Source organism: Mus musculus, chromosome 10, assembly GCF_000001635.26.
Source record: "Mus musculus strain C57BL/6J chromosome 10, GRCm38.p6 C57BL/6J".
NCBI lineage: Eukaryota > Metazoa > Chordata > Mammalia > Rodentia > Muridae > Mus > Mus musculus.
The window spans coordinates 95,695,124-95,766,072 of record NC_000076.6 but is presented as its reverse complement, the minus strand read 5'-3'; the positions used below and the strand labels follow the sequence as shown (position 1 = coordinate 95,766,072).

General features: G+C 44.1%; 1 long non-coding RNA gene across 2 annotated transcripts; it reads right to left on the bottom strand.

Annotated features, from left to right (window-relative positions):
• Positions 1-26,709: 26,709 nt before the first annotated feature.
• Positions 26,710-35,747, bottom strand: Gm47708 (predicted gene, 47708). 2 transcript variants are annotated; one of them, NR_166667.1, is made up of 3 exons: positions 35,656-35,747; positions 31,145-31,258; positions 26,710-26,999 (listed from the first exon to the last, which is right to left on the bottom strand). It is a non-coding gene; the product is annotated as a predicted gene, 47708 (long non-coding RNA). The 2 variants fall into 2 exon arrangements; NR_166666.1 differs by lacking the exon at positions 35,656-35,747 and adding an exon at positions 34,571-34,846.
• Positions 35,748-70,949: the final 35,202 nt, after the last annotated feature.

Genomic DNA, 70,949 nt, shown 5'->3' with positions numbered 1-70,949 from the left:
CTCTGCCCTGTAGTGACGCACACTTACTATTGCTAGCAGGATGGATCTGTCAATACACGAGTGAGTGGGGGGTAATCATTGCGTTAAGGAAGAAAGCACAGGCTGAACTTTCTAAAACTTGTGGGGGTGTCATGAACAATACAAGGTTAATAGAGAACTGAGAACAAGTGGGAATTACAGCTGCATGTTACATAGCAGAAGCAGTCTGCTGAAATAACCTTAAAACACACACACACACATACACACACGCTTTCCAAAACATCATATATGTGCCTTCCTTGGATGGTCTAGTCAGTAACTAGTGACAGAGAGCTTTCATTGCCAGGTTCTGTTTCTCATGTATAGAACAAGGTACATCTTTTTTTTTCTCTTGCATAACTGTTATTCCCACTTAATCCCCTACCTGTAAGAGTATAGGATGGAATTTAAAAGAGGCAGTGTTTTCTACCCCAGCTAGCTCCCAAATAATTGAGTCAGAGACCTATGGATTAATTCAACAAGATTTAAGCACAATAACTGAGCAGGTACACCTAGCCCTCTATGCTATCTAGCTACTTCCCAGCCACACACCCCGAGTAACTCGCATTTAGTCTCTGCTCGGCTCGCTCTGATGTGGCTGTCTGTCCTCGTGGAGAACTAACTCCCTTGGCAACCTGTTCTCATGCTGATACTCATGGCGACCCGTTTTCTCCCTCCACCTGGTAGCCCTTCTTCTCCTGGACCTTCACCTGCCCCATGGAGAACTCCTCCTCCCTGGGACCCTGGCTGGGATAGGACTCTTTCCATCCTATCTCTTCTTCCCAGTCATTAGCTGTTCAGATCTTTATTAACCAATCAGAGATAATTAAAGAGGATTCTTTACAAAATTCATGACAACACCCATGTCCAGACTTTAACTAGTTCTCAGGGCACAGAGATATTCTCAATATCTGAATAAATAATACGAGACTCTTCTCCCAACAAAAGGGTTGAAACTTTTGATAATAACTGAACCGGTAGTAACCAGATGAGTGAAGAGGAGGGAGTGTTCAATGCAGATTTGTAGAAGCCCAACGCAGAAGCAAAGGTCTAGAACAGACCACAGCAGAGTACAGACTAACCATCAAATCTGGACCCTTGCCTGTCTTTTTAAATAAAGTTTTATTTGGACACATCCCTATGCAGTCATTTACATTTTGTTTATGGCACTTTCTCTGTGATAACAAGAACACTGAGAAGTTGCAACAGAGAGATATATGCTATAGAAAGCTAAGAACAAGTGTGGTCTGGCCCTTCACAGAAAGCCTCTGCCAGCCTATTGCCCACAGGAACGGGAAAACAAGATGGGTGTGCTGTAGAGAAGTCCAAATGGCTAGGACTCGGTAGTTCTAAGAGTGACGTGGTGCAGCATGAGGCAGAGAAGTGAGCCTGGCCAAACCCTAGGATGTTGGTCTCATTCCCTATGGAAAAGGATATGACAGCAGTTTGACATTTACTTCTGTCAGGTGCACATAAGAGACGGAAAATTGTGACAGGTGAGCTCTCCAAGAGCCCTTGAGCTAATAGACACAAGGGAGCCTAATGCTTATTATATCTTGCTCTCTGGTGAGGAAATAGAATTTGGCACACAGGGGCTCAGTCAGTCCTTACTGAATAGAGTGGAACCTGTACCCATGACACCCCTTGTTTCCAGCTTCCTTACTAGATGGCATTGAGATTCAGGCAACAGCGGGTTAATGGTGAACTGCAAGCCCAAGAGAGAAATCCCCGCCCTTCAGTTCTCATGCCAGCATCATCAAATACCGGTCATGGGCCAAACCTGTTTATGCTGTGCCCTATGGCCTAATGAGAGGCGGGTAGGACAAGAGACAAGCTCCACTAATAACAGCCATAAACATAACATTGCTTGCATCTGTGAGGAGTCTTTGGAAGATTTTGAATTGTCTTTCCTGTCCCATATAACTACTCACTTGTAATTTTATCTCCATCAGAGGCAAAAATCAAGCCACACAAAGAGGGTGTGACTTTCCCAAGGCCACTGAGCAAACCGGAAGGGCACTTTTTAAAAAGTTGAGAAAACTGTGCAGTGTGTCCAAACACAGGTCTGTTTCTAGCCTAAGCTGGGCTGGGCTGGGCTGGGCTGGATTCATGACTCTTAAACATGAATCATTTAGAGAAGACCCAGGCACACAGGCTGTGCCAGACACTTGTCTTTAGGACTCAAGCATTCTCCCTGCCCATCAGATTCCAACAACTGTCACCAAAACCCATCACAATCAGAACCTCTTTGAAGGTCTAGCCTCAAGAAGTTAAATGGACTAGCGTGGGGTTCTGCTATTTCTAGTCATTCTCCATTCATATTCTCTCTCTCTCTCTCTTTCATATTCTTCTACAGCTAGCATAGCTACAGCTTCTGGTTGCTGGTGTTCTCCTTTTCTCCCACAGAATTGTTAACAAAACCCTATTTTATTCATAAAAACAGAAAAAAAAATCTCAGTTTTACCATAAATTAATTATATGGTCCTCTAGCTCTGATCAGCAGGGAGAGAGGCAGTCAGGCTGTATCCGGCTTTCCTTCCTCCCCTCAAGAGTGTCCCATCACAGACACCAAGAATCTTAAACTCACAAGTGACCCTAACCCTTAGGGCTTTCAAGAACCTCCTCTGAGGGCCGCTCCGGGTGTACACAAACACCCCTGGTTGGCGTTTGATACATCACCCATCTAACACTGGGTTCCTAACTGTTAGCAAATACTTCCTGGCCCAGCATCAAACTGAGCCTCTGGTATCTTCCCTATGCTGATCTTGGTGCTGTTCTTCAGATGCTGAGAAAGGACTGGGGGTGGAGCTCAAAGAAGCATCAGCCTAGCATGTGCACAGCTCTAGGTTCAGTCCCACAAGCACCCAAGGAAGAGGTGAAAGTCAAAAGGTCAATCCCCACCCTATCCCCACCCCCCACCAGTTCCACCCTCCACCCCCAAATCAGAGAGAGTGCCTGAAGTCTGCTTTCTCCAGCCCAAACCTTACAGAGAGCATCAGTAATAAATTCTACACAACCTGCAGGAGTGGTGACTTTAGAGTCAGACCTGTCTGGCGCTCCCTCCCTAGCTGACCTTTGGCAAAGCATTGGCTAATTTCACTTTCCTTGTCTATAAATTTTAAACAAGCATTAACTACTCGAGGTAGGCGATACTGGTTAAACAGCCGGTGTCCGCTCACCCTCCCTGTCTTACTGTCGAAGGAACTCATGCAAACACTCCTGGATTGCCGGCTGCTTGTGGTCAGGCAGTGAGGTGTGAGTCACAGGTCCAGGGACCAGCTGGAGGCTTTGAGAAAGCTTTTTAGAAGGCATGTATTTGTCAATCTGAACTTACCTTCTTGGTCCTCCACTTAGCCTTTTCCCCCAGTTCCTACTCGGTGCTTAGACATTTCTGGCAACACATGAAATAAAATAGCCTGTGGCAAACATGACAAAGAAACTCTTCTGTGAAGGCTACTTAGGGCAGCAAGAGGTCCCAGTCTCGCACTGAAGTGCTTATGGTTGACCTCTTATTCTGTGAAGAAAATAAATCCTCCATTAAGCCACAAAAATGGGGTCTCTGCTACTTACAGTCCAACCACGTTAAATGACACACAGGGGAGTACTGTACTAGCCAGAGAGAGAGAAAGGAAGAGAGAGGGAAGGAGGGAGGGAGGGAAGAAGGGAGAGAGAGGGGGAGGGGGAGGGAGAGGGAGAGAGAGAGAATGAACTACTGTGCCCAACACAGACCCAAAGCACTGTCAATGGTTGCTATGATCACTAGATGATATTGAAACTTTTTAATAATTGACATGGACCATCGAGACACGAGCAACAAAATGTGTTCTCACAATTTGGTCTCAAGAGAGGCATGCTACAGAAATGAGTATGCTCATGCTTAAGAGGCTAACACCTGCACACCAGCATGCCCTTCGTAATGGCTAAGCTGTAAGATCAGCCTGGGTGTTCACCGATGCAAAGAACAGGTGGTATAGGTGGTGGAGTGTTACTCACCCAGGAAGGAGGAGGAAACTGTGTTGTTTGCATGAGAATGGATGGAAATGGAGATCACAGGTGCTAAGTGAAAGAAGCCAAAGTAAAAGAAGAAGAGGAAGAGAAGGAAGAGGAGGAGGAGGACCACCAGGATTAAAGATGAGTAGTGTGTGCTTTCTCCTGTCTCTCATTTGTGGAATTTGGAGGATTAAAAAGAAACAAAGGATGCCGGGGCGTGGTGGCACACTTAATCCCAGCACTCGGGAGGCAGAGGCAGGCGGATTTCTGAGTTCGAGGCCAGCCTGGTCTACAGAGTGAGTTCCAGGACAGCCAGGGCTATACAGAGAAACCCTGCCTCGAAAAAAAAAAAAAAAGAAAAAAAGAAAAAGAAAAAGAAACAAAGGTAAAATAAAGACAATTATGGAGATGGGAGAATATGAGAGAGTAGTAAGAGAATGAGCATCTATAAAAACCCATGCATTTATATAAATGCATAACAAAGCCCATTCCTTTGAACAATTAATGTCCTTAAGTAGGAACAAAAACTACTTGTGCTCTCTTAAACATGTGTGTGCACACACATGCACACACACACATCATTTGCAGATGTTTGGACAAGTGTGTTTCTGTTCGTGGCTAATGAGACACAAGCTCCAGGAGCTCACAGATAAAATTCCACCTGGCTGGCAAGCCAGAAAGCAACATGTCTCCCGCCGTGAACGGCCTGTCTGATGTCCCTCCTGGACAGAGGATCCGTCCATGATGCAGAGTGGATATCCTAGAAAAACAGTCTTCTCCAAATGACAAAAAGAGACGGTACTTTAAGGATGACATCATCCCAGGGGAACAGGACTTCTGAGAAACCAAAACCACACCCAACCCAAGGAGCAAGGGTTCTGACACGGTGATAGGAAGTCACTTGGCCAAGACTGGGTAAGGATGAAACTGACGGGGTTTGCTTCCAGAGAGTCTGCTCAACCATCTAGATTTCTTCTCCACCTTCATCCCTCCCTATGTCTGCATCTGTATATAAAGAAAATGATGTACTGAAAGTCATCCAATCACATGAACAAACACGTTATAGTGTTTGGAGTCTACAAGACCTAGGGCTCAGAGCCCAAGGAAACATTCATAACCTGAATAAGTTGGGCAAAGCACCATTCTTTCTTTGGGCTTCAGTTTCTGCATCTGTAGACTCAAGATAGAAATGTGTGTATCCCAGGTTTTCAGGGGACAGAAATCAGTGTGTTTGACAGCACCAAATAGAATTATTTTTCATTCCCCTTCCTTTCTTATCAGCCATTCGGCCCTCAATGACTTGTTTATCTCTCCTCCAAGTCCAAGTTCCGAACCTATCTCAGGTCACTGACACAGAGTTCAGTTCCTTGCCTTCTGCCTAAGCGCATCATCACACAAGTCTCAAGGCCACACACATGGGAAGCCAGAGCCTCTCCCAAAGCTGAGGTCATAACACAGAAAAAGATAAAGCTTTCAGAGCACAGGTTTGGTCTCCTGTGAGCAGAGTCATCTCTGTGACTAGCCTGGCTTTAGGCATGGGAGTCCCCAGGAAAGTCGGTAAAAGGGTGGTTCTCCCGTGCACCTCAGCAGATGTTACACCTGGATGAAGAGCCAACAAGGAAACTGTGGTTCCAAAGTCACTCTGTTCTCTGGATGGGGTGTCTTTGGGGCCCAGCCTTGGGAGGGCTGGAATGTGACAGTCACAAGATTCACACCTCAAGCCATGAAATGTGATCTTGCTTCATCACCCAGCTGGAGTCCTTGGCAGTGGGGTTCCACAGCTCCAGTGGTACAGGGTGTGTAGTCCTCACCTCTGTGTTAGTTTTGAAACCTTGGATCTATTCCGGGAATGTTGATTGAATAGACTTTGTGACTTCTGGGAGCGGCAGGATATTTGTATATGCACTGCGCTGTAGCTCTCGCAGTCAGCAATATGGAGCTAGACAGAAACCAGAGAGTTGGGGTCTGTAAGCCATGGCTTAGTATCAACTGGGTTTCATCACGGGATAAGAAATAGGACCAGCAAACATGTAAGCATGAACATGTCAGGCTCTGTGCAAACACTTTACTTTTTATTATTACTGCCATGATGGTCATTCCTATTTTGTAACAACAGACTGGGTTTGGGGGTATATATTCTAGACATTAATACTTTGTAGGATTAAGGTATAAATATCTTCTGTTGGCTGTGTATTACCTGGGCTTAAGGTCCCTGCTCCTTAGCAGTCTTAATTTCTAAAGTGTTAAATCTATGAGGAAAGCCAACTTAACCATCTTTGCCTTGACGGAGATGTATCTTTAGTACTATTGGCATCAATTAGCTTTAGAATCTTACTTCTACACTGGATTTTTCTTTTCTCTATGTGTGAAGCAAATATAATGGTAAGAATAACTCAATACAAATTCAAGAGACACAGTGCAGAAAAAAAAAAAAAAAAGCAAAAATGGCTGCCGTGCTGATTTACACAATGAGGTGGTTTTAAGGTCCTCCAGTTTAGAGAAAATCCTATCTTCTTTCTCATAAACCAAACTTGACCCTTCTCCAGATTCCCCATCTTGCTGGTTTAAGACATAAAATAAAGATGCATTGGATAATTTGGGGCTGGGAATGGCCCCTTTTTCTGATCATGGACTCAGTCATGAAACAGACTGGCTGGAACTTCACAGTTCTCAGGCATTCTGAGCCAAACATGTGCCAGCCACTTGCTAGGGGAGAGAACGTCTATTGCTTGCTTGTAACTCCAGTGAATTCTAAGCATACCTCATACTAAAAAATGGACCATGTGACATATTTCTTACACAGCTGACCAATCTGTTCATGAAAAGTGAGTTCTCCCTACACAGGTTCCACAATTATAGATACAACCAACCACAAACCCAGAAATTCTGGGGAATTTTCACCCGCACTAAAATCTATATTGTTTAGTAGTCATCCAAGATCACATAAATATGCTTTTATTTTTATTTTTATATTTTTATTTTGGGATTTTTGAGACAGGGTTTCACTGTACACAAAGCTGTCCTAGAACTCACTCTGTAGACCAGGCTGGCCTTGAACTCACAGAGATCCACCTGACTCTGCCTCCCAAGTGTTGGGATTAAAAGCATGCATCACAAAACTATTATTATTTTATTTATGTGAATGGGTATTTTGCCTGCATGTCTGTGAACCACATGTGTGCCTGATGCCCATAGAAATCGGAAGAGAGCACTAAATCCCCTGGAACTACACAATAGTGAGCTGCCATGTGGGCTCTGGGAATCAAGTCTGGATTCTCTGAAAGAGCAGCTATTGCTCTTAACTGCTGAGTTAGCCATCTCCTCAGCCACTGGTAAACTCTGTGTGTGTGTGTGTGTGTGTGTGTGTGTGTGTGTGTGTGTGTGTGTGTGTTAGACCTTTTGCTCTTGTTGCTCCCTAAAGAAAAAAATATAAGAAGTGCTTGTAATGGTTGCATTGTCTTATGTTTTTATATACTATATTGCATGTACTTAAGTATTATAAGTAATTTAGAGATGGGCTAGAGTATGTGGAAGGATGTGATTAGGTTATATACCCATAGTACACCATTTCTTACTAGGGATTTGGACATTGGCATGGCCTGAGCTAGTGGGAAACCACAAAACTACGATGTACTGTTGTCCCCTTTACCAACAGAGCTGCTCCTTGCCCTAAGTCACCCCGGTATCATGTGAAGCAATCGCTTTCACATTTGCCTGGCCCTGGATGACTCCACTTTACAAGTAGCTCCTGGCTTCATTCGGAGCACAGGCAGAAAAGACAGAATGCTTTTCCATCTCAGCATGCGCAGAACCACCACCACCTGCCCAGCACCGCCCACGACGCCAAGTTTGATAAACAACCTCCCTAAAAGTGGGCAGGTGCCACCAATAAGCTTATCAAAGTGAACTGGGGCACACAGGAGCACGTGGTGTATTAAAATCATACCAAAAATAAATTGGCCCAAGAACACAAACCTGACAAACACGGTGACTGTGGTAGGAATGACTGTACCAGCCTGTTGTCAGTGTGTTCATCATGGGAGAGACAGGCAGAGAACTTCCCACTGTCCCCAAGGCTTCAGCTATTCTTGGGTCTCATTGCTTAACATGGCACACTCAAATCGTTGTCCATTTGTCCAGTCATTCCTCCATCCAGACTCCTTCCTGTGCCTTGTGATTTTGCATGCCTCGGTCCAGCGCCTTACCTCTACAGCTGTGTGCCCATTCCCAGGGTCCTATGCTGTGGGGGATGAAGAAGTGGATGGAGAGGGAGACACCACCGGCTCCTATGACTCCTCAGAATCCTGATCTTCGACACATAGCGTTAGATCTAAAATGGCTCCTGGAACACCAGTGATCCAGCAAAAAGAAACGGAGGCCAAGATGTTGGCTGCTCCCCACATCTTCAAGGAATTCCTAACAGGTAATGGCATAGGCGCTGGTGCGGGCGCACCTGCCCTGGCCCCTGCTCCTTCTGAGTTACCTATTCAGGCAGGGCTTTCATTGGAGCACAGTGACAGTGTGGCGAGATACAATTGGCCAAGGATTTAGGCGCTTGGGATTGACTCAAACACTGTATATAAGCTTACGCACTGAGCAATAAACTCAGATCTACAGCCTGATGCTGGTCCCTGGAGTCTGATGCCCAGGGTTCGTCACGTGACTCCTTTACCTCTCAGCCCCCATCCTCAGTCCTGTCCCTACACTACACCTGCACAGCTTGGCTTCACCCTGAAGTCTAGCTGGACAGGGCCACCTTCCAGGAACTCCCCCAAGCAGATTTATTAGAATATTATCTAACCACCCACAGCAGCTCTGCATGTATATCAGTATTCTAATGCTGCCTGACTGCGCGAAGGTCTCTTTGAACTCTCTGAGCCCTGCATTCTCCCCAGCACTTATGTAGCTCTTTGTATTGAGTATAGAGAGATACAATTAAGGGATGATGTACAGTGTGTGACCTGAGAGTTAATATCAGTCTGGGGATTTGAACTCCAGTTCTTATGCTTGCATTGCAAGCACTTCTACCCACTAAGCCATCAATCATTAGTCATTTAGATTGAAATAAAAGAAACTGTTTGCCAACAGCTGACTATCAAGGGATATTGGAACTATTTGACAAATGTCAACTAACAAAACCAGTGTGTAGGTTGTGAGTTGATTGTTATTCAGTAAATTCTGTCATTGTGAGAAGACAAACAGATCAATGGTTTTGGCATAGTATTCTCATCGCAATGGCTTGAGGCAATCCATCCTTCATCCTGTAATATGGTACCATATTATAGAACAGGCTCTCACATAAACTTGGTGCTATTTCTGGCTTCGGGTACTTTTCCTTGGGTCTATTTGTCTATTTACCAGTTCCAAGCTAGTTTGTGTGGGAGGGTGAGTCCCTCTTTTCTGTTTCTCCATTTTAAAGTAGACTTAGTGTCATTCCTTCATATAAATTTTAAATAAGCACATGGAGATTTTTAAAAACTGCCATAATTTTTCTAAAATTACATTGTATTTATAGATCACTTTTGAGGGAAATGAATATATTTGCATTTCAAAGACATAGGATATGTTTCCATCTATTCAGATCTTCCTTTCTCTCTCCCTTTCTGTGTGTGGGCATATATTCATAAAGTACATATACTTATTCATGTGGTCATGTGCAGACTACAAATTACAATGTATGTGTGTATGTGTATATATATATATATATATATATATATATATATATATTTGTGTGTGTATATATGCATATATATGTATATGTATGTGTCTATATGTAAATTTATGTACATATATATATGTGTATGTGTGCATATATATGTGTGTGTGTATGTATATATGTATATGTATATATATATATATATATGCCTGTGGATGTCACAGGTTGATACCCCGTGTCTTTTCTGCCCATCTCCAGTGCTGGGATTAGAGATGAGCATGAAGGCTGGAGATCCAAGCTTGGGTCCTCACTCTTGGAAAGCAAGCCCTTTCCTACTGAGCCATTTCTTTAGCCCTGAATTTTATTTTTAAGCCACAAGTTTACAGTTTTTAAAAGAGCATCCTTGATCATCACACTGTTTGTATTTTACAAACACCCCATGTACAGAAAGAATGGGTACTGAGCCCATTTTATAAATAATACTCATCATGACAGGCTTTAAACATCTACTTAACTAAAAAGAAAATTATATTTGCGTCTTTTAAATTTCAGATTTTCTCATAATGATTGACTGACATACTGGGTCAAAGTATGTAAAACTGATTTACTCAAACAGCATGAAAAGTGAATTTTAATTTAAATCTCATGCTATCCTGAAAATGGCAATCTGATATAGTCCTCTTAGTTTCAAGAAAGTGGTACTATCTGATGTTAAAAGTTCTGAGTTTCCTGTGCTGGACTGGGGCTGTAGTGCTATTACATATTTGGGTCCATGGTGAAAGAGGAAGTTTGGTCAGCTTAGGTAAGTGAGTCAGTTCTATGAGAAAAAAAAATGATGATTCTATGAGAGAATGATGGGGAATGATCATCAGAACGATTTTACTAACGTGGCCAATGCAGCAACAACCTTTATCTGGTTGAACTTATTTAAACAATTAGAAGCTACAATGTGCCCAGTGTTGCGATGAATGCCTGCCATCTTGGCACTTGGGAGGAAGAGGGAGGAGGATCAAGAGTCAGGTTTACCCCCTGCTATAGAGGGAGACAGAGGCTAGGCTAGGCTACTTGAGACTGGGTAGTGGGAAACCAGAACCACAGTAAAAATAATATTGCTACTCCATTTTTTCCCAGAAGGAAAAACTAAGTAAATCAACTTCTTCTTAGTTATGCAAAGATAGCCTATTTAAAAAACGACATTATTTGTGAATAATAAAGGAAACCCAAGCTTGGTCTACTGTTCTCTATAATCAACCTCTACAATCCACCTGTGGATATCAACGCCTCTTCAATGCACTGTAGGACACTTGGGCAGACAAATAAGCAGGTAATTTTCTTACTTCTTAGAAGACTGGCATTAGGACAATTTGGGTATGTATCTGTTTCTAACAAGCAAGGAGTTTTCTTATAAATACTTGCCTTTCACTTCAGGAATCACTTAGGGACTGTCCCTCTCGCTGCTGCTGTTCCTCAGAACTGTGCAGAATATTAACAGGACAGGAAATGCACATAGGAAGATGTTAAGATGCTCAAGGGAAAGAATTGCCAGCTGTGGTGCTATAAGCTTATAATCTCGGTCAGGAGTTCAAGTATATCCCTGGCTACATAGCAGTTAGAGGCAAGTCTGGGCTACCATTGCTTCAACCATCTCCCACAAGAAGGGTAGAAATACGGCAGAAGAGGACAACAGAAATCAGAAGCCTTTCTCAAATGCATTCCAGAAAACTGAGTAGCAGAATACGATACAGTAACCAAGTAGAGTGCTCACACAACCCTGAGAGAGATCAATGAAAGTGGGCGGCTCCAGATCCATCACCTTCCATTGGGCCCCTGGTTTCCTTTGAGGTGGCTCATGATTTATAACAAGATTTACTGTGAGGTAGCTCACAAGAGGTTTGCTTTTTTGGGATTTGTTTGTTAACGAGAAAAATAAGAATTCTCAAGAAGAATGTAATATAGATTCTCTTTTAAATCCTCAACGTTGTGAAGTTGAGCTTTTAATAAAGGGGAAAACAGACTTCAGACCAGAGAAGCATTACAGAGGTGGTGAGTTTTATTTAATCTCTTACCAGCTTAAAAAAAAAAAAAAAAAAAACCACAAGGGCTGAAGAGATGGCTTACGGTTAAGAGCACTGACTATTCTTCTGAAGGTCCTGAGTTCAAATCCCAGCAACCACATGGTGGCTCACAACCATCTGTAATGAGATCTGATGCCCTCTTCTGGAGTGTCTGAAACAGCTACAGTGTATTTACATATAATAAATAAATAAATAAATCTTTTTTTAAAAATCACCTTTAAATAAAACTAAAGCAGCCGTATGTGGTAGAGCAGGAACAAGGATTACTCACAGGGCATCGGTCATTTGTGCTAGAAGATTCTTCTTGGGTGGGAGGGTTTTTTTTGTTTTTTTTTTTTTGTTTTTTTAGGGGGCCTGCTTGTTGAACTCATGAACTTGTACAAGTTTATATTTAGCCAACTTCTATCCTCACACCTGTCCGTTCAGGCATTAGTCTTAAGCGCATGTAAAAGCAAATGAATACATCTGTGCAGCAATGGGTAAAAATAACCGGAACTATTCCTGTAACACGATCAAAGATCTCTGACCAAGACCAAGATCTTATTTCATAGCATAAAGTGGCCGAATTAGATGTTTCCTCACGTTCGGTGATGCGTTGGTCTCATTCACTGTGGATAAAATAGCTGACCTCCATTCCAGAAAGATGTGTGCGCAACTAAAGTTAACCAGTTTCATTGCCTCTGACGCAAACCTTCTGAATGTGCTACCATCACAGAGACCAAGGGTTGATTCCTGCCTGAGGAGGGATATTTAAAGCAGAGGCGCTGTATGAGCATCATGCATGGCAGCAGTGGCCCCCAACACGTGGGAGGCAACCCCTTTGGGGGTTGAATAACCCTTTCACAAGGGTTGCCTATCAGATATCCTGCATATCACATATTTACATTACAGTCCAGAACAGCAGCAAAATTGCAGTTATGGAGTAGCAACTGAGATAATGGTATGGTTGGGGACCACCACAGCCTGAGGAACTGTATTAAAGGGTCACTGTGTCAGGAAGCTTGAGAACCACTGATTTACAGGATGGTTATCTGATCCCCAAACTCAAAATATGAACTGTTCCCAAGTGTCAACCTTCTTAGTCACCAACATAATGCCCCGTGTGGGTTTTATCTTTCAAAAATGAGTATTATCCCCTCAGGCTGTGCATACAAGCTATGGAGAGACGTCAATGAGCCTTGAGTTCCCACTCAAGTCACCCACCCAGAGTGCCACATCCACTCCACCTCAGCCACACACTTCTGCTCCTGCAAGTTGAGTTCTGTGTCTTTTCAACTCCAGAATTCTTCATGTTGTAGTTACGTGTCACTAAAATTACATAATGGCATAGGAATAGAAAGAGTGAATTATTATAATGGTACAAAATAATATTTTTTACTGAGATGTTTTGGAAAAACTCACCAGTGTTAAAATATGGTAAAAGATTGTGAAGATGATTTCACAATCCAAGTTTGGAAATGAGCAATGAGGTCTCACAGAAGTGGGTTAGGTTAAAACTGGCTTTAGACCATTGCCAGTGAACTTATTATAGTGAAGGCTTCTAAATGCAGTTATGTGTATTAAGGTTACGATGAAAGCATAACGTTTTCAATGTGTTATAACTTTGGTCTACAACGTATTAAAGGCTTGGTCTCTGGCCTGGTGTTATTGGAAGGTGGCGGCAGCTTTAAGAGGTAAGGGCTGGTGGGAAATGTTTTGGTTATTGACAGGTGCCCTTAATAGGGGTTCTGGAACTCCAGGCCTTGCCTCTTCCGTTTCCTGACCAATATATGGTGATCACTTGCTAAACCACATTCTGCATGCCCTGTGGTGCTCCTCCACCACAGGCCAAAAAGTGAATGGGTCAACTGGCCTTGAACAGAAACTTCCAAAACCATGAGCAATTATAACCATTCCTCCTTATAAATTGATTGTCTCAGATATTTTCTAAGTGTTGTACAAACTAACATACATTGTAATGATGTCTTTTTATTTCTTAACTCATTGTGCTAATAATTTTATTAACTGTCTAGTAAGATACACACAAGGTGTGACCCAGTCTAACATCACCTCTAGTCAAGGATTTCATGAATGTAGACTTTCCAATAAAGATTATACTTGTCGAGCCGGGCGTGGTGGCGCACGCCTTTAATCCCAGCACTTGGGAGGCAGAGGCAGGCGGATTTCTGAGTTCGAGGCCAGCCTGGTCTACAGAGTGAGTTCCAGGACAGCCAGGGCTACAGAAAAACCCAGTCTCGAAAAACCAAAAAAACAAAAACAAAAACAAACAAACAAACAAACAAAAAGAATATACTTGTCAGCAGGTGGTGGTGACACACACCTTTAATCTTAGCACTTGGGAGGCAGAGACAGGTGGATCTCTGAGTTCAAGGCCAGCATGCTCTACAGAGGAAGTTCCAGGACAGCCATGGCTATATACAAAGAGAAACCCTGTCGTGAATGCTGCCCCCAAATGTACTGTGTCTACCAGTAGGTCCTTCAAAAGAACCAAACCTCCTTTCCTCCATTTGCACAGCAGAAGATAAGAAAGTATTCTAGGGGTTGGAGAGAAGGCTCAGTGGTTAAGAGCATTGACTGCTCTTCTAGAGGTCCTGAGTTCAAATCCCAGCAACCACATGGTGGCTCACAACCATCCGTAACAAGATCTGACTCCCTCTTCTGGAGTGTCTAAAGACAGCTACAGTGTACTTACATATAATAAATAAATAAATAAATAAATATATATATATATATATATATATATATATATCTTGAAAGAAAGAAAGAAAGAAAGGAAAGAAAGAAAGAAAGAAAGAAAGAAAGAAAGAAAGAAAGAAAGAAAGAAAGTATTCTAATTGGTAGCATCTTTCCTTTGAAATTCCCTTGCTCTCTACCAAGAAAAATTAATCAGTAAGCAGTCATACTTAGATCACCCTGAGGTAGAGAGAAGAATTTATTGCTACTGGAGACATTCTACATGTGCTGAATGGCTAGCAGGTGCCTCTGTACTGTCTCTGGGGAGAATCATATTGCTGCTAGCTGTCCTAGTCTCTAGTCTTAACAATTACGGTTATCTCCACTAGTATGGAGAATTATAAGAACATGAAAAGCATCCTTGTTTGTGGTCCAAGACACAAATGCTCAGCCCCTGAGCTACTAGCTCATCACAGGACCATAAGGCCCTGAGTCAGCCTTCCCAGGCCTGCATCTGTGACATGATGGAAAGATAATGAAGGGGAGGTGGGGGAATGCGTCATCAAAGCCTAGATGGCCACTGTAGGCGCAGAGGATGAGAAGGACAGGCTTCTGGACTTTGTTTTGTCTCCCTGGCTTCCTTTTCAGAATTCTCCACTTTTGCCATCTGTTATATGGAGTCCCGTGTAAGTTCATGGGACCTGGTTTGTAGATTTACTATTAAGAAGATGTGCATGTCTTTTCTCAAAAGTTCTTGTCCCGGTGTAGTCCTGCTACCACCTGTCCATCTTCCAACAGGGTCCTGAACTCAGTAACAATGCAAGAGAAGTAGCAGGTTGCTTAGATAACAGTCTGCTGTGCTCTGAACTACTACACACCAATAAATGACTGCTTCCCAAGGCCTGAGTGAAGTCTTTGTATCGCTCCACGTATGCCCAGCAGCATCACGAACAATGGGGTTAAGTGAAAAATGTTAAACTTCCAACAAGGATAGCTTGAGCAAGTGATGCTGCCATCGTCCCTTCATAAAAGATGACTACTGTTCGGGACTGGAGGGATGGCTCAGTGGTTAGGAACCATTCTACTTCTGAGTAATCTGGTGCCCTCTTTGAGCCTGCATAGGCTGCTACACACACTCTGTACTAGAAACTCACACAGGCAAACACACACACACACACACACACACACACATTACATAAATCAATGAGTATTTATTGACATATCACATATGTGATAATTAAGTGAAAAACCAACTCCAAAAGAGGAAAGTCTGACTTAACTCCATCACTGTGAAACAATGCATGTTAATGAAGTTTTAGGGAGACTCTATAGGACTCCCTATGGATGACATAAATTACAGAAATTTACATTTCCCTTCTTTAAATGCTTACCTGCATTTTTCTAATTTTCTATATTGAGATAGGTTGATTTTTTTTCATTTTGAGTTTAAAAAAAATTTTTTTTGCATCTTTTAACCATTTGTCTAAGTGTGTGCCTATGTGGTGTGTGCCTTTGAGTGCAGACATGCTGTCCATGGAGACTCGATGCTCCAGTAGTGAAAGCGCGACAGGCCCTGAAAACCTAGGTGCTGTCCCGAGGCAAAAAGTTCACGGAAACTTAGTCTCCTGGAATCGTGACATCCTGTATAAAGAATGCTCCAATGTCCTTGCTTTAGTTGGTAAACAGATCTGTGTGCTTTCCCTTAATATTGCTTTATTACAAGTGCTCCTAAGGATTGATATTTTGACATAGCTAAGTTAGACTCTAGGCAGTCCTTGATCCGACCATGGGCATGGATAGCTAAGTCACTGCCCTACACAGAAATTTACCATTATCTAGGAAGAAGGAAGTTTGTGACCTAAAGAGGAACCAGAGTAGATACTTAGAACTATAGGTAGCTGAGTTACACCCATACACAAGTATTTACAATGGCCTACAGGGAAGGTGGACTATACAATAGAGTAGGAACTATGGCAAGGGCACGAAGCCCTTGCCCCTGACTTCTAAGATTAAGTGGACCTTAGGTGGAGCTGTTTTTGACCCCAGTTATTAACACTGAGTTTTACCCCAGTTGGTTCCTGCCAGTCCTTCCGTGTTTGCATTCCTCTGTTTTGTGTAAGAATCCAGTAACCTCTTTGTACCTTGCCTGTGTGTCACCCAACTTCCCTATTTTCTTCTGTATAAAAAGTTTGATGCTCGATCTGACATTACATTCAGATCCACACTCCCTTGTGTCCAGTCTGTCTGTCAATTCCCACCGACTCCTTGCCCACCTGTGACAAGAGACCCGTTCCACACAGATAAGGGACCAAAAGGGTTTGCAGCAACTCGATGCATCAGATTCCCTGAAACTGGATGCACAGGCAGTTGTGAGCTGCCTGACATGGGTGCTGGGAATTGAACTTGGGTCTTATGGAAGAGCAGTTCATTCTCTTAATGGCTGAGACAGCTCTTCAGAAAGAAGAAGAAGAAGAAGAAAAAAAAACACAACAAAATCTAAATGAAATAGAACCTGTAGCAAAGCTATTCATAAAGCATTGACAACTATATTTTGATAACGAAAATAGTGACTGAAAAAATAAGAACTGTTTTTGAAAATAGTAAATCTTTTATCTCCTTCCTTTGTTTGTTTGGTTGGTTGGTTTGTGTTTCAAGACAGGGCTTTGCCCTATAGCCCTGGCTATCCTGTTACTCACTCTGTAGAACAGGCTAGCCTCAAACTCACAAGATCTGCCTACCTCTGCCTTCCACTGCTGTGATTAAAGGTGTGTGCCACCACCTCCTAGCTATTTTATTTTAAGAGGACAATCACCAAATGAGAAATTTATGAAGCAACCATATGTGGCTTGCAAAAACCTATTCTTCACAGCTGAACTTTACCTTAAACTGCTTCTAAATAGAATCTAGATTGTATGTAAACAATCACAATACTTTGAAATCTATAAATTACAATCATATACAACACAGTGTAATTTTTCCCCTTTCATGACTTGCCAAATTATCACTTAAAGACAAAGATATAGAGTGAATATCTTTGTAATTGTAATAAAAGCTATCGGGTACCTAGGTAGCTATCAGGTGCCTTCTGTGTGCCTATGTGTGGCCATCCTTACAGTGATACTGATGGTTAATGGTTAACCTTCACTGTTTCTAGGATCTGAGTGTTTTTATGATGATGTTTGGGTTGCTGAGAAAATGAAACTGAAAAAGTTGAATTTCTTTCAATTATGGAACAGAACAGCATTATGTTAAACAATAACAACAACAACAATAACAAAACAAAACTTTTCAGCTCTTAGAACCACTTTATGTTAGCCATGTGAACTAATACATGAACAACCCACTGTCCCCTAAGCAGCAGATGTTCCGGTTAGATGGCACGGAGCAAATTATAAATGTGATAACCATTACAAATGAGGGCACACAGGGTGTGAATTCAGAGTTATTCTGCTCTTCATTATCTTCCCTGCATGCAAGATACTTAAACAAGTGCTGAAGCAGAAGCAGGAGTTAAGCTGGGCAAAGAGGGGGCGTGGGGAAGGATGCCCAGCAGAGGGTACAGTAAGATAAGGCGGTGAGTGATGAGGATGTGCCTAGCCAAACATCCACAGCTACAGATCGAAGCAGTAAGCATTTACCTCTCTCGTGGAGGCCTATAGGTAAGTGCAACCGTGTGGGCTTGGCTGGAGTTAAAGCCTCATTTGCAATTACTGCACATCCTCTTTGGAACGAGAGCTTTCTGAAACGCTCCTTCCTCATGGAACATGACATGAGCAGAAGAGCTCAAGCGAAACCACGGGAGGGCGTTTAAAGGGCAGCTGTCAAATTCAGAAAGACTTCATTATAGTCAGCCCCCAAATCCATAGAAGGAAACCCATTTTACCCACAGTGGGCATCACTTCAGGGACATAGGATGTAAGGATGTAGATGAAAATTTTAATGTGGCTACAAGCGGAGACTAGACAAACAATGATTCAATCCCTCTCGTCTAGATTAGCTAAGGAACCCATTGCCAGTGTGCCTGAAGCACTACAGGGCCATAAGGCAAAGTTCACCATTCTTGTTACAATTGTCATTCCCGAGGCATTTCCTAAAAGTAGAAATGACACATGGTATCCTTTTAAACTTACTCACTCCAAATGAGAATGATTCACCCAACCTGTACCTAAACTCTATTCCCAAAGAGTTGAACATTTTTTTTAAAAAATGCAGATTTAATGTCATTTATTTGAAATGTTTGGACCAAAAGTGTTCTAGATTTCATAATTTGAGATGACAGGTATTTGCCTGGTTCTTACCGAGGGAGGGAGCCGTGGATGCTTCTGAGAGTCGCTGGTGTGGACGCCCTTCTAAAGCACACTGTGATAACTTTGATTACTTAATGGTTGATACTGGGCAGTATCTTCATCGACAATGACTCAAAGTGACAGCCCCAAGTTCCAGTTTAAATCTTATCTATCATCTTTACTCTCAAAACGTTTAATCTCATCATCAGATAAATCCTCAGAGACTTCAAGTTCACCTTATTTTGCCCTTAGGTCCCTGAAAGACCTGGGGAACCATCTTGAAAAGAGGCAAGGGAGATGAGGTGATTTAACCTCAACTTTATTTTCATCCCTCTCTTCTTCTATAGATCATGAGCTTTCTTCTGTTGCTTTCTTTCTTCTATCAATAGGAAGTAGGTTGTGGTGTTTGGGGCCTTTATTTACCTCATCTATCTATGCATGTATGCTTGGCATGGTTAGGAGTGCCTGAAGACAGACAGTTTGCAATAAATTTTTGCTAAATAAATAATTTGATCCAGGTTTACACAACATAAACATCATCTCCACTGAATGATCTTACTGAGTTATTGACTTTTCATTTTCCTTTTCCCTGTGTGTTTTAGCTTTTGTTGTTTTGGGTTTTTTTGTTTTGTTTTTGTAATGAGGTCTCACTCTGTAGCCAGGTCTTCCAAACTCACAATGACCCTCCTGTTTCAGCCTGCCAAATGCTGGGATTACAAGAATAAGCCATTACACACACTTGAATTTCCTTCCTAAATCAATTTTTACACTCCTAAGAAATTCTCAGATTACTGAACAAAAATATTGCCTGTTGAAAGCTAAATATACAGCCTTATATGTGTCAGAGTAGTCCCATCACCTCAAGTAAACACAAACGGCCAAGTCCAATGATCAGAGCCAAATAGCTGCTACATTCAGACCAAGTGCAAAGGGATTTAACATGCTTGTCCAGATTCAGCACTAACAGATGGTTCCCTCCCGTGCCATAACTGAACTTAACCAGTGACTCACAACAGAACACAGTATTTAAGCCAGAACACTTATTGTCCTTTTAGTTCAAACCCTTGATTAGAATTCCCTCCCAGCCTTATGCTACGATCAGGTGCCACACTTCTAATACGGGTCACAATAGAACTGCTCACAGTTGTAGAAATGAGTAAAATTCAGTTTCATCTCCCTTTCATCTTGAGCTTTCACACTTTCTTTTGTTTCGATGCAGACTTTGTTAGACACGCAGCTAGAAGGAGAAGGCATACAGAACGAGGCACAAAGCATTCGCACAGGTTGGTGGAGAAACCAACTGCAGATAGGAAGAGCAATTTACATTAAAGGGCGAGAGGAAGTGACACAAGGAAGTGACAACTTTCTTCAAAGAAAGAGCAAGTAAAGGAAGCAACAGTCAGGGGAGAAGAGTTCTTTCTTTCTGTCAAGTTACAAGAATTAGTGGGTTTGTGTCCTGATGTCACTGCATGCTCTTACTCAAGCATAATTACCTTCATACGGTCCCCCAAGTTACAGCTGTGAGGTTCATCTCAATTATTCCAGAACCTTCTGTATTTAAAATCATGACCTTAAACCTTTAAACCATCTTGCAAATTAAGCATTTCTCCACCCCATTGATACTGCTTCTCCCTGTAGACCCCAGTCCACTGTCAACACCTTCTGAAGGCCAACAGGGCTGAGCAGCAAGAATGCCTCAATACCCAGAGCAGGTCTGAGCCTTCTAGAGTTTGTATTTCAGTGAGGTATGGCAAATGGCAGGTAAATACATACTCCATGTTAAGTATTGGGAAGGGGGACAAGGAAGGAAAATAGAGGAATCTGGGGCTGGAGAACTAAAGAGACAAATAGAATCTCACAGGTGACAACCATTCCACAGAGCAATACATGGTGGACTTGGCCTTGGCTATAATTAGACACGCCTCTGTGGCTGAGCTCTTTTACAACAGCTCTTATCATTGACCTATATGTGTGTTTCTCTGAACTTCTTGTATGAGTACTGGTCTGGGAAATGGTATGGCGCACTACAGATTCTGCCTGGCAGTGCCATTTGTGTTAGAAGATGTCATTTGTTTCTGCTCAACAAAGGAGTAGCCTTGCAGGGGGGGTGGGGGGGGATTCTGTTTGGCCTTCACAAACATCTTTGAATTAAGTATCCAACCTAACATATTTAATCAGATCATATTTTATTCAAGTGGTTAAAAAAACCAACAAACAAGCAACTTTTAGGGAGTCAGAGAGATGGGTCATGGTTGACAGCATTTCTTGCTTTCTTAGGGGATACAAATTTGGTTCCTAGTTCCCTCCTTTGGTGGCTCCCAACTGCCTATAACTCCAGCATAAGGCATTTAATGCCTCTGTCACCCACAAGCACCTGCATTCATATCCACACACAGATGTGCACACATATGCACAGACTTCTAAGATTTTACACAGGTTTAAAAAAATTTTTTTTAACTCACCTGGACAATGTCACTTTCATTCCAGTAGCTTAAAAAGTGTGAGGTCCATGACGTTCCTGTACCCAAAACTTAGGTTTCCAAGTCCAGGACAGGTTCATTGTGTACTGGTTCATTGTATAGATCCTGGCTGTCTAATCAGGATAGGTTAATTCATGTCAGTTAGAAACAAACATCATGATACGAGAGACCCAGAAAGCCAGAGTTTTCTCTCAGAAGCCTTCTGTTAAAACTCTGGAATATCGTTTGTATGTAAAAGAAAAAATGAAAATGATCTAATTTGAAAAATCATTAAATAAAAGCTGGAATAAACTAGAATCATTAACACCCAAGGTTTCGTAAAATAATAAATAGCATGCAGACATCACTGCTACATAAAACTAAGTGGAAGCTCAGAGAGGCGACTCAGGGGGTACAGGCTCTCGTTGCCAAGTCTGACCACCTTGTTCTGGGACCCATGTGGTGAACAGAAACTGCCTCCATAACGTTATCCTCTGACCTCTCTGCGCATGCTGAGGCACTCATGCAGGCTCGCACACACAAACAGAAATAAACAAAGACAACTGGAAAAGGGATAGATGTATCGATCAGATTTAGAAATTCCTTCCCAGCCCTGAAATAACCTGAAGGGAAGAGAGCAGCCTTCCAGAACCAACCAGGAAACATCTCTAAAGAGCAGGGACCAAAAATCGTTATTCTGTTACATACAAAGGAATGGCCCCTCCATGATCAGCAAGCCCACCAGGGTAGGTTTTGGAAGTTGAGGACTAAGGATAGGGTCACTCGATTCAGCTCCAAGAAGACAATCTAGAATCTGATCGTCCATTTGTCCTACACTGGTCAAGACTTTTTTAGGGTAGTAAACAAGACAGACAAGTCCCGGGCTTAGATCTGATAGCTGACATAGATATTAACGCATGAACAAGACCTTTCCAGATTGTAACGGTTGGAAGGAAATGAGCATAGGTAAATACAAAGTAACCAGGGAGAACATTCTAGCCTGGGGGTGGGGGCAGGGCAAGAAAGGCCTCTCTGGGCAATTAATATCTGAAAATAAAGTACACTCGAGTGTGACTCCACTCCGGTGGGGTTGGGACAGAAGAGGCTCCATAGCGGCTACACTCAGCCACAGAAAGGAACAACATGCCTGCTGCTAGCCCATTGGGTGGGAACAAAGATGGGACAAGGAGTCAGATCCTGTGGGCCCTCCGGGATATCTGTTGGGTTTCCTGGAGAATCCTCATCACAACTCTAACCACCTGATCTTAGAGGCACACTTGTGCAGTTGCCCTGCATATAATCTGTAGAAATCAGGTTTTTATCCCAAGAAAAATAAAACCACCTGAAAGTCTTAAGCAGATCAATGCCACGACTTTTTTTTTCTTTTTCTTCTTTTTCTTTTTCTTTTTCTTTTTCTTTTTCTTTTTCTTTTTCTTTTTCTTTTTCTTTTTCTTTTTCTCTTTCTCTTTCTCTTTCTCTTTCTTTTTCTTTTTCTTTTTCTCTTTCTTTTTCTTTTTTTTCTTTCTTTTTCTTTTTCTTCTTTCTTTTTCTTTTTCTTCTTTCTTTTTCTTTTTCTTTCTTTTTCTTTTTCAACATCACTTCAGACACAGAATGAGCTAGTACATGCAGTAAGTTAAATATGTGTCCATCTAGAAATTTGATTTTTTTTTTTACTATAAAGGAATCCATATACATTGTCCCTCAATGGGATATGCCTGCAATCTCAGCAATTCAGAGGCATAGGCATAGAAAATGAGTCTCCAAAAATATCCAGGAAAAATTTTGCATAAAATGTGTACTGTAATTGTCTTAGGCAGGGTGTCTGTTTCTGCAGAAATATCAGGACCAAGAAGCAAGTTGGGGAGGAAAGGGTTTATTCGGCTTACACTTCCTCATTGCTGTTCATCACCAAGGAAGTCAGGACTGGAACTCAGGCAGGTCAGGGAGCAGGAGCTGATGCAGAGGCCATGGAGGGATGTTCCTTACTGGCTTGCTTCCCCTGGCTTGCTCATCTTGCTTTCTTATAGAACCAAGACTACCAGGCCCAGGGATGGTACCACCCACAATGGGCCCTCCCACCCTTGATCACTAATTGAGAAAATGCCTTACAGCTGCATCTCATGGAGGCATTTTCTGAAGGAAGACTCCTTTCTCTGTGATAACTCCAGCTTGTGTCAAGTTGATACTCAAAACCAGCCAGTACACTTGACCCCTTGTCAACTTGGCACATAAGCACATCACTCTTAAGCTCAACCCCAAGATCTAAATAACTTTAAAAGTCCCAGTCTTTACGAATTCTTATATATTAACATTTAAAGCCCTTTAAAATATTCAATTTCTTGAAATTCAAAGTCTTTTTTTTACAAATCTCTTAATTGTAGGATCTACTAAAACACTTTCTCACTTCAAGAGGGAAAATATCAGGGCACGGTCACAATCAAAAGCAAAATCAAACTCTAACTGACCAATGTCTGGGATCCACTCACCATCTTCTGCACTCCTCCAAGGGCTGTGTCACTTCTCCAGCTCTGCCCACTGTAGCACACACCTTGTCTTCTAGGTTCCAGTTGCCTATACTCCACTGCTGCTGCTGTTCTTGGTGATCATCCCATGGTCATCTCCAAAACACTGGCATCTCCAAAACACTGCTTCCTTCCACTGTAACTAGGTTTCACCAATAGCCTCTCATAGGCACTCTGCATGGTGCCAGGCCTCAACTCCTTTGTATGACCCCTTCTGTCCTGGGCTATCAATTGCAACTGAGCCTGCACCTTCACCAAATGCCTTCCTCAGCCTCTCACAGTGCTGAGCTTCAGCTGCTCTTCATGACCCCTCATGCCTTCAAAACCAGTACCACCTGGGTGACTCTTAAAAGTCCAGCTGCAGCACGAGGTACAACCTTGGCTATCTCTGGAACATAGCCTCTGTGCTCTCAGAAAACACTTCCCAGAAGATTTCACCTCAATGATGGTGGTGTCTTCTTAATCACCACTAATTTCTTAGCTCCAGCTAACCAGCATTAATAGTCCCAGTAATGCAAAGGTTTTGCTTTAGTAGTTCTGGTATCTTGTTAATCACAGCTGATACTTCAGCTCCAGCTAACCAAAACCACAGAATGTTCACACTTAAAATAGCAATAGCCCTGATAAGAGTCTTTAATCTTCCCTTCTGAAATTTCACAAGCCAGGCCTCCATCTTCTGCACTGTTCTCAACATTATCTTCCAAGCTCCTACAGAACATCCCACAGAGCTCTTAACAGCCCAATGGCTCTTCTGGCTCAAAGTTCCAAAGTCCTTCCACAGTCCTCCCCAAAACATGGTCAGGTTGTCACAGGAATACCTCACTTCTGGTACCAATTTGTCTTCGTCAGGTTTCTATTCCTGCACAAATATCATGACCAAGAAGCAAGTTGGGGAGGAAAGAGTTTATTCAGCTTACACTTCCACATTGCTGTTCATCACCAAAGGAAGTCAGGACTGGAACTCAAGCAGGTCAGGGAGCAGGAGCTGATGCAGAATCCATGGAGGGATGTTCCTTACTGGCTTGCTTCCCCTGGCTTGCTCAGCCTGCTCTCTTATAGAACTCCAAGACTACCAGGCCCAGTGATGGCACCACCCACAATGGGCCCTCCCATCCTTGATCACTAATTGAGAAAATGCCTTACAGCTGGATCTCATGGAGGCATTTCCTCAAGGGAGTCTCCTTTCTCTGTGATAACTCCAGCTTGTGTCAAGTTGACGCACAAAACCAGCCATTACAGTAATATAATATGCAGATAAAGTATAGACATACCTTCATAATGTTCATCTAATGATATGCTTTAATATTTAACAATTTTTTTCTATATCTTGTGAGGGTTTTTTTTTGGGGGGGGGGGCCGAGACAGGGTTCTCTGTATAGCTGTGGCTGTCCTGGAACTCACTCTGTAGATCAGGCCTTGAACTCAGAAATCCACCTGTGTCTGCCTCCCAAGTGCTAGGATTAAAGGCATGTGCCACCACTGCCCGGCTAATTTTTTTCTATATCTTTTATCTTGTTCACGAGAAAGGGGGATCAGAAGATAATTTGTGGAAATCAGTTCTCTTTCTGCCATGGGGATCCCAGGGCTCAGACTCTCGCTGTCAGGCTTGGCAGCAAGCACCTTTAGCCACGGGGCCATCTCAATGACCAGGACTGATTTTTGTTTTCTTTCTACTTCTCTAAAGCTAAGAAACACTTTTCTCTTTGAACATGGCTTTGGCTCTCTGGGTCTCTTGGCAATTTGTTAGTTCAGTTATTCTAGGCTGAAATCCCAACCTCCAGCCTGTCTTGGTCTCAAATATTTACCTTACCTGGCTCCTCGGGATAATTAAAGGAGACTGTGTTGCTCTTGTCTCCCACTTAAATTGTGTTCAGACACAGAAGCTGCGGCAAGTCAAGAGTGACGGTCCCTTGGTCCATCCCTTCAGCCACTGTGACTCCCTTAGCACTGTCCTTTACAAACTGAGGGAGCTTTCGCAGCCAGACCCTCTCCTTGCCATTCTGACCTTAAGGTTTTTCCTCTTGATGGCTGTCTCCGAGGAGGCTGAAATTGTCCTTCTCAGGACATCTGACCCTCAGCTGCCCCCAGGGGAGAGGCTTGTGGTTCGTACAGAGAGCTGGTTATTATTTATTTAACCAAAATGGCATAGGTTTTGTTTGTGGAAAAAGCAATGTCTCACACACACACTCTCTCTCTCTCTCCCTCCCTCCCTCTCTCTCTCTCTCTCCCTCCCTCCCTCTCTCTCTCTCTCTCTCTCCTCATCCAGACTTTGTCACGGACCTCAAGAATGTTCTTCCCCTGATTGCCTCTGTTGTCTGTCTGGGGTTCCTTATGTCTGCAAGAAAATGAACTGGATACAGGTATCCAAACAGATCACCCCAAGACTTTGTAGTGAGTACTCAGTGATAGGCCAGAGCTTACTGTTATCACTGAAGTGACAGACAGAGAGCAGACGAAGATAGGAAACTTATGACACCACCGGGAAAACAGAACCTTCCATGGGAAAGAGGGGACAAATAATAGATGTCTAATAATATAAGCTGTCTTTCAGAATTGAGTTTATTTTTTTTTTGTTCTTCTTGCTTATGTGTTTATTTGGGTAAAATCTATGTACTTAAAATGTACAATTTTAGCCAGAGTTCAGCATAGTGTTTGGACAGGTCACATGTCCCCCAGTGCTACCTCACCACCACCATCATTGACACCGCCCCCAAACATTTCAGCTTCCCTGAATGTGTGTCTCCATCCATTACACCAATCTCCCTCTCCTGCCAGCTCCTGTTAATCTTCAGCCTCCTTTCTGTGTTTATAACGTTGACTACTCTGGGCTCCTCTGGGCACTCAAGTGAGTAGACTCACCCAGTACTGAGCTTGCTTTGCTTAGCACGCTATCATCCGGGATCATTAACATCATGATATACATCAGAATGTTGTGAGTCTTTATGATTAAATACTGTTCCACCTTATGAGTTTACCACTTATGAATTTACCACATTTGTTTATCCAGCTGTGAATAAACACCTAGATTACTTACTTTTTTAAAAAAGATTTTATTTATTTGTTTTATATATATATGATGAGTACACTGTAGCTGTCTTCAGACACACCAGAAGAGGGCATCACATCTCATTACAGATGGTTGTGAGACACCATGTGGTTGATGGGTATTGAACTCAGGATCTCTGGAAGAGCAGTCAGTGCTCTTAACTGCTGAGTCATCTCTCCAGCCCCCTAGATTATTTTCATGTTTTAGCTATGATGAATATTGATGCTATGAAGACTGTGGTCTCTTGGGTATTTTTTAAACAAGGTATTTCAACCTGTAAACGACAAACATAACATTTTAATAAGAGAAGGACATTGCTAGAAACTACGTAGATGAATAAAAACTTGGAGTCATATCTTGTCCCATGAGCTGTCCCAATGGGCTGACACCATGGGCAAGGGATAGGATGAAGATGAGGTAGGCAACAAGGGTGGGCCAGGCCAAATGAGTCTAAAAGTATGAGAAATAATAGACGTTCTCCCACTTACGCTATCCAGTATGAGTAATGGATGGCATGGTTAGAGTAAAGAAGCCAGAAAGTCACTCTGTACGTGAGAAGGAAAAAGATGGTCTTTCAGGAAAGCAGAGAGAAGAAACGGGGGGGGGGGGGGGGGGGGGGGCAGTGGTAGTGGGAGTGGTTTCAAGGGAATGAGTATCTAGGATGAGGAGACCCTGTGAGCTGGGTGGAGGGCTTTGAAGTGTATAGCAGGTACTTGAGAATAGAGATTGAAGGAGCACAGAAGCTAGTATAGACCTTGATATGCTAATAGGCACGGGTATATGATATGCTAATAGCCACCACAGGTATATGTTAGTTAGTGGAAGAGCCTGAGCTCCCTTTGTTAAATAAGGAGAGTGATTACTATTTTCTCACATCCCCGAGGAAAAGGTCTAAATGCCAGACTTTGGGAAAAGAGATTTCTTGGGACCAGACACTAATACGATGACAAATAAAGATGAAAATCTTGTTTGGAGGTTCTAGTCTGTATTTGAGTGCTGTGGTGGAGTGCCATGCCTCAAGTACACAGTAGAACCAACTATGCACCCCATTGTCCAGGAAGTGAAAAAGAGAAAGAGAAAGGGGCCAGATCAGATTGTTCCCTTCAAGGGCATGCCTCCTCAATTTGTGTTTTGTTTTTGTCTTATTTTGTTGGTTTGGTTGGCTTGGTTTTGAGGGTTTTGTTTGTTTGTTTGTCTCCCTTTTTGCCCACCAACCAAACACCTGACAGGGGTTTATTTTAGCTTACAGTTTGAGAGTAGAGCTCAACATAATAACAAAGGCACTGCAATGGGAATAATGGTGGCAGGAGCTTCAGTCGGCTTGCTCACCACTTGGAGAATGAGTGAACCAAGAACACACAGGAGGTGGAGCTGAACTTAAACCTCCCAAGGATTCCATAACCTCCTTAGAGGAGGCTGTTTGCACAACCTCCTGATTGTGCAAACACCCAGAACTGTGGAGAATGTCCACGGGTCTAAAGACCTTCTGATAAGCCCCACCTCTTAAAAGTTCTATCACACATCCATTCTATGGAGCAAAACTTTAACATCAGAACCTTTGGAGGAGCCGGGTGGTGGTGGCGCATGCCTTTAGTCCTAGCACTTGGGAGGCAGAGACAGGCGGATTTCTGAGTTCGAGGCCAGCCTGGTCTACAAAGTGAGTTCCAGGACAGCCAGGACTACAGAGAAACCCTGTCTCGAAAAACCAAAAAAAAAAAAAAAAAAAAAAAAGAACCTTTGGAGGGCATCCATATCTAATATACTGAGCACCCCACAGTCTCAACATGTCTTAATATTTTTCCATATTTTCTTTACTTGAAATGATATGACATTAGACAATTGTCCTTTCCTGCATGCTATCCCCATTGTTCATCTTCCCATCCATTACTTAACAGAAGGCGTTACCCTAGAATTCGAGTTTAGCTTTCCCATGTGGTATAATTTTACTACATAAGCAAATCATTTGGTGTCTTGTACTCCTTTAAACTTTGTGTAAATAGTATCATATTCTGCACATGCCACTATGTATTGATCGCTGTTGTGTTCAAAAGCTACATCTAGATTGTTTCAAATCCATAATTCCATTATATGAATATTCAACACTGTGTGTTTGTATTTGTGGAACTCTGTCTTCTGGGCATGGCATAGCCATTGCAGTCCTGAAATCAGAACAGCTAGGATTACTCATGTGGGACCCTCACAAGAATGGAGCTATGGACACTCTGTTGTGAATGCAAGAAGGGTACACAACGTTGTACACAAGGTCCTTCCCCCTCCTCCAGTTACATATGTGACCTGCAATTGCTGGAAAGGGGAAGGGGGAAAGTGTGGGAAGTGGTGCCACCGCAGGACCCGTGAAACCCACTTGTTTACTGCCTTGCCTGAGCATGCCCAGTGAGGCTGCATGCAGTGGGCTGCCTGCCAGGCTGGACTGTTCCTCGTGATCAGGACCTGTCAGCCTATCTGTGAACAACCTGAGCTCATGTCTGGAGCGTGTGTGTGTGTGTGTGTGTGTGTGTGTGTGTGTGTGTGAATTCTGATTGGATGAGGTGGGGTGGAGCTAGTAGGAGGTGAGTTGTTGTTTAGCCCTTGCCCTAGGTAGAAGCCTGTAGTAGTATAGGAGTTTTAGCCCTTGCCATGAGTAGAAGTAGTAGTAAGAGAAGCTGTTGTAATAGGAGTCATTTAGCCCTTGCTGCTAGAAGGACGGAGGTAGTAGAAGAAGCTGCTGGGAAAGAGAGCTGTAAAGGAAAAAGCCACAAGTAAGGAAGCCATTGCGTGAACCCGCCTTGGTGTCCATGTGTCTTTCTTGTCCACGGGCGGAGAGGACCGCGGAGACTGGGACAGGAAAAGAATCTTCTTCAGTGATGTAGCTGCCCATAAGTTACAGTGCCTTTAAATCATACTCCTGGATGTAAAGTAATACTAGTTAAACTCACTGGTTCACTAAGCTAGACTTAGGTGGAACCTTTTCTGTTGTCTGTCTGTCTTGGGTTCTTTTGTTTGTTTGGTTTAGTTTTTGTTTTTATTTTGGTTTTGGTTTTGGTTTTTTGAGACAGGGTTTCTCTGTGTAGCCCTGGCTGTCCTGGAACTCAATTTGTAGGTCAGGCTGGCCTTGAACTCAGAAATCTGCCTGTCTCTGCCTCCTGGGATTAAAGGTGTGCGCCACCACACCCGGCTTGTCTATCTGTCTTTATCCTTTCTGGAACTGATAAGTGTTTAATCTCCTCAGAAAAATTCACATCATAGCATCATTACAAGCAATATGTCAATACATTTTTCCATGCATTCCCCTAAGTTACAAGTCTAAGCCAAGCTAAGGACTTAAGACAACGCTATCTTACAGGCTAACATCCATCATCAACTTCATGGGTAAAGTCAAACTACTGCTTAGCTAGTGTGCAGCTGTTTGTTTTTGCCAAAGCCTTGCTGCTGCTGAAATACTGTCAAATGTTTAAATTTACCAAGTTAAGAACACAGCCAAATAGTTAAGAGTCCAGGTTTGTAACCAAATTCTACCTTTACTACTTAGTGGTTATATAATATTGGCCCCACTTTCCCTCTCAGAAATAGAAGAGGGCTGGAATTCAGAGTTATTGCTAGGATTATGTGTATTAACAAACACAAAGCGCTACAACAATGCATGCCTAGGGCCCAATAAAACCTTGATAGCAATATACGGTCCTCAGTAGTGGGATCCTTTTAAAACATGCAATTGGCAGTTGGATTCCGTCCCTTGATCTGGAACTTTTCATACTGATTTGCAGACACTTTTCAACATTCTACCTCATATTCATTCACTGGTGCTCATGTGTTGCAAACACCTTCTTTTAATCATTGCCTTGCCTTTTCAGTTTTTATGGTGTCTTTGTCATGAGGGTTTTACCCAGAATCCAATCAGATAAGCCATCTCTTGTCCTTTCTCTTTACTCTTAATTACAGTAGCTTTAGTGTTACTTTTGTTTGGATTGCTCTGTTGTTGTAATCACTGAGGCATGGATTTTCTCTGGTTCTAAGTTCAAGCCGCCTAGGAGAAGAACCTTTAATAGAACTTTGGGATATGAAAATGAAGGGAACCTGTTTTCCTGTTAAGGTCTTCACAACGGGATGGTATTCTAGCCCATGCTCTGTTGCTAACAAAATACTCAAAACTGAGTCATTTATTATATAGAGGTTAATGTTGGTCCCTAGTTCTACAAGTCATGGCACCAGCAAGGGCCTTCTGTTGGCTCAGTCATGGAGGAAACCAGACAGCAAGAGCAGGTACACGGAAGACAGAAACATGAAGCTTCCCCTCATTTATGACAACTCCCACATGACTCATCCAGTACTTAGAGGGAAAAAGTAGGTGTTTTAGTCTGGGTTTTATTGCTATGAAGAGACACCATGATCAAAGTAAGTTTTATAAAAGAAAACACTTACGTGGGGCTGGCTTACAGTTTCAGAGTTATAGTCCATTATCATCATGGAGGGAAATATTGCAGTGCACAGGCAGACATGGTGCTGGAGAAGGAGCTGAGAGTTCTACATCTTGATCTGAAGGCAACCAGAAAGAGAAAATATCTTCTACAAGCACCCAGGAGGAGGCTCTCTATAACACTGGGTAGAACCTGAGCATAGAGGGCCTCAAAGCCCACCTACACAGTTACATATTTCGTCCAACAAGGCCACACCTCCTCCAATAAGGCTACACTTCCTAATAGTGCTACTCCCTGTGGCCATGCAGTCAAACACATGAATCTGTGGGGGGTCAAACCTCTTTAACTCAACACAGTAAGTGAGAAAGATGAATCCCTCTTAACTGGCTTAGTTTTTAAAACCCCACAATATCTCAACAGTGTTAGTTACTCTGGTGTACAGGCTGGTTTTGTGAGTCAACTTGACATGAGCTGGAGTTGTCAAAGAGGAAGGAGCCTCAGTTGAGGAAATGCCTCCATGAGACCCAGCGGTAAGGCATCCTCAATTAGTGATTAATTGGGAAGGTCCCAGCCCATGATAGGTGGTGCCATTCCCTGAGCCGGGGACCTGGGTTCTATTAGAAGGCAGGCTGATGAAGCCATGGGAAGCAAGCCAGTAAGTAGCACCTCTCCATGGCTTCTTTCTCAGCTCCTGCCTCTAGGTTCCTGCCCTGCTTGAGTTCCTGTCCTGACTTCCCACAGTGATGGACTGTGATCTGGAAGTGGAAATAAACCCTTCCTCTCCAGCTTGCTTTTCGGTCATGGTGTTTTGTTGCAGCAATAGAAACTGTAAGACTTCTTGGAGCCCAATTTCAACTTGACCTTAGGGAGAAATAAGCTACATTAATAAATAAATAAATATATTACCATAGCTAATGAGCAACAGCCACAGAAGTGACTGGAGAGTCCAACTCATCTTTCATCCTTTCTGTTCTTCTAAATCTCTAGTCCTACTGTCTAAGATCTAAGGCCAGATTCATGGCTATGATTCACCAAAAAAGGTGGCTACCCCAAAGCTGAGGCTTTACACAGATGTCCTGGTGATCCCTCCTTACTGTACAGTGTCAGTGACTGGGCACACGCCTGGTTTCTCAGTTTGCCCTCAACACCCCAACTTGTATTTTAAGAGGACAGGTCAAGCTTCTTCTGGCCCTTGATTACCCAGAACCTCCCCATTGTGAGTTCCTCCTCCATAATACCAGGACAGCTCTATGTTTTGAGTGAACCCTGGATGATATGCAGGGTGCAGTGAGACTGCCCATCTTGGTCTTCTGTGATTTTTTTTGGTCCCTTACTCATCCACGTGATTTTCTTTTCCATCACTTGCCAAGTATCTCAAAAAAGACATTGAGGAGGTGAGGACTGGCTTGAGTTTAGTAAATAATATGGAAAGGAACAGCTTTTTAGGTATTCTATTATTATTTAAAAACTATTGATGTTGTGTGAGGATGAAGATTGTTTCTGAACGGGGATTGTATTTAGTAACTCGTCAGCCCTTATATTAATTCATATTGTGTGCCTGAGTTTCACTAGGATCTGTGATGGAGTCTATGCCTCTGAATGATAATGGCTACATTTGTTTTTACAATTCTTATCCCCTCTTCTTCCTGTCTCACTACCCTGAGCAAGACCCCCAAGGAATGATTGCTTAGAAAGGGTAATAGGCATCCCGTCTTATTCCTAGGGTTAAAAGGAGAAATTGCACTGGGCGGTGGTGGCGCACGCCTTTAATCCCAGCACTTGGGAGGCAGAGGCAGGCAGATTTCTGAGTTCGAGGCCAGCCTGGTCTACAGAGTGAGTTCCAGGACAGCCAGGGCTACACAGAGAAACCCTGTCTCGAAAAACGAAAAACCCAAAACCTAAAAAGGAATGTTAACTTAGGGCTGGTGAGATGGCTCAGTGGGTAAGAGCACCCGACTGCTCTTCCGAAGGTTCGAAGTTCAAATCCCAGCAACCACATGGTGGCTTACAACCACCCATAATGAGATCTGACTCCCTCTTCTGGAGTGTCTGAAGACAGCTACAGTGTACTTACATATAATAAATAAATAAATAAATCTTTTAAAAAAAAAAGGAGAAATTGCAAAAAGTTGACCAGTGATATTTTCTATGGAGTTATCATAGGCATAATTTATTTTATTAAGAAAATTTCCTTCTATTTGTATTTACTGATTTCTAATAGGAAACTGAGTTTCATCTCAGAAAACAGGACCATCCTCCTGTAACGAAGCAGTTATGTTTTCCTCTCATGTACTTTTTCTTAACTTTCTACTGATTCTTTGTGAATTTCACATCAGGCTCCCCAACCCCCCTCATCTCCTCATCTCCATATCTGACCTCTACCCATGCCTTCTCCCCTGCAAAAAAACACCAAAAAATTAAATATGTTCTTATGGAAGCTGCAGTGTGTCACAGTGTGTCTCACAGTGTGTTCCTTTAGGCCACACATCTTTACTTGCGAATGTTTATTGCAATGACTCATTCATTGGTCTGGTTTGAGGCCTCTGGCTTCTGCTACTCCATCAATACTGAATCTTCACTGGGACGCCTCTCAGATCTCCTGTTGTTACCCTATGTCCTGGAGATCCTGCAGCTTTGATTCTGCAGGACTGGTTCCTTCACCGCTCTGGCAGGTCAAAGACTGAGTAGATGCTGGGGTGTGCCAACTCAGCCCTAGATCTGGACCTGGGTGCTAGCTGACTTAGTTAGCCTGAACGTTATGCACCTACACCACCAGAGCTAGTTCTCCAGGTTTGCCCAGGCTGGGAGAAAAGAGGGGGTGGCAGATTTCCTGCCTGAAGCAGCCAACAAGAGGCAGGACTAGCTCTATTGTGGTAAATATTTAATAGGGGGTTTCTACCCCACCTTGGATCATTTAGTTCCCAAACAAAAGCCACATGACTTTTATATTTATAATACACCTTAACATCATTAGAGCTCTATATTATTTTGTCTACTTCCCTGTCAATAACCCTGAGTTATAACTTGCCATGTTCCACCTGGGCCACTCCTACTCCAACTGCCCAGCCCTCATGGCCAGTTCTCAAGAACCCTTACCCCATGGTGGCTTCCTCTCTCCTCTCTCTTTTGTAGTCTCTGCCTCAGACCCCGAATCCTGGAACCTAAGACCTGCCTACCTCTCTTCTTCCCAGCTACAAGCTGTGGGCATCTTTGTTGACCAATCAGGAATAACTTGGGGGGCAGGCAAGGTTACATAGCATCATTTCATGTATGTGAGGGTTTCCTTGTCCCTTGGGGCAACCAGACCTTGAGGCCTAGTATTTAGCATTACAATATATAGCAACTGACCAAATCTTATCAGCCCCAACACACACACACACACACACACACACACACACACACACACATACACACACACACACACACGCACCATCAGGACCAGCTTTCCCATGCTGCCGAGGTGGAAGGTAAACTTGCAGTTCAGCTCAGCCTTCAGACATCAACACGGTCCCAAGCGGTATCTCAGACCAGGAGCATCCACATGGTCTTTGGTGGTAACATGGGCCACAGACATATATCATCAACACAGACTCTTGCTGCAGCAGGGCCACGGACCCAGAACGGTCCCTATGTGGCAGCATGGGCCAGGACATCAACGTGGGCTAGAACATCATGGCCTCTGGTGGCAGCTCGGGCTACTCCTATCAGGCCATTCTTCACCACCCTCCCATTTCCGGTCCCGCCCTCTCATTTCCGGTTCCTTCTGTCTTCATACTGCACACGCTGTTCTGGTTCTCTTTCTCCATCATTTCAGCACTACACACACTCACTCATCACAGAGGCACACACTGGCTGCACATGGCAGCGGGCATCCTCTCACGTTTTCTTAACATGGTAAATTATAGTAACACATTTTTCAAAAATTAAACCATTCTTGCTTTCCAGGGATAAACCCAACACAGCCATCCTGTAATATTATTTCCACTTTTGAAGTTACTATCTTCATAAGTTTTATCTGACTTTACGCTTTTATATTTAGAAATATGTTTGGTTGATAATTTGTCCTACAATCTTTTTCGAATTTGGCACTCACAATTATGTTTGTCTAATAAAATAAATGTGGGGAATATTATTTCCCCCCCCCCATGTTCTTTATATGCTTTATCCGTTCTGTGAAAACTTAGTGATATTTGCCTGTGTGAAAATTATCTCGGCCTGATTTTATTGTTTGAGTAGGTATAGTCAGTGGTTAATGACTTCCAAAATCATATAATTTAAATATTTTATTTATTCTTAGGTTAATTTTACCTGAATACAATATTATACAAAATTTGTAGCTTTGCATAGATGGGTCCCTCAAATTGATTGGTAGCTTCTGCTACCTGCCCTCATTCCTTGTGTATTTAGTTGTGCTGTTCCTTTACAATTTCAAATTGCAGTATTTTCTTCAAACTACCTTTGGTATATACTACCAGCCGAAACCCCTTTAAAAGCATTCCACTAGCCAGCGCTTACCATAGCCAGAGCGTGCCGTGGATAGAAGCAAGTTCCCTACAGCTTCTGCTTTCTGTCTCCAGTTCATCCCCATGCAGCCACTAAGCAACACTAGGACTTCCAGGGGCAAACACCAATATTAATTCAAAGTGCCTTTTCCTTTAGTTGCAGTTAAAACTTTATGGTGCCAGCTTCACACGCCCAGAGGCATCCCTGACGACCATTTTAACCTCTTAAACATGTGCTCATGACTTTGAGCCAAGCCTGCTGGAAAATGTGTCTGCTAGCTTTCCATCTTAAATTACACCGTTGAGTGCAGCACGCTCAGGAATGCAGGTCTTAACTGAGCATGCTGAGGAATTTGCCCTCCCCTACAGCGCTTTCCTATAGGAGTGTGCACAGGCTCTCCTCATAAAATGCCATGCTTCCCTCGTTAAAGGAGGGCGTTGCCTTGGTAATCACCCCGGCCCCTTTCCTTGATGTCCTTTTCCATTGCTGGACGATTTGGCTATGTTCCTTTTGGCTTGGCCCTCACTACCATGCAGGCCCCCTTTTCAGATATAATTATAGGACCTTGGGGCTAAAGAGATGGCTCAGTGGTTAACAACACTTATTGCTCGTGCAGAGGACCCAAGTTTGGTCCGTAGAACCCACATCAGGTGGCTTACACCAACCTGCGACTCCAGCTTCATGGGACCCCCTGCCTCTTCTAGCTTCAACAGGCACTTGTATGTATGCTTTGGGTGTAGACACAAAAGCACATACATAATCCAAAATAGGGTAATTTCTTAAAATGAACCGTCCCACAAACTGAGCTTCCTCGCTACGCCTTAGAAAATGACAATCTTGTACAAATGCAAAGTGGTGCTTCCCCCCCCCCCCAACCGTTCTTAGACCCTTCAAAGGAAGAAAGCAACACATTCCTCTCCTAAAGATACCCCCTGCCCCTTAAGACTCCTCTCCGATGGTTGCTCTAATGCCATTCTGAGAGTAGCCTCCCGCCAGAACCTACTACTTCATTTCTGCAGAAATCTGACCACCACTCGGGGTGAGTACACACACCCCGTCTCCACTGCACCCTGTACCAGCCCTTCCTAAAGTGTGTTTCCTTCTTGTTCCATGGTGGTGCTGACTCACGTTAGTTTTAACTGTCCACCTGACATTTGGGGTTCTTTCATACACATCTTTGAGGAATCTCTATCTATTACTAACATAATACAGCTGTCCTCTTTCTTTCCCTACTCTGCTAACTTACCGTGAGAATCCCAAGCATGTCTGAGCAATGAACAAAGCCCTGGGACCTAGCCGCAAAACATCAAGGATGAGATGCTAAGAAGACAGAGGTGTTCCTAGCAATTTAGAGGAAAATCCATTTCTTCTGAGATGCACACATAACAGCAGCTGGGCTTTACCATAGTCCAGTTTCCAAGAAAGAAAGAGGAAACGGATTTACCACTTACGGAAAACGAAAGGGTTCCAAACCTATGTCAGGGGCTTTCCAAGGTAATTTTAGCCTTAGTTCTCATAGAGTTCAGGTAAAGGTTGATATGCACACACCAAGACATAGGTCAATAAATGCGGGTTTAAATGGTCCCTGTTTGATGTATGAGGAAGCCAAGGTTCACAACAGACCTGCTCGAAAATGATATAGGAAGGAAGGAGCAGGACCTCATTCAACTTCAAAACCTACGGGATTTCTTGCATGCTAGCATTCGGGAGTAAATGAATGCAGGAGAGTCTGCGGCAGTGCCTGTGACTGAGTGCAGCACTGCATGCTTAGGGATTTGCTTAGCCCAGAGCCCTCATCTGCAAGGTGGAGCAGGTGATAAGATCTCTATTTTGCAGGCAGTGATAACAGGGCTCAGAGCACTGGATGGCCTTTCTCAGAGCAAGGTCACCCAGCTAGCCCCTGGTGGGGCAAACCCCATCCCCACAGACCTATGTGCAAGCAGCAGATATGAGGCCAAGAAAACTAGACAGACCTGGACCACTTGCTGGCTGAAGGATGTGCTTAAAGAAAACTTAAAACCCCACCTCCCCAAGAAAACGCAAGGCTCTGTTTGTTCTTATTGGGATGTTTAAAAGCCTTCTGGAATTTCTGTGACACACAGGAGAAATAAAAAATAAATAAGTAAAATCATAGGCCAAGCAGCTAAGATAGAGTTTCTCTGTTTCAGCTACAAATGTTTATGGGATAGGTCTCTTCAAGGGCAAGACTGAATGTGACCAGCAATGCCACAGGTACAGTAGGTTCCGAAGGAGACAAGGCTGTAAGCCAGGGCCCAGGAAACCTACCCTCCTTCCTGTGACTTCTTCAGCAAAGCCAGAATCTTAAAATAAAACAAGTCCTTGAAAGAAATCAAATGGGTTCATATCAAAGTGTGTCAAGGAATTAACAGCAGTCATGGATGCAAGGAACAGTTAGTTGTTTTCTCAGCTATTTAAACTCCATTTAAGTCCATCACCAACGTATTCAAGCCAGTGAAATGGAAGCCTTGGCTGTTAATTAATGATTTATTTCATCCTTACTGAGCCTCTGTGGCAACTAAATTGGGAGCTGGGAAGTACCTTTTCTCTATATTTTCCTGTGCCACCAGTTCAGATTCATGTCCTTTCTCAAGCTTAGCTGAGAAATTGCTACCCTGAAGCCTCTTTAACTGCCCTGAAATTCCCTGTACCCCCAACTTCAAGCCAATCTATCTACCCTTCCATCCATCCATCCATCCATCCATCCATCCACCCATCCATCCATCCATCATCTATCTATCTACCTACTTACCCATTTACCTACTGTATTGGCTAGTTTTGTGTCAACTTGACACAGCTGGAGTTACCACAGAGAAAGGAGCTTCAGTTGAGGAAATGCCTCCATGAGATCCAACTGTAAGGCATTTTCTCAATTAGTGATCAAGGGGTAAAGGCCCTTTGTGGACGGGACCATCTCTGGGCTGGTAGTCTTGGTTCTATAAGAGAGCAGGCTGAGCAAGCCAGGGGAAGCAAGCCAGTAAGGAGCATCCCTCCATGGCCTCTGCATCAGCTCCTGCTTCTGACCTGCTTGAGTTCCAGTCCTGACTTCCTTTGGTGATGAACAGCAATGTGGAAGTGTAAGCTGAATAAACCCTTCCCTCCCCAACTTGCTTTTTGGTCATGATGTTTGTGCAGGAACAGAAACCCTGACTAAGACACCTACTTATCTCTATTGCTCTGTCTTTATCTCTGTCTTTCCCACCTTCCCTCCTGTACTCCCTTTCTGTAGGCTAACCTGGTCTAAAAGCACTAATAATACTCTCATTGCCTCCTGCCTTCATACCAGCAAGTCCAGCACAAAAACTAGGTCTATCAACAAAACGAACAAATTCAAGGAGAGAGAGGGTGTCACTGTAAATTATGAAAGTATTCCAAAGGTAATAAGGAAGTACTGTGAAGAAGTATATAAAATGCATTTGACAACTAAGACGAAATAGGCAGATTCCTTGAGAAACACAAAAGACCAAAGAGCCCGGAAGTAGCAATAGTGAGCTGAAGATGTGGCTCAGGTGAAAGATCACCTACTGAGCATGCGTGAAGGTCCTTGGAATCACTCACATAGCATCTGGTTGTCACAGATGCTCTAACAGTCCCAAGCCCAGGCTTCTGCCTCTACAACAGCAGTTCTCAACCTGTAGGTCAAATGACCCTTTCACAAGGGTCACCTGAGATGATTGAAAAACCCAGATATTTACATTAGAATTCATAACAGTAGCAAAATTGGAATACAAAGTAGCAAAGAATAGAATTTCATGGTTGGGGGCCACCACAACATGAGGAACTGGATGCAGCATTAGGAACACAATGCTCTATAACATGAGGTGTTCCTATAATTGCCCCTAAAATAATGAACTATATGAACAGCCTGGCACATCACATGCCCTCAACAAAACTAGAGAGATCCGGTGAGTGCACACAGATCTGTTCTGGTGAGCCACCCCCACCTGCATGTGTGTGTGTGTGTGTGTTTATGTATGTGTTCGTGGTGTGTGTATATGTCTGTCTGTCTCTGTGTCTGTCTGTCTGTCTGTGTGGGTGTCTGAGTATGTGCGTATGTGTCTGTACTGCACTGTTCATAAACAACAAAGAATGTATTATAACCACAGTGGACCTCAGCAAATCTGGACATGCTATCTCACTAATTCAAATTATCTTAAAGAGAGAACTTTTTTTTCCCCTAACCATTAACTTTTGCAGGAGAGTTTGGGCTCTGGTAGGCAGCTCTCGGCTGCTAAGCCTCTCTGTACACAGAGCCTAGATGCATGTGAGAAACAGGAGTGCTCTGGAGGAAAACGCTGGGATTTTTCCATGCTCAAACTACTTGGCCAGCGAGCCCGTCATGGGCAAAGGTCCAGTGGGAGTCGCCAGCCACACAGGGGGCATTAGCCTTCAAGCAGAATAGAGTCAAAATGCTTCAAGAAGTTAAAAAGGCTATTTTTAAAAGAAAAGAACACAGAGTTTGCCTGTAGCTTGGTGTTAAAAATAAACCAGGCCCTTCTCCATGTTTCTCGCCCCTCCTTCCATAGCCCCGGCTGCTCACAGGGAAGAAAAATTCTTGTCTCATCTTGTTTCTTTCCCTTGGGCTTTTTTTCTCTTTATTTTGCTTTCTTTCATTTTTTTCTTTCTTTCCATTTTACTCCGAGCCTAAGGTGGGTTGCTGGTTGCTTAGTTTCCAGTTTTGTTTTGTTTGTTTGTTTGTTTGTTTGTTTTTAAAAGTTGCATTTCCACTAAAAAATACAACAAACAAACTCCCCTAGGGACCCCAGAGACCAGGTTGGGTAATGGCTTAGAATGAGCCTGTGTCAAGGGCTGAGTGAAACATTTGTGCTGAGTTTAGCTAGATGTAGCCCTGCAGCCCTGCTGGCTTTCCCTCGGGCCTAGGATATGTCTGCAGAGACATTGCCCAGGCCAGAGCTGTTAGCCTAGTACTGTATAATGTTGGGTTTAAACACTGAGCCGACCTGAGGTGGGGCTGTCCGTGGAAACACTGCTTGTCCAGTCGATGACAGCGTACTTCACTGAACAATCTCCAAACATCCAAGAGATCACTGGTGCTTCTTTTTTTTTTTTTTTTTTTCATAAAATACTCATCTGTGCGAATCCAAAAAGCACTATCAGCAGTTGGCAGTCTTGATTCCTTAGTAAGAGAAAGCCATCGGAAGCCAATAGGTTGACAGGGGCCTGTGCCATGGATGACTTCACAGGAGGAAAGGAAGAGAGAAAGGGGCGAATGAAAGGCTCAAAAAGCCTTTACTCAAAAAGCTGTTTACTCAAAAAGATGAAGTCTTTAAAACAGATAGCCCTTAAGCAATGTAAGATAAAGAAAAAGGCAACTGAATTCATTGACAAAAATTAAGCTCTGGGGTTGCTAGGGGTGTGGCAGGGTTCTTATCTGGCTTCAATACCTCAGTAGAGGTTCACTATGTCAGGGCTCAAGTGTTGCTCCTTGGTTACACTGTATGGGAAGACTAGGTAGATCTTTGGGTGGGGAAATGGACATATATTAGGTCCCTGGGGCACTTTCTTCTGAAAGGATTGAGAGTTCTCATGTGGTCCCAGCTAGGTTTTTTTCAAGGTTTGTTTGTTATAAGAGCAAGCAAGCCCGACCCTGACTTGCCCAGCTTCTTGTCTGGTGGTGTAGTCTCTCTTTCTAGAGAGCTCTCCAGGTCATGGTGAGTTTTTTCCCCCATTAAGCCCTCACCAGTGATCACGCTGATGCTGGTAACACGTCTGTGAACACCAACTATTAGCTAAATTAATTTCCTGTGTTAATAAAACTACTAGTCTCAAGTACTTCATCACAGGTATCCAAAACTGACTAATGCACTAAGTCTTCCAACCTGTGGGGTTCAACTTCTAAGACATCTATGCAGCTCTTACAAGGAATGCTATACAGTCACGGACAGTATCCAAGATCCATTGAAGATTTAATTTCCATACATAAATATGCAAATACTCTTCAAATTATTTATAATGATTAATAAAATATAATTAGTAAATTAAAGATTTATCATTTGTATGCATATTAGCAAAATAACTCTTCATTTAAAACATTAACAAATTAAACTTGTCAATATTTGTTTCTTGATTAACAAGTTCTAAAATTCCGGTTTCTTTTAGTGAAGAACTCTAGGACTTAATATATACCTGTCTGCTCTACACTTGGATGCTTTTTGCTGTATGTTTATACGTATCTATTTTGCTAGATTTAGCCATTCTAAAAAGGCAGTGGAATGTTAACACATAATAGTACTCAAGGTGCCCCACTAACAAGATGCCAGGAATCTTGTCTAAGTCAAACATTTGAGAGAATTGGCATCTACTTACTTGCTGGCATTGGTTAGGAAGGACCGAAGCTGGCTTGCCAGGATGCACAGAGTTCAGTGAGAGACTTAAACACAAATAAAGTCCATAGAATGGGGAGCTGCAGTGGCCAGGTTAAAAAAAAATCCATGGTGATCCCCACAATCCTAACGCTTCTAAGGGGCACTCACTAAATTCACAGTTATCTTGTATATGCAATAAATGTAGCTCTTTTGTGAGTGGCCAATGAGATGGAGAGCCATTATTAGGCATGCAATCCAGGACTTCTGTTAAATAAATATGTGTACATGTCTCACAAGACACCTAGCTCTTCTTGATGGCAAGATGAAACTTCAAAGCGCATCCCTCAGTCATAGAATTGTTTTAAACAGTTTTAAAAAATTTAATTGTAGCCAATTCCTTATGCCAAAAGCCAATTCAATATTTAATTTGGCACAACCATCTCTAGCCATTATGAAGAACCTTCCTGACATTTGTAGAATATTGTTTTTGCCCTCTTCTTTATGTGGGGAAACAGAGGCAGAGGTGGGTGACTTGTTTCAGGGGTGTTATATCAAGTCCATGCTAAGATACAAATAGAACTCATTTGTCCAGATGCATGGGTGAATCCTATCCCTCAAGGACCTCCAAAGGTGTCTTAATATTGACCTGTCACCATCTCTCTTCTTCCACATACCCATTCTTGTCTTTTTTAGTTGGCACAGTGTTAGAGACCATACCATGAGAAAGTGAGCCTTTCATAATCTCCCACCCTGACAAGCCAAATGGTATTGTGCTAGGAGCTGGTCATGACTCCCTTCTCCCTGTTCCCTTCCTGGCACCTGAGGCTATAAAAGCTGAATTATAGTCCCCTCTTTCTTATCTCTTCCTGACTCCTATGACATCCAAGGACATGAGTTATGCCTGAGCCTGGCCTGACACCCAAGGCTGTTAAGGAGGATCTATGTTCCGGAGATAAGACGCAGAGTGCCCACCGCCTGGCGCCTGACTTCAGCCCTCATGTCAGCAGATGCCCACCTCTTTGTTCTTTGTTAATTCTCCCTCCACCCCTCCCTATTCCCTTGGATGTATTCTTTAAAACCTGGCGTCTCAGCCTAATAAACGGAGACCTTGATAGGAGAAATCTACTTGGTCTTCTGCTCTTCTTTCTCTCCCATCCCATTTTCTCCCAGGTTTGCGGTCCCCCTCGCACCCACGAATAACTGAGTCCCTCGGGACGGGATAGCACAGTGTGCCCACACTTTCTCCTATCCTCACCTTGGCTCCACTGATTGGTTACTCAGGGGGTCGCGGTAGGGAGTAGCCTCTCTGGGGAGGAAGATGGGGAAATAGTACAGAATTAGAGGAAATGTCATAGCCAGACATTCAGGAATGCACTGTGGAGATGGCCTAGAAGTTTCCTGGGAAGAGAATGTCCTTTCCCCTCCTGCCTCAGCACCTCACCACCAATCTGAAAATTCTGAGACAGCCTGGGAAAGCCAGCTCCCACGGTCACCTGCAGCTCTCCAGGCTGCTTAATAATTCACAAGGCAGAATATGCAATGAGCACCCTGCGGGTGTCACATGCCAAGTGAGTGGTATGGAATCAGAGGCAAAAAAGGTCTGGGTTGTGTCCCCAGAGAGACCACAGTTGGCTGCGTGAGAGTCCCAGAACAGGAAATGCAACAGCAGCCAGCACGCTGGCCCCAGAGTTCACTGAGCTCCAGGCTTACTTTCGCTGGGCAGCCTGGGCAAGTCAGACTCTTGGGGTTTCCATCTGTAAAGCAGATGCGGCAGTAAGATAGGAGTGGAAGCCGGGGCCACAGCTTCCACGCCGAGACCTCTGTAATAACGCAACCCAGATGTGTGTTGTGATAGTCTAGGCACTGTTTGGGCTTGTTTGACCTTCTCCAGACCATTTTAAGTGGATGCAACTGTCATTGTCATTATACTCCTGGGGACAGTGCTCAGGTAGGTACCTTGTCCTGGATTCCCAGAAAGGCAAGTCAAAGCCTGGCTCAAACCACTTGACCCTGCCATTCAAAATTCTGTGACCTGGGGAAAACTTCTCATTCATCTGGGTCAGTGTTCTGCTTGTTTATTTTGAAATCATTCTTCACTCTGTCCTGTCATCTCTGCAGACTACAATCCCCTGGCTCCTTGCCATTGTGTGTGTGGTGAGTTCATGTCTCAATGGGAGACAGTAGGTAATCTTGGTGGCTTCAAAGAGGGAAATGTTAGGGTGTTTCAGTAACTCTGGAGGGGCCTTGTGTCCTATAGGCTCCAGTCTCTGTTGTTAGCCTCCGTGTCTCAACTCATATAGCATCAACATCTCTGTCTCTCCAAACCGGTAATGGCTTCCACTGCCGCCCATCCCTGGGCTGATTTGTATTTATTTACTCTTTGCTTGTTCTGCCCCTTACACTGGTGTAATTGGACCCTGATTATTAGCTTTCCTTTGGTGGGGCTGGAGGGATCACTCCATCTGTAGAGACCTTGCCCTGCAAGGATGACGGTCTGAAGGATCTGAATTCAGTCCACAGAACCCATATTTTTAAAAAGCCAGGTACTAGGGCTGGAGAGATGGCTCAGCAATTAAGAGCACATACCACTCACAGAGATTCAGAGTTCAGTTCTCAGCACCTACATTGGATGGCTTTCATCTGCCTGTTACTTTGGCTTCAGGGGATCTGACAACCTCTTCTGACCTCCATGGGCACCTACAATCATATGTGCATGAGCACATAATACATCACACACACACACACACATACACACACACACACACATTCTCTCAACTACTAGTAGTGGCATCAATTTTCCTGATGGATCTATGACTCTGTGCTGTGTCTGCTAATAAAATAAAAGGCATTAGGCATACATCAGAAGCTTGCTGCAAAACTAAGCAAGCTAATATAGCTTCAAATGCTTGGAACAGAACCATGTACACAATAAATGCAAATGTCTAAGGACTCACAGCCAAGGCATCAGATTAGAGTCCTTCTCAGGCCCTCGGGATGGAGATCCCTCAAGCCTGATGGATAACTCAGGAAAATTAGGTAAAGAGAAGACAGAAGGAAAAGGTGCTGTCACTCAGGAGACAAAGGCGGGGCATTGGATTCAGTGCTGGAGACAGGGCAGAAGGCAGCCTTCAAAATGATGCTCTGTCTATGATTGAGCCATCGCTCATTGCCAGTTACAGAAGATCAGCTGCAAGTGTGGGATCTGGCTAGACAGCCTGCGTTCAAACTCCAGCTCAAGAACTATCCATCCCAGGACAGGTGCTGATCCATTGTATGTCTCTAGTGTCTAAGACAGGGACCATAGCTGGGATTTCTGTGTTAGACTCTGGAAAGGGTTACAGGAAGCAAAGGCGCTGGGTGTTTGGAGCTGAGCCCGGAAGATCTGGGTTCAAGGTTGCCAGTTTTATCTTAGAGACATCAGCAACAAATAGGCAGCTGAGCCCACAGAAATGGGCGTGTCCGGCCCCAGACCATGTGAGTAAGGCGAGACCACACTGAGGTAAGTGTGACACAACCTGAGGTAAACATCCATGTAAGTGCAGGGTTAAGTCGAAAGGTCAAGGAAACAGCCATGAGGGAGAAAGTGAGAGGCAGGAAGGCAGGCTGCAGGGGCCACGGTCCAGCTCTGAGAGAAAACAATGGCCGTAGTGAGAACAGCAGGGCTCTCTGTCCAATCACGGTCCCCAGTCAGGGGTCCTGTGACATGACAGCAAAAATCCTGCCTCAGCCAATGAGGTGAAAAAGCAAATGGCGACCTGGCCACACCTTTGTCTGGCCTCCCGAGGTGATCACAAAAGCATTTGGCACCCCGTCCCAGTGACTGCTATGGACACAACTCAACCCTTCTAGCCATGCCTTTGAACCCCTGCTGGTCTTCTGCATGTGACAATCTACAAGGTAAATATTTCTACTGGATCCAAATAGCTGGTTAAGATTAACATCTGTCCTAAATGTCAAGTCCCGTTGTGTACATCCCTGATCCCTCTTGTTTCCTGTGTCCACAAACCCTACCTAGCATTGGTAACTTCTGCTTGTTTATTTTGATAAGGGATCTGCATCTAGAAAGTTACCCCACATTGCTCTAGTAGAACCCCAAAGCCTGGCCCCAGGCCTCCAAACAAGGATTCAGTACTATGATACTGTATGGTGGTATTATTTAGGAGTGTCTACCCCACTGAGTTCCTAAATAAAAGACACAAAACCTTTATATCTAGAATAAGCCTTAAAGCACTAGAGCTGGGCAGATGGCCACCCTCTGCTAGTTTGTCTGCTTCTCTAGTAACCCTAAGACTTCAGTTGCCATGTTCTGCCTTGTAGCCTTCCATAAGCCTGAAGCAGGCTAAACCAGACCTTGACCTTGCTGCCACTAAAGAGATTATCTAGGGTGGAGCCTTCCTCCCTAGATCACTCTATTGTTCTGCCACTGCAGCTGCTGCTTCAAGATACCCGCAGAGAAGCCGCTGAGCTATTCCAGAGACTACGCCCTATTCTGAACATCATCACCTGCAGCTGGTTCCAGGCTCCAAGGATGAATTGGCGGAATGGACTTTTCTCCCCTTTTCTTTATAAGGCGTGTTCCCCGACATTAAAGTTGAACCTTGAGAAGACTAGCATGTCTTGGTTCCATTGTTTCTCAACCCACCTAGGCTCCCTCTTTTCTTCCAGATTCCAAGATGCCTTCCAGGCTCGAACCTGGACATGTGAGCCGCTGGCCAGCCCCCAACACTGCCTGGGCCACACCTACTCCATCAGGCTGACCTTCGTGCCCACAATCCACCTGCCCCACAGAATCTTCTTCCTTCCCCTCTCCTCTTCTAGTCTCTCACTCAGACCCCAAGCCCCAGAACCCAAGCCCTGCCTACCTCTTTCTGCCCAGCTACAGGCTGTAGGCATTTTTATTGACCCATCAGGGATAGCTTGGGAGACAAGGTTACATAGCATCATGTACAGGAGGATTTCCTTGTCCCTAAGGCTGTGTGTGTGTGGTAGGGGGACCAGATCTTGGAGGCCAGTATGTATCATTACAATACATAGCAACAGACCAAACCTGGACAGTACTGTGGGGGAGGGGGAGTCTGCAGAGGACAAGGAGAGGATAGTTCAATCCCTAGGCAGGAAAGGGAAGCTGCTTTGTCACCTGTCTGGCCCGAGGCAGTAGGAGCTCTTATCTTTACAATCATCCATCAAAGTCTAGACTGACTCCACATCTGTGAGAAACAGTAAGGATAAACAGAGAGTGCTGCTTTCTTCAATCTACCACACCAAGCTGGGTTTCTTTGTTTGTTTTTGTTTTTATTTTCTTTTAGCTTTTGTTTTTATTGAGAGAAAGCCTCACATAGCCCGGGATGGCCTCAAACTCTCTACATAGCTAAGGATAGCATAGAACTGTTCTTCCCATCTCTAGGTGCTGGGTTTACAGCCATGGGACCACCATCCCTTGCTTGTCTGGTGGTAGGATTTAAACCATGGCCTAGTACAAAACTAGGCCCAAACTCTATTGATTGAGCTCCCTCCCTAGCCCCAAGCTATCTAACATTCTATTTCTTTCATAGTCTCCCCACCCCCTCACATTACTGATTTGTTTTGTTGTCTTGTTCTACTTTGTTTTAGATAAAGTCTTGCTGTGTAGACCAGACTGGCCTCAAACTCAAGATCCTCTTGCCTCAGCCTCTTGAGTGCTGAGGGCACTCAATTGCAGGAGCACATAGTTATCTCAAAAAAAAAAAAAAAAAGTCAGAAATCAACTTGTAATACGACTTTGACTCTGCTGGTGCATTCATTATTTCCTTGTTACTGTGGAGGGAAAAACTACTTTGGGAAAATGGAGCCTTCAGCCCAAGCTGAACTGGGCTAAACAACACTTCTCATTCTCCACTGGCGAGTTGGTATACAACCCTACCTAAAAGGAGCACCAAGGAAGCCAGAGCCAAGGCTGAGCTGAGACATGAGAGCCACTGCGTTCGCACCCACAACTTCGGAATCCCCCGCTTATCACTCAGTGGCTGTGAATTCTTTTTAACCTTCTTGAAGAGAGGGGGGGCATATGGAATAATGACCTACTTATATAGGAACTGCATAAACAGCAAGCCACTCTCATAGAACACTCATGCTAAAATGAGGAAATGGAGCATACTCAAGTACAAAAGCTAATGGAAGCCCTAAACATAGATTCCATCTGGGCAAAGATCCTGCCTCAGGACTAGGCAGCCAAAGCAAAGAAGAACTGTTGCAAATGAGAGCGATTCGCTGGGGATTTATCTGCAAGCACATCAAGTCATAGGACCAGCGTCCTGTGTGTGTGGACTTGCGGGTGACTCCAATGCTTAGTCTGCAGATGTCTTTGAGAAAAAAGACAAGAGTCTCTCTCTTTAAATGGTGTTACAGTTGAAGCAGGTAGATCACTTCTAGTAAATGGCATTTGCCTGTTGAAAATAGTTTTTTACAACCTGGCTCTGACACTCGCTGCCTTTGCACAATAGACAGAGCCGTTTCTGGCCCTCAGACGCCATTTTAAACCCCAGCCCCAGTGACCACACCCCCTTACGTTGGCACGGGCTAAACCGTTCTCCTGTGTTTACAAAATAAGATTCGTCCTTCCAGTTGGAGCTTTCTTTGCTTATTAGCGAAGAAAAGTAGACTTTGCTCAGCCGTAACTCTCTCCTTTGTTCATGGCTGGTGAGTCTGGCACAGATGAGAAACTGGAACTCCCTGATAAAGACAGAAAATCACTGACCTGCAGGAATTTCTCCTGACAATGAGCCTCGGTGACCATGGGTGTTCCCGTAAGACGCCATAGGCGGTTACTTCCAGTCAGCCTAGTCCTGATCCGTAGTAGAACTTTGCGTATAAGGAGACAAGAGGCCTTGCAGAATGGGAGTCTCTGGTTGACTTTTATGCTTTTCCTAATTTGTTTAGAGTAGTGAGGTACGCAGTTCTGGACACACTGGGGTCCTTTTGCATAAACTGTTGGAAACCAGCCTCGAGGAAAATGAAGACTGGTGTACTGAATTCTGAGCTGAGAGAGAGAGAGAAAGAGAGAGAGAGAGAGAGAGAGAGAGAGAGAGAGAGAGAGAGAGAGAGAGAGAGAGAGAAAGGGGGGAGAGAGAGAGAGAGAGAGAGAGAGAGAGAGAGAGAGAGAAAGGGAGGGAGCGCTTTGCCTAAGGGAGGGAGCACATTGCCTAAGGGAGGGAGCACGTTGCCTCTGTCTAGGGCTAGGGAGTCTCAGTTCTGCTTGCTGGTCTCTCCCACATAGTCGTCAGATCTATAAACACAAAACTTTCCACTTATTGATAGTTACTTTTCTATACAATGCCTTAACCCAGCCAGGAAAATCCTACAAAACCCAACTGACCCTCAGGGATTGCCAGCTTTTAGTGTGCAAAATGTGTCATCCTAAAACACGCATGTTGAAGTCCTAAATCTCCCTCCCCTGATACCTTAAAACAGGATGGTATCTGGATATGGGGCTTTTCAGATGTAATGAAGGTGAAATGAGACCAAGTGGGTGAGGTCACTAACCCATAAGACTGTTGTCCCCATAGGAAAAAGAGCCTGGGCACAGTCACGCAGAGACAAAGAGGAGACCATATAAAGATGCAGGGAAGCCTAGCTTTCTGCTAGCCAAGGCAAAGACCTCAGCAGAAATAGCCCCATTGGTATTGCCAGCTCAGATTTCTACTCTGATTCTGCTGTCCCATCCACCCAGTCTATGGTGGTAGGCAGCCACAAACCCATCCATCACTTGACACACTCTGCCTTCCCAGCCCTCCTGGCCCTTGCCTTCTTGCCGTTCTGTCTGCTCAGACCTGCCCTGTACTCCTGCCATCCTTGCCTTCTCGCCCCCACTGTTCCCTTGAACCTGCCCGGGTGGTTTTCCACATTGGTTACCACCCACTTTCCCTGTTAGTTCACAGGCTCTCTTAACCTCCACTCTGTATTCGATTACTTTCCTCTGAGCTTTGACAAAAATGCTTGACCCAGTTACGTTCTTTGAGAAAAACACTACATCTTCCTTGCCACGTTATCCCCCAACCCTTAGAATAGAGCCAGGTACGTGCTAAGAGTCTCAGAGGATAGTTATTAAAGCAATGAATGAACAAATAGCCACTGAAGAAAGTAATGTCGCTAAAAATCAATGAGTTGGCATCAGATGCCTGTCACAAGGTCAGGATAGCTGAGCTGGTTGGAGCGAACTGAACTAAACTGAACTGAACCAGGCAAGTCAGAAGTACTTGGCTTGTAGAATCCAAACGGTAAGGCTTCCTTCCAACTCCTTTTGATGCATTACTAACCATTAACACTTTATTTCTCAAAAGAAAATGGAACGTGGTGGACACAAGTGAGATATTTCAAAGAAAAGAAATAGGATGGAGACAGTTTATCTGGAAACAAAGAAGTAAAAAGGATTGCAGTCTCCTGTGTCCCCTTGTCTCCTGCTGAGAATTCTTGTCTTCAAAGAGACTTTTATGACACAAGGCTGAGAACTAAGCACTGACTTGGCTTATGGCTATGACCGAGGCTCTAGGTCCTTCCTCATTTGTTCCCTCCTTCCCATAGTCCCTGCTTTCCCCCCTCTCCCCCCCCCCCCACACACACCATGCCAACATTACCCTGCCCAAGTTAGGAGCATTCTGCTTAGCTGATTTGATAAAACAAAACAAAAAACCCAGTAGACCTGGGGGAGCCAGATTAAGCCTGTTTAGATGCTATAAAGTTTACCCATTTTAAAGTACAAAGTTCAATGGTTTTAGTATATTTACAAGGTTGTAAAACCATCACTGTTACCTAATTCTGGAACATTCCATGAACCCCCAAAAGAAAATCCATACTCACTAGTGGCCACTCCCCTTTCTTATTGTCCGTTAAGCCCCTGGAAACCACGAATTTGCTTTCTGTATCTGTAGATTTACCTGACCCAAGCACGTCTTATAAATGGATCCGTATTTTAAAACACAGCCTTTTGACTTGGGTTTTTCTTTCACTTAGCACAATGTTTTCTGAGTTCATATGATTTTTAGCAAGTATCACTACCTCATACCTACTTTTATGGCTGAATAATATTCCCTTATATGTCTCTACCACATTTTGTTTATTCAGTGTTCAGCCCCTGGGCCTTTGGGCTCTTCCTTTCGTCTAGTATAAACAACGTACACATTTTGCATATACATAAGTTTTCAATTTTCTCAAATTCATATCTAGGTGTGCCATACACATGCGTAGCTTACGCTTACCCTTCTGTGGGACTAGCTTCTATAGACCCCAGATATTGTCACATTAAGCAACAACAGATAAGGGAAGGGAATTCTGTTAGAAACGAGTAAATTACAAATGGATGACACCTCCCTTTACAGACGGTCCAAGGTCAAAGGGGAAAGGAAAGGACTCTTGGAGAAAAGAGGCTTGACTGGGTAACAAACGGCTCAGAGTCCTGCTGGCTGCCTCAGCCACCTTAACCACAGTGTTTCTTTGCTTCACAGTCGATTGGATACCCAACCTCAAGTAGAGGCTAGGGCATCTGTCTTCAGGCAATACACATCCCCTCCCTTGAGGTACAGCTTGATGAATGGGATGCTCTTCTCTGTCTGATGGGGAGAAACAAGTGAAGCTTCACCCACTTCATTTCTGCGTGTGAGCATTTCAAACGATGAAAGGAAGGAACGGCGTTCTCTAAAACTCGCAGCTGCCCGACCCAATTTCTGCTACCCTTTCTATCCTTATTTTATTTATTTATTTATTTATTTATTTATTTATTTATTTATTTTGGTTTTTCGAGACAGGGTTTCTCTGTATTGCCCTGGCTGTCCTGGAACTCACTCTGTAGACCAGGCTGGCCTCGAACTCAGAATTCCACCTGCCTCTGGGATTAAAGGCCTGTGCCAACCACACCCAGCTTATTTTTTTATTTTATTTGTTTGTTTTTGTTTGTTTAGTTGGTTGGTTGGCTGATTGGTTTTTCGAGACTGGGTTTCTCTGTGTGGCCTTGGCTGTCTTCGAACTTGCTCTGCAGATCAGGCTGGCCTCATTCTAACAGAGATCCGCCTGCCTTTGCCTCCCAAGTGCTGGGATTAAAGGTGTGCACCACCATCACCCGGCTTCTACTTTTAATTTGAAGTAAAATAAATTTTATAGACCTAGAAGCTGGCCCTCTCTGGAGGCTTCCAGAGACACCTATAAGCCTCTGTTTCTCCAGCTCTAAAGTAGTTCTCCGTCTGCGAACCCACGATAGAGCAATGAAGCCCAGTGAACAAGAGACTTGTAAATGCACAGTAGTGCCACTCAAATTTAACCTGGTTTTTTTGTTGTTGTTTATGTGTTTCATTTACTTATTTATTTATTTATTTATTTATTTATTTATTTATTTATACTTAAACACAGACAGCTTAGCCCCATTCGAGGACAGTATCTCCAACTGTTTCCACACATCAATGATATATTTCTGGTGAGGAACTTTGAGACCTACTTGCTAAAGCACAAAGAATAAATGTCAACTGTGATTAGAATGGACAGTTACGAGACACACCCACAAAGAGCAGTAAACATTTGCCTCCAGGGATAAGTAAAAAGCACATATTATAATATAAGACTGTAAAGCTCGAGTTACCCGTAGCCATACAGTGATTAGGTCTTTGAAGTCAAAGACTTCAGAGATCAACCAAGAAGACATTTCCAACCAAGTGTTGTCCTCTTTGTAAAGACAGAGGCCAAGCTTACTGTCCCTTGGGACTCCTTGGCCTGCACGGCCTTCCTCTCCACAGATTACAGCCTTGATTCTCTCAGAGTGGGAGGAAGATCCACACTACCACAGAAGCCTGTAACCTTGGGTAGCTACCACTCATACCAGCAGGGCTTCTTCTGAATAAAGGAGGTATGGTTTTAAAAAGTTTTTCAGTGGCCCAGACTGTGACATGTTCGTGAGAGGATAAGATAAATGGTCTCTGAAGCACAACAGAACACCCGGAACCTGAGCCACACCAACACAAACGCTCATCTGATCATTGATAAGGAAGCGCAGGCGAGCCGGGCGTGGTGGCGCACACCTTTAATCCCAGCACTTGGGAGGCAGAGGCAGGCGGATTTCTGAGTTCGAGGCCAGCCTGGTCTACAAAGTGAGTTCCAGGACAGCCAGGGCTATACAGAGAAACCCTGTCTCGAAAGACCAAAAAAAAAAAAGAAGAAAAAAAAAGGAAGCACAAGGCGATGCGGATAGCCTGGTCACCAAATGGTATACAAAAGAAAAAAATCTAAACGAAGACCTTCCACAAAAAAACTAACTCAAAACATATGGCAAGCCACACATCAAGAAAGCCATAAAAAAAAAAAATACATAATAACCAAGTGACTGCTTGGTGCCTGTGTGGAGTTAACTATTTCTCAGAGCTTCTCACCTTGAGTCTTATCTCTGTGTGGGCGTGATTATCCCAGTGTACAGAACATATTTCCCTACAACTGAAGCATTATTATTTTTTGTATGCCACTTGGTAACAAGGCTGTCCCCACTGCATCGGAATTCGGCTTTTTTTATCAAAGAAGGGAAGAGTTTGAGCAAAGTTCCTCACTCCTTCTGTCTGTCTGGAAGCAGTGGCCTTGAACTCACTCGCTCTCACCCTTCCCCAGAGCCAGGAGGCAGGGGGCAGAGGAAAGGCCTTACTTCAAACCTTTCCCTCCTCCACAGGAAGTTGTACATCTGGGCTAAGTAGAAACAGAATGTCAGTGCCAAGTTTATACAGCCGGCTGGCAGGTACAAGAAAACATGCTCAGATCATTTCATGAATATGATGTGACTCACTAATGCATGCCGAACCTCCTGAGTTAGAAACTACATTTATTCATCAGCAATAACTCCTCTATTGACCTAGGAGCTCGCTGTGTAGGCTAAACCAGATGGAACATATTCTGTGGAGAACGCACAGTATGAACCTTCGCCTGGAGATACGAACAGGAATCATGGAACCCCCCGCCCCCAGATCTACATCAAATTGTCCTATCTATTTCCCTTAAGGAATGCTGTCTTGGTAGACACAGAAAGGCTAATATCATGTTTTTGTTCATAGGTGGAAGCTAGGTTTATATATGCGGGTGTGTTTATATGTGCGTGTAACAGACATATTTGTTTTGGTAACAAAAGTAGGAAACTGATCATGAGAGAGGAGGAAGAAATCGTGAGGGAGGCAGGAAATAGAGTAATGGAATGCATGAAACTGGAAAAAAAGAGTGAGGACTAACTGTGTGGAGGAAGAGGACCACCCAGAGTGAGGAGGGAGCACGGGAGGGCCGGGGAAAGAGGGATGAATGAAAACAATGTATGATAATGCATATGCATAAACCTGCCAGGATTAAGCCCATTACTTGGTATGCTAATCTTTAAAGGTTTTTAAATTATAAGGTGTGGACTACAGCTATGGCTTCACGGGTAAAGGATTTGCTGTGCAAGTCTGAGATCTGAGCTGGGTCTCCAGAAGCCACGTCAAACCATCACGGCAGCAGATATATGTTAGGACGTACTCCTCCTGCAAGTCAGGAGGCAGACACAGGAGAATCCGCGGATGCTCCTGACCCAGCTGGTCCAGCCTGGTGTACATACACAGTGGCACACAACAACCGGCTAACTCCAAGAAGGTGGAACTGGACAACTGACACCCAAGAGTATCTTCTGACTTCCTCTCGTGTGCCATGGCAATAAGTGCCTCAAGCAGACAAACGTGCATATATACACACACAGACAAGCATACCTAGGAGGGGGGATTGGAAGTATAAAATAAGGAAAGAGAGGGAGGAAGGGAGGGAGGGAGGGAGGGAGGGAGGGAGGGAGGGAGGGAGGGAGGGAGGGAGGGAGGGAGTAACCACTGTCAGAGGAGTACTTAGCCAGGAAGAATTCTCCCAAGAGCTGTTTGCTGGGAGTTAGCAGAGATCACTCTCACTTTGGGGTTTGAAGTGTCCTGTGATAGAGTGGAGTGTGGTGGGTTGTCGTGGTCTGATCGATGAACCCGTTTTTTTAGTCTATCCCTCTTTCCCTCACCAAGTTCTCGCTTTATGCACCAGCGATGGTCTCTTGTGCCCAACCGGGAGAACCAAGCTGTGTAGCACAAACTGAGTTCCAGGGAATATGGAGTAGAGAGATTTCAAGTTAAGCTGATCAATTATGTGATGGAAATAAATTCATGTCAGCTCTGAGACACTCTGTCCTTACAAAAGACCACCAGCAGCCTCTCTTCGTCTCTCCTCCCTATTCCCTCTGACCATCCAGTCCCTTTCTCTCCCCCAACCCTCCACAATCCCTATTTAATTAGATTGCAGTTCAAAAAGGAACGGACTGTAGGTTATTTATTCACAGTCGTGTCCTGTGAATTCAATCCAGTGTTGTCAGCTTTCAGAGGGATGAATATTTCAAGCCATAGCTCTAATTGAGCTCGGAGCCCTTTTATGGATATTTCACGGAAGAGCTAAATACAAAGAAGAAAAGAAAACTGGCCCAAGTCTACCTCAGCAGGAAAGCAGCCTGGGTCCAGAGTGGCTGCAGTGGCTCCTTCCAAGTGAACACTGACAGCTTTCCTTCCTCGCGTGGTGTGCTTACTTCTCTTAGTCCCTTCTTCTTCTGCCCCAGACCTGGGAAATAATTTCTCATACCCTCTGTCAGCCCCAAACCATCCATCCCCACCTTACACCTGGTGTCCCCACAGTGGATGTCCTTCTGCCCACCAGGTTTTGTTTAAAGAGACAGCAGAAGCTGCTGGGGTCAAAAGTGCCCGGAGAGTTCTTCAACAAGTGTTTGGGAAGCTCAACCCTTGAGAGCAGAAAGTTGATAGCACCTCAACATGTGGAGACTCTTGCTCCTCACCACCCCACCCCTGCTCCCCACCCCACCCCCACTCCCCGCTCCCCACTCCCCGCTCCCCACTCCCCACTCCAAGAGCTTCAAAACTCCAAGGCAGCAGAAAACACATTTGTTATAAGTGTGCTCTGAAAACGAAACTTGGCATCTGAAAAAGCCCCTGGGCGTGATAAATATCATCTTACTGAGAGAGTAGGTGTGTCAGGGAGGGAAAGACAGAGAGAGAGAGAGAGAGAGAGAGAGAGAGAGAGAGAGAGAGAGAGAGAGAGAGAGAGAGAGAGAGAGAGAAGAGGACAATGTTAGATGGAGAGGAGCACAGACTGCCCCCAAATGGAAAGGGGACAGCCCTAATGCATTACAGGGCCCACCAACTCCGAGCCTGTCCTTTAGATGTTGGAAGTAACATCAAGACAAGAAAATGGCTCTGGGGCACATGTGCCAACCAGGTCTTCCTTTCAGGGCTGAGACCTTCTCTCTCTACATTGGCACTTTTACTCTCTGATGGCTCCCAGTTCCCAGGGGTAACCCAGTCAGGCCTCTACTGCAATTACCTGTCAAGTTCATCTCTTCCTTCTCCCTTACTCCCATCCAGAGAATCCCACTACTAAAAACCTCCCGGGTGAAAAACCGCAGCCTGTTTCCATGGAATCCATCGCTAAAGCCATCCTGAGTGAGTCACCACTGGATTGTTCTAAATAAATTGAGGCCCATCCTGGAGGCAGTGGGGGTGAGTCCCACACATACGGCATGGCTGTCCTACAGGGCTTAAATGGAATGAGTATCAATATAGAGTTGTACTGGCTGCTCTGTCACACATGTCGGAGAAAACACGGGCAATATCACAATCTGAAGACTGCTTTGCCTTCTCGATGCAAAGAAAGGAGAAACCAACTTTCCACATCTGGAAATAATCACAGCTAGCCCTCAGTATCATTGTCGGCTAGGCTGTTCTGATCATCAGAGCCAAGCCATCCTGTTCCTCTGTCAGGCGTAAACAATCGATCACACAGAGCAGCCATGGCAGACAGGCTTGCTTGTGGGCACTGATAAAGTGAATCAAAATGAGACCATCACATGACTTATTTTGTCTATGTTCAGACAAAAACAAACAAACAAACAAACAAACAAACAGGATCACTGTAACCCTAAAACACCCTCAGCACAGGATCACCTGGATTCCTGGTGCCATCCAATGTAGACCCAAAAGCCCAGTTTCTCCTCAGATCTTCCCACCAAAGCCCACAATTAGGACAGGTCTTTTCTAACACTGCTGCTGAACCCATGTCCCCATGATGCTGTCCCCTTGATTAACAAGGAACGGATCGATCAACAAGGAACTGATGTTTGCTCATCATCAGTTTGTTCCCAGGGTCCTTGGGGAAGACCTATATAGTGCGGAGCTGTAGATGGTTATGCTGCTGTCCCTGCAGAGGAGTCCAAGAGGATGGTGAGACTTTTCCAGGCGAAGCAGGGTCAGACAGAAGTCATTCCGACAGAGGAAGCAATGAGAAATGGGTGGGGATCATCGTTATGGAGAATGAGGAGTCTTTGTGGAGTGGGTTGGGGTGGACTGAGAAGGAGCTGACTAAACCTGGAGATCCTTGGTGATAAAATCGCATCCTACAAGAGGTCAGAGGAATAGGCAAGAAGAGTTGTAAACTGGAAACGTGTTTGAAGAAGAATTCCTGGACTGGCTCAAATTCTATTTCTCTTAAACCTGTTCTTTACTGGGGGCTGAAAGAAAAGGCACTTGCCATACTCACACCACTAATTTCATACTTTGTGTTTTCCAACCTGAAGTTGAGGGCCAGACAGCCCCAAATCCCTTTCCCTGGGATATCATGAATTCTGAGAAGACTTTGTTGTGGCTCGCAGCTCCCAGACCTTGGTAACTGGCATTCCACACATAATTCCTCTCAACTCCTCAGGGTCAAAGAGTGTCAGTTAGTCATTTCCTCTCTGGTTATAGTTTGTAACGGAAGAGCTTTACCACATGTCCCTAGCCCGATGAGCCTTCCAGATGTCCTGTCAGGCAGGCCAATGTCTTCCCGCTTCCTCTCAGGAAAGGATGGCTGAAACCAGCAAGCCACAGGTGGCTTCAGGGAATCTCATTGTGGAGCTTGGCCTGCTCCTATATATATGTGGGTCCCTCTCCATTGTGGGTTTCCCCCTCCCACACTGACATCCTTCCGCAGGAAGTTACAGCTGAGTCCTCCAGACAGTGGGACTCCTTCTGTCCTGTGGACTTAAGTTTTGCTTGTACCACAAACCTTCCCACCTTCATGAATCCTAGCTTGCCCTGTCTCATTCCCCAAGGCTTTGTCTGCAGTATCTGCATTTGGGTTTTCTTGTCTTGCCAAATGGTTTTTTTTTGTGTGAGGGTATCCTCAAAGTTCTGCTAAGTCTCTTGAAGATGCTGAAGAAGACTGCAGTGTCACCCGAAAATGCTCTGTCAGGGAATGCTGGGAACATTATGCCATCCCAGTTTTAGGCTTCTACCTCATACAGGCCTCAGTAAGCCACAGTATAGTCTGTGCCTTAAAACACACGTAGCATCACAATGTTTTTACACTTATCATATATTCACACTCCGTATCGTTTTGAGTTCCCACTTACTGTTGATGTAGGCAAAGCCCTTAGAAAAGCGCTGGTTAATACCATAAAAATATTAGCTGCCTTATTTGCATTATTATTAATGTATGAATTTAGATAGTTTCTTGTAATTGCTTTATGGTGATCTAGTATTGATCTTACTATATTTTATTCCAAAATTGGTGGATATTAAGGTTGCTTCCAACTTTTTATAATCATTGTCAATGCATCTAAAATATTTTTAACATATTATATTCATTTATCCAAGAGTTGTTATTAAAGGTATTTGGTTTGGTTTGGTTTGGTTTGGTTTGGTTTGGTTTTGGGGTTTTTTGGTTTTTGGTTTTGGAGTTTTTGTGGGTTTTTTTTGTCTTGTTTTGTTTTTTGATGTTTTGAGAGTTGATATTTTCTTGGTTGGCTGTAAGAATATGTTTATGTTTATGTTTTCTTTCTGGCTAGCGTGCCTATGCCTAGTAAGACATAGAATTCCTGAATTTTCTACAGAAATTTGACAACCCACACGATTTCTAAAGATTTGTAGATGCAGGGTGATAACCTTGGCTTAACTTACAGTTTTAAAAATGTTGCTGTTGCTGTAGTTTACGAATGAGTCATGTCGGCTTCCCCTTTAGCCCACACTTATTTGACATTATCTACTGGCTCTTAACTTTTTATGGAGTCAGGGACTGTTTAAGGATGTCCCTCAGGAAAATGCATGGGGCCCGGCATCACCCTCTATATGAGCATCGGAAGGCTTCAGAGAGCCCTGGCGGTTATCTACGGCCACCCTCTGAACACGTATCTCCTGCTTCTATTCCATTCCATTTTGGTTTTAGAATATCTATTTGATCACATCCACCCAACCCCCACACATCTCCCTACCACCTTCAAGTAGTTTAGGTTTGGGTTCATTTGTTCTATAACATGCTGAGTCCAGTTAATGGTCAATGGTCTTGTTGGCTTGACCTCGTACAGGACTTATACAGGTAATCATGGCTACAGTGTGTCCACAAGTGCCAATATAACCCTTGGGAGCACTCCTCCCCATCCTCCAGCTCTTCCTTCCCTTCTACGTACTCTACTGAGGCATCCGTAAGCCTCACTGGGGAGGGATTGGCACAGACACCCCATTTAAGGCTGAACCTCAGGTATATCTCCAACCTTTAGCCAGCCCCGGGCCTCTGCATAAACTGCTGCCCACTACAGGAAGATCTGCCTGTACTTAGGTAGATCCTTCGGATTTTTTAGTCCTGAGATTCCAGGGTCCCTACCTCCAGGGATTGTGACTGAGGAGTTCTCCATGGTAACTGAGGCTTGGTGTGTGTGGGTCATCATTTTCAGAAAGGCAGCTTTGGGAGTATCTGGATTCTCAAAGCGCTCCTGTTCTGCCTTCTAAAGCTTGCTCTTCTTTCTATAGCTATGAAGGAAAGGATAAAATCACAACTTTAATACATAAAAGTTTTACTGGCCTCCAAATTAAGGCTGCAGCTATTTAGTTCCAGGGTTACTGTGGGAGGGTAGATCTTCAGCTTCTTGGCTTAGATGGGAGCCAGAGGCAATCCACGCTTAGAATCGGGTGTCATACAAAGGAAAATAAGACAGATACAAAAGGAAGAGGAGGAAGAGGAGGAGGAGGAGGAGGAGGAAGAGGAGGGCAGGGAGTGAGGAAATTCTAAGCCATGCAGAAAATGGAACATACGAAGTATCCTCTAGTTAAGCATGAACAGCTTGTGTTTGGAATGGTTTGTGTTTCTAATTTTATAGCAAAAGTGAGCTCATTTTTCTCCCCTCTGCCAGTTACTTTGAGGATTCTTTTGTGAAAAAAAAAAAAAAAGAAGGAAATAAATTTAGCCTCCTCTCAGATTCACATTCACATAACTGATTCTGTTATAAGATAATGTCCATTGCCTCACTTGCAAATAAGATACTTTTTGTTCATTTAAAAATCTAGTGTCACTGGGTGTGGCATGCTCTTAATCCGAGAATTCAAGAGGCAGAAGCAGGCAGATCTCTGTGAGTTCAGGGCCAATCTGGTCTACATAGAGAGTTACAGACCAGCCAAGCCTACAAGTGAGACTCTGTCTCAATATATATTTACACAATGTACACACACACACACATACAAACATACACATACCCACAGTGTTAAGGGGGGATAGGAAGCAGTAAATTTATAGACCATTTTGAGAACAGCTAAGAATCTGGTTTGTTGGTGGTAATGATGTCTCTCTTGCACACATATACACAAGCGTATGCACACACACACACACACATACACACACACACACACATAGTATTCAGGACGGCAGGAAGCAGAAAATGTATGGACCATTTTAAGCCATTTAAAGACCAACTAAGAATCCTGTGTGTTAGTGATGATGATGTCACACACACACACACACACACACACACACACACACACACACACACCTCACACCTCTCTTCCTTAGGCTGCAAGTATCAAGAGAGTTAATCCTTGCTTTTGACTCAGTCATGTGCAAGGTTGCTCTCCTCGGAGAGGTTCGGTGCCAGCATCCTCTTTAGCCTTTGACGGCATCCATCCGGCTCTGTTAGTGATGCCAGGAACAAGAATCAGGAGCCAGTTCTAGGACTTAGAATGACTCACTGGGTAACTTCGGTGTGGCAACAATAGAAAAGTGACTCGGTTGTTCTGTTTGTGAAACTGGGACAGTGATGCTGGCAGCCTGCCTCTCACAGGGATGAGACAGGACCAGGGTTTCCAGATCTCAGGGGCTCTGGGGCATGGGTGTTACAGGGGGTGGGGGGTGGATGAAGAGGGGGTGGAAGAAGTCAGTGGCAGACAACCCAACTAAGAACTACAGGATGTCTCCCAGCCTGCCCGACAGACTGGATGTATGTGCTCTGTAGAGTGAAGAAAAGTATTGAAGTCAGTGCCTGGCCTTTGTCCCCATGACCCCAGAATACGAGAGGGAGCATGTGTCCCCCCAAGGCCTCCTCGGGCTCTCTACTGTGTTCACTTGACCGTAAAGTGCTTCTCAAGTGCCGCTTGCAGAGTCTAGGCTGTCTGTCCACTCGAGGAGACTTGTGAGGGGGAGCTGGACCATACCTCAGTGGTAAGGCGTTTGCCTCTACTCTCGGTATGTGCAAGGCAGGGACAGGAGGCTGCCCACAAGTTTGAGGCTTGCCTGATCTATGTATTCAGTTCAACGTTAGACTGAATTACACAGTGAGACCATCTCAGAAACAATAATAATCGCCAAATCAAAAGCAAAATCTAGCAAGCCTACCCCTAGGAGAGGCCAGGAATAATCACACGAACAGAGATGAGCGTCAGAATAACCATAAAATGATTAAATCTAGAGGGCACTTACCAGGCGTTTTAACCATATTATTTCAATTTAGAATTGTAAAATGAAGAAATGTTACATTACTAGGCTTAAGTTAATCATATGCAATTAATATTAGTACATAACACTTATGTTATTAGTATACTACAGACAGCATTAATACACTATACAATTGAGAAATAATATAATTCTATATAATAATTACTATGTAGAATTATGATCCCCTATTATGACTGAGGGAAACCACCCAGGATCACAGATGCACTAAGAAACAGCCACCCAGTCTTAACTCAAGAATCTAACTGTTGGGTTGGCAACTCTGACTACCGTCATCGGCTGCTGAGTGAGCCTTAGCATCCTTGGATGCTGTGTGAGCCATGCTGCTGTGTGAGCCACACAGCTGTGACTACCATTGGCCTCAGCTGCTGTGTGAGCCACGCCCTTCACCCTCCCACCCGAATCTCAATCTTGGTCATCACTTTATCCAGGAGTATTTGGTGGTGGGGCCAAGCAAGAGCGTAGAGGATAAAAAATAATTAGTATTTTAAGAAGCCATCTTAGAAATATTATTTGAAGCCTCATAGCATTTCAGAATGAAGAGTTTTAGGAAAATAAATAAATAAAACTAGCCCTAAATCCGATCATTTTATCTGATTATTAATGTTTACAAAAGCAAAGCTATGCCAGGTGCATGATTTCTTATTAACCATGGCTTTAACTAAGGCATCATGTGAGTATCGAAGCCTGGGTTTCAGATAGGAAACTGGTCCTCTGTGACTATCTGGAGTCTGGGGTCATCTGAAACCAACGATCTCTCTTGTATGGCCATGATTGACTCCCAGACTATCAGAGTCGATTCTGATGCAAGGATCAGAAGTGTCACTTCTGCACTACGCTATCCCCAGAAACTGGCCTCCTGGGCCTGTGGCCAAAAAAAAAAAAAAAAAAAAAAAAAAGTTGCTGATGTTAAGACCGTGCCACTGGGGACAAGAAAGGTCTGAGGTTGACTATCAAACTGTCTTCAGGACAGACAGGCCCAGAGTGAAATGACCTCCTCTACCTCTCCTGGTCATCAAAGCCCTCCGTGAGTCACCAAGAGATAGAAAGAAACAGAAAACTACTAAATACACTAAATACAAGCTTGCCAACACGGCCTGGGTGATGTGACCTGGGTCTTTAGCCAGAGAAGTTTTAGGAACCATTAAAGACATACTTGGGAATTCCCTGTCTGTGGGCTGAAGTAGGAATGCCTACTATACTCATGACCTCATCAATGACATCAAGAGTTGCACTGAAATGCCTCATGACTGAAGAGCAGAAGAGGAAGATGGGGAGATGACACCATCAGTAAAGAATGTGTCACACACGCATGAGAACTGGGCTCAGGTCGCCAGCACACGCACTGAAACAAACAGAGCAGGTGCAAAGCAATTGTATGTTAATAACCTGAGAACTGTAGAGAGGTGGAGACAGGGAATCTCTGGTGTCCCTTTGGCCAACCAGCCTAGCCTTATTGGCAAACTCCAAATTCAGTGTGAGATCTTGACTCAAAAATTAAGACGGAGAGCCACTGAAGATGACACCCAATGTCGACCCCTGACCTCCACATATATGCGCATACACATGTGTATATGCATATACGCGTAGCACACAAGAAGTACAAGAGAACAATGGATAAGCTAATAGTAAAAGTTTGCCTCACCAGTAAAGTCGGCTCCAGCATGCATGCATGACTTTCCTCCCAAGTTAGCGATCAAATGGGAGCCCAATATCTGTACATTAAGCATATCGGTTTTTTTCTTTAACACACCCCTTTAGAATTATTTATAGTCTATTAAAAGTGGTTGATATAAGTAATTATATCATTATAATTATATTATTAGATGTTGCTGTGCTTCAAAATTTGATACTAAGAACTTGCACTATAAAAAGTTTTGCTTAATCCATGTTAACTTATCCCAGGAATTTAATACCCCCACTGACTGGTGTGTGTCTATCCTCCCTGTTGGATTTCACTGCTATTAATAAGTTTGTTTACTGGTCTGCTTTTTGCCCCCAACATTTTATATGGTCAGATTTAAATCTGACACCATTAGATCCGAAGGAGTCAAGCCATTAAGATTTCAAACTGCCTCAGAACATAGTAAGCCCAGTCCACATACAGGGATGCAGGCCTGCCTGCCCTTTACAAAGCCATCCTTGAAAAGCAACCCATTCTCCATGAGATATGAAAATGATGTAGTGTAGTCCAAAAACAAGTGGCATGCCCTGGAAATTCCTGGTGAAATTTTCAAAACTCTTTGGCCCTAGAATAGACCAATGAGATTCCTAGTAAGTTTGCATAGACACATTACCAGCCTGTTCATAGAAGAGGTTTTCACTTTCTGGGAAATATTTTAATGGTTGCCCTCTCAAATGTATGTTTACTTATTTTTTTCTTAAATGTGTAGCCCAGATTGGCCTCAAACTTGTTATCCTCCTGCCTCTGCCTCCATCAGCAAATCCTACTAGCGTGTGCCACCACAACCGGCCTGATTAGTTAAATTTGAGGTAAGTCAGTCTGCCTCTCCATACGGCTCTTTAGCAGCAGAACTGTAAAGAACCGAACATTTCCTAACGTGAGTATGACTTCTACGTCGGCTCAGAGCCCCGAGTCGGGAAGGGAGAGAGGGACATCCCGGCTTCTTTGAGAAGACTTAAAGTGCTTCTCACTAGACAAAATGTTCACTGGAAGAAAAAAAAAAAAAAAACCAGATTATCCAGCTGTTTTTTCCCCATGACTTTTCCTGCCCATCTTTTTATTTTGAACAGGTTCAAACAGCTCAATGAATGCCCTCCCTCCAACACACCACTTATAAAGATAAGTCGACAGTTAGCATCTCCCACGATCCTCAAGTTCTAAAGGACACTCGCCTCCTCTTTTCCCAGGGTGTGTGTGCATGTGCCCACGTGGATGGCACAGTCCTCTACAGAGGCAGTTGAAAAGCTCACTCCAGAGGTCATGGGTTACAGTCCTTAGCATGGACACTCAGGACTTCTTCAGCAGCAGGATGCTCTTCCCTGACACCCCCCGTGGTCCTGAGGTACCAGCTCCCCTCATGGAGAGGGACTATCCTCACTGAAACCTCACACTCCACATCTTATGTCTTTACCTGCGTCTTCCTGCTTCCAGCCCTGACCTTCATCTTCATCCTCATCATCATCTTACTTTGTTTCTCAAGATTTTTCAATCTAAGTCTTCTAGAATGCATCATACTCTTTTGATTTATCTGATTCTTTCCCCATGACCCGACTCCACTTAAGCAATTTCCAGTAATCTTGGCAGGGAGCATACAGTGGGGTGCGAGTCCCATGAGCTTTGAGGGAGCTGAGAACAAGGATCTTGCCATGCCTGAGTGATACAATTGGAAGAATTTTTAAAAGGCCATTTTTGAACACAAGGATTTAGACTAGACTGCTTTTAATCAAGGGGCAGGATGGTTCAAAGCAAAATGAAAAAAAGGGGGAGGGGTGGCCAAGATTAGAGCCCAAGATTATTAATAACTTCTATATGTTTGAAAGGGGCCCTTGTTATGCCAAACCTAGCAACCTTTGTTGACTCATCAGAACTGAGATTTGGGCAGGGTCAGACCCTGCCCTTGCAAAGTGGATAATTACTAATTACCAGCTTCGTGAGATTTCAGGAATGTGGGCTGCCCCTCTTGCCCACTGAGCAACACTGCCTCTATCATGCAAATGATGAGTCGCAGTCACCCCTGCCCTACCCTTCTCCGGGGAATGCCTAACATACATCAGGCCGTGAGTTCAGGGTTTTACTGAGCCATCTTTATTACAGTGTCAAGAGGCAAGTATCACTACACAGATTTTTAAGGTGGGAAAATGAGGCCCCAAGAAGCCAAGCAGCTAAACTGGAATTGGAGCCAAAATCTGCCACAGTAACCAGAGTTCACAGGCTGGAGAGATGGCTCAGGAGCTATTGCTCTAGCTAAGGTCTGGAGAGATGGCTCAGGAGCTATTGCTCTAGCCGAGGGCTGGAGAGATGGCTCGGGAGTTATTGCTCTAGCTGAGGGCCTGGGTTCTTTTGCCAGAAGCCCGCATGGAAGCTCACAGCCACCTATAATTCCAGCTCCAGGGAATCCGACACCTCTTCTGACCTTCACCAGCACCAGGCCCACAAGCAAAGCACTCATACACATAAAATGAATAAATCTAAAATAAAAATAAACAACCAGCCGGGCGTGGTGGCGCATGCCTTTAATCCCAGCACTTGGGAGGCAGAGGCAGGTGGATTTCTGAGTTCGAGGCCAGCCTGGTCTACAAAGTGAGTTCCAGGACAGCCAGGGCTACACAGAGAAACCCTGTTTCGAAAAAATAAATAAATAAAATAAACAACCAGAGTTCCAAAATCCTATTCTCCCTATGGTATCCTTCTGTCCCCAGCCTCACCTCCTATCTCAAATGGCTTTCTCTTCTCTCTCTAGAGTCTAAGCAATACACTAGATATTTGAGAGCGTCACCTTATGCCAACAGGTCCTTCTAAAGATTGCAATGTTTGTTACTCCTGCCCACATTTGCACCAGACACTTTGGTGAAATCACAATCTTCCTAAGAAGTATGTAAGGACAATGTCGCTGATAATACCCTGTGTCGCTGGTCTAGGAAATGGAGGAGCCAGAGTCTGACTCACACCTACCTTCAAGCCAGAGCTTCTAAACTTGCTACTTTATAACCTAGCATCCCTGACAAGCCAGGGGCCAAGGTACTTCCTCGAAGTAATGAAGGCCAAGAAACTAGCTCATTAACTTCTGAACTCCATTGCTTCCAGGAACACCGCCCAAAAGGGCACTGCCCATTAGAACATTCCTCTAATGGGTCACAGACTCACAGAGGCCTGGGAACAATTACTTGGCCAGGACTCCTCCCTACAGGAAGGTGTTGCTCTTCACATCTTCAAAAAGACCCAGGAGACAAAGTAATACTTAAGGGGAGCACACACACACACACACACACACAGTGTGATTTCTCCTACAGGAACTCCTTACAGTGGCTTAGTTTAATAACAGATAATGTTTCCCCACAGCTTCGGAAAGGAAATGTTCCTGACTGTGACCACTGGTCCACAGCAAAGATATCTTCATGAAACAAAAAGCAGCAAGTGTGTGTGTGTGTGTGTGTGTGTGTGTGTGTGTGTGCATGTTTGTTGGATGCATTCAACCTTTTCCAGCCCTTTCTTGTGGCTCTTCTATGAACAGGAAGTCTATAAGGTAAGAAGGCTGTGGTGGTTCTTGTCCTGTTCTGTAGCTGTGGCTCAGCCGTGATGCCACCTCTGCCACTAGAGCTGGCATACCTGTTAGGGCGTCTTCCTCAGCCTGTCTTACAGGGATGGGAATTTGAGGATTCCCGTCTCTACTGTCTTAAGGTCCTTGATATGGGGAATAAATGTAATCCTGGAAGATTTCTTCATCTGTATCTCTAATTCTACTGTCTCTTGGTTTTCTGTGCAGTTCTCACAGCTAGTCTTCCCAATATTCCATAAACACATGGAAAGAATACTCATCCTTAGAACAAAAAACACCGCCCTTTCCAATGCATTCTTTTCCTCTTTTTTCTTATTATTTGGTTTTGGTTTGCTTGCTTGCTTGCTTGTTGTTGTTGTTGTTGTTGTTGTTGATGATGATGATGATGACGATGATGATGATGATAGTGATGATGATGATGACGATGAAGGGTGGCACACTGTCCCTCATGCTCCAGAGTCTGCCTTCCAAGCACTGAGACTATAGGCAGGCCTGTACTGACACACCGGCTTTCGCTTCCATTCTGATTTCCACTTCTCTTCAGAAGAGAGGTTGCGTACTTATTGCCTCTGCTCTTTTCTCCTGAACCTTCCATTTTCCCCTCAGCCCACATCAGCCATCAACCCCGGTCTTCATGAGGTCCCAATGACCTTTATGTCTTCTGTTTGGATTGGAAACGGTCTCCAGAAAGGAGAACTCTGCTGCAGAGTATCTGTGACACCTCTGTTTCCTGCTTTGCTTCTGTCCTCTGTCACCTTTGTTCGTCCACAGCCTTCTACCGCTTCCTGAATACCGAGAGACAGGAGGCTGCTTTGTTTGGGATGAGTTCCATTGGCCGGAAGCTTGGATGCAGAAAGACAAGGTTGAGAGATAATGGAGCCTTAAGAGGTGTGGTCTAGTGGCACTTGGTTAGGTCATGAGGGCACCACCTTTAGAAGAGATTAATAATGCTCTTGCAGAAAAAAGTTACTGCTCAAGAGAACACTGATATGAATCAAGACTGACATGGTATGTAGCAGGTTGCTCTGGTTCTCTGTGTAGTCAAATACTAAATTCTGTATCCTGAGATCTGATTGTTCTAAGACAGGCAGATCTTCATGTATTCCAGCTTTTTAAACCTCTCCAGACCCCCACCCCCAAGTTATCCATGATTGGTCAATAAAGATGCCTACAGCCTGGGCTGGACAGAAGAGAGGAGACAGAACAAAGGTTCCTGGGCTTGGGGTTCTTGGGCAGAGATGATGAGGAAAGAGAAGAAAGGAGAAGGGAACAAGAAGTGGCAGTGAGGTAGGTGGATTGATTGTAAGCACATGGCCATGAGAGCCGGCCTGCTGGAGTAGGAACAGCCCAGGTAGAACATGGCAAGTGATATCTTGAGGTTATTGAGACGGAAGTAGATAAAGTCGAGTTGAGGGTTGAGAGCTGCCCAGCTCTGATACTTTAAGGCATATTATAAATATAAAGGCTTTTCTGTCTTGTATTTGGGAACTATGTGGTTTAAGTAGAGTAAAACCCCCAAAATAATATTTACCACAATAGCATTACCTGGTCCCTCTCAAACAGATGGCCCCTTTCTATTTCCTTACCATTTTATGGTGTCTCCAAAACCCTTGCTGGGACACTGGACCCTGCTCTTGAACCTCTAGAATTAGAAGGCAAATGGGCTTCTTTTCTTTAAAGTCAGCCCAGCTTCAAGTGTCTTGATGAAGAAACATAAAATTGACTGAGACAATGAGGGATGGGAAGGAGAAACAATACACACAACGATGTGTTGCCGACCTTGTTTCCTCTTGGCAACCAAGTTTAACTAACTGCTTCACCGCCAAGGACCTTCCATGACTAAGTGATTTTTGATGCCATGGGGATCAAACCCAGGGCCTCACACATGCTGAACACGTGCTTTGTCCCAGCCCTCACCAAGAAAATCTTACAACCGCCAATGTAAGACATCATACTCTACTTTACTTCCAATGAATTGTTTTCTGTGATGAGAAAAGGAAAGACTGGGGATGTAGCTCCGTTGGTAGAGTGCTTGCCTGGCGTGCGGGGAGCCCCAAGATCATCAGTGCCCAACACAGCACACACTAGGTGTGCCTAACACAGCACACACTAGGTGTGCAATGTGCACTTGTAATCATGCCTAAAAGTTAGAGGTCATCTTCAACTACAAAGTGAGTTGGAGGGTATCCTGGGCTACATGAAACTCTATCTCAAAAAGGTGGGGAGAGAGAGAGAGAGAGGGAGAGAGAGAGAGAGAGAGAACAAGCTAGTATTATAGCCACCCTGAAGAAGCAAAACAAAATATTATGTTTTTCCTTACCTACCAGTCATGGAAAAATTAAAAACTACAAACAAGCAATGCATGAAAATAGCAAATACACACACACACACACACACACACACACACACACACACACACACACACATATATATATATATATATTTTTTTTTTTTTCCCTGCAACAGACAATAAATACCACTGAGCATGGCAAAGGAGCCTCAGCTCCCTAACAAACCATTCTCCAGACAGTACTAAGTCCTTGGAATAAGACCTAAATCTTTTTTTTAAGAAGACACTTAGAAGTACTGGCAATATCTCCAGGCCATTTCAGGAAACCCTTGCTTTAAATAGTCACTGGCAAGTCACTGCCTTTCTGTTAAGAAAAAGAATGGTTGGGCTATTCATTCAAACTGAACAATCAAAAGATTTGTTTGTAATGGGGCCTGGGAGCTGGGAATCGACGCTCAGCTTCAGATAAGGGAGCGTGCTAGGAATGTCCATTCATAGCCCACAATATTGAGAAAAAGTCAATCAGCTCACTCCCAAGTCATAGAAGTGGCCTCTGAACAAGGCCGGAAGCAGCCGGTTGTGAAAGGGGATGAAGGGTGACTGCAGGAATGTGCCTGTACCCCTTGTCCTCTGGCTTCGCTCACCAGGCCAGAGGTGTGTTTTCACAACCGAGAGAAGAAAAACAAGCACGGGGCACCTCACAGGCCCCTTGAGGTAGTGACCTACTTTGCGTCCCGTTGCTGTGATAAAATACCAACCAAAACCAACTTGGGATGGAAAGTTCTTACATCTTGCAGGTTAGAGTCCATCCTGGGGTGTAGCCAGAGCCAGAGCTCAGGCTGGAACCTGGTGGGCGGACTGAGGTAGGGCACGGTGTCACTGGCTTCCTTCCCCAGCTGGTGCTTAGCGTAAGGCTCGGTCCAGGAATGGCATCGCCCACAGTGGGCTGGGCTGTTCCACATCAACCATCAACTAAGCCAGTGCCTCACAGACAAGCCCAAAAGCCACTCAGATGAAGGCAATCCATCAGGTGAGATCGCCTCTTCCCATGTCTATCACGTTCCTGCCGTCGATTAGCCGTCACAGGTAGCATACTCCCATTGCTGACAAAGGACCATTTTATAAGAAAATAGCAGAGATTCGCTCATTCATAAAAATGTACTGTCCTGAGCGATGCTAGGATGTGGAGATCCAGCGGTAACTGAAAAGCATGAAATTCCTACCTCAGGGAGACACAAAAGCCACGAAGCTGTCAAAGACAACACATCACCACGTATCACTTTCCTATCAAGGGGGCATACTGTATAAGCCCTATACTGTCAAAGGGTCTGAGTTCAAATTCTGCCCTTTAAAAAAAACTTATTATTTTTTGTTTGTTTGTTTATGTGTGGGCCTGTGCATATGTGGACATGAGTTCCCTGCCAAAGCCAGAGGTGTCGGGTGCCCTGGAGGTAGAGTTCCAGAGAGTTGTGAATCCAAGCTGGGACCTCTGGAAGAGCAGCATTCTCCAGTAACTGCGGACCCATCTTTCCAGCCCTGAAATTCTGTCTTTATAACTCAGAAGCTATGTGAAGTCAGGCTAGTTATTCAGGTTTGTTGTGCCTGGTCTGCAAAACGGAGATGATT